The following is a 72,089-nucleotide window of genomic DNA, read 5'->3' as shown; positions in this document are numbered from 1 at the left end:
ACTGGCTGAGATGAACAGTGACACTTCCGATGCCATTTAAATCCAAATTCAGCTCAACAACTTGGAGGAAGGGGGAGATATACAAAGGAGTTGTGCACTTTAAAGTTTTTATTTCAGCTCAGCGAAGCGGGTGATCGACGGTACTGACCTGGGATGGTTATCATTTCACTTTGACAGTGCAACTTAAGGTTGGGGAGGGGAAGATATATAAAAATAAATATAAATGAAAGTGACTACATTTGTGTCTTAATAACTCTTGAATCACATGACGATCTCGATCAAATTTTTCAACATCGATGAGATTCAAATTGTTTTTTTTTTTTTTTTTCACTTTCACGGTACAACTTAAGGTAGAAGAAAATATTTAAAAAATGATTGAAATCGTAATAGGATCCATAGTTTTCGGGGTCGCTGAGATGAAGAGTGACACTTCCGATGCCGTTTAAATCCAAATTCAGCCTCGCAAGAGGGGATATATAAAATGATCTATATTGTATATTTATAAAATATAAATTATATATAATTAAGTATTCTGCCTGTTGGTAGGTCCTAGGGCTATTTTTTTTTTAACTTTAGGTTTCGATCTGGTAATGTTTCTTCCTCATTTTTCGATCTTCAGCTTCCTCTTTTAACTCCCAATGTTTTCTTCGTATCATCGATTAGTTCTTCTTCGTACGATGTGCTGAATTCAATTTGAATTCCTACAAAGGATGCTGACTAAAAGTTTAGTCTTGCCTTCTATCAGTTCTAAAACATCTTCGTTTGTTACTCTCTCTGTCCATTTTATCTTCTTCACCTTCCTCCAACACCATGTTTCGAATCTCTCTAAATATATCTTCTCTAATTTTTGTAATATTCAAGTCTTTGAACCATACAGTCCAATATTGCGTATGTAGTACTTGACCAACTTCTTCCTTAGTCCAATATTAAGCCTGCTACTTTAAGAGTAATCTTTTTTTGTTGAATGCTTCTTTGCTATGCCAATCCGTGTCCTAATCTCTTTGCTGCAATAAGCGTCACTCGTCAAAATACTTCCCAGATACTTGATTAATCGAATCCTTCAAATCCTCTTGGTTTTACTCTGACCCGTAAAGGAACCTTTCTACGGGATATCTTCATGATTTTCGATTTATCAACATTGATTTCCATTCCGCATAGTTTGCAGTGTCAACTATTTTCTCAATTATCTCGCAGTCCTTCTTCGGTTCGAGCTCTAATAACGGTATCATCTGCATACCTGATCTTGTTATGATCTGCCCTTCAATCTTGAAATCTGCTATTCCCATTAATGCTTCCTTCATTAAACTTTCACTGTAAATGTTGAATAATTGGTGTGACATATTTCACCCTAGTCTGATTCGTCTTCCGACCTCCACATTATAGACTTCTTGATACAAGCGCGACTTCACTCGTTGTCGGCCTTATGCAGAATCGTTTTGACGTCTGATTAGAGCGATACTACAGGGTTGACTAACGGATGGCTATCAAAATTGTATTGTCTCTGATCAGGACGTAGTATTTGACGAGGTTAATCACATGTGGCAGAGGATAATCTTTTACCCACGATTTAACGTGCGACACAACACTTCGTATTTCGTCTTTCATGTATTTTCATTTTTACAGACTACGCATGCGCTCATCTACTTTTCCGTAGTTGCCACATTTATTTTTCTCACCCGATGCATTGGGGTATATAAGTTAATCATACCCAAATCAACTTTCTAGTTGTACTCAAAGTTGACTCTGAAAACCAAAAAGTGTACCTTCCTTAGTTAAGAGCTAGTATGCCAGTAACTAGTCTGTAACTAACCCTCGATTAACGAATTCTCTCTGAATACCGACCGATATCTTTAAATATTTTTAGAAGTTTGGTCCAATTGATCCGGTCGAAAACTTTTGGACAGTCGATAAAGCACAAACATAGCTCTGCCCTTACGTTAAGAACTCGTTCTGATATAATTCTCATTAATCCAACAGCATTTCTGATGCTTTTTCTTTCCGAAATCCAAATTGATCTTCCTTCAACAATTCTATCTTACTTTCCTGCTGTCTGTTCAGTATGCGCTCAATAATCTTTCCAACGCAATCTTGTACTACTACACTTTCAAATATATGGTTCCATTTTCTTCATCATTCTTTGCTTTCTTTGTTTCGATCGCAATGTCTTTGGGGCGGTTCTTCTGATCGTGCAGTTCATTTATATATTTCTCCAAAATTCTAAGGATTCTTTGATGGTCAGTATGGCCTTGTTGATCTTTGATTCCAAATGTTCGTATACATCTGTTAGCTTTCCCTCCTAATTCTTGTGCTCTCTGATACATCTGTCGTGCCATTGAAGTTCCATTATTTCTTTATATATGTGTCCCATACACTTTTCTATGGCTTTATCCGTCTCTCTTCTCAATTCTATTCAGCCTTCTATATTCTTTGATGCTCGTAGTTTTTGTCCTGATGTATTCTCCATCTTCTAAGCATTGCTTCAATTATCCATGATTTTCTCGGTGCTCTTTCCATCTTGCCAATGTTATTGTGAAGTGTGTCAAGTAGAATCGGGCCGCCAAATTTTGTACAAGTTAAAAATATGAGGACTCTGTAACTTTTCCCCAACTATTTCTACATTGTCTACCATATCGCCAATCACACAGAATTTTTCTTCAATCTCTTCCTGCATATGATGAGATTAGTGACATATTGTATCAGGAGGGAAGAGGTAAGGTCAATGCCATAGTGATGGGAGACACACTTCAATCACTGTCCTTACTTCTAAGTCGCTCTAGATTCCATTTTCGATTTTTCCTCCCATTTTTCTTGATTGTCTTTAACCAGGTTTGCACTTCCGCAACAAGGAGGTTGTGATCCGAATCGATATCCGTTCCCGGTAGTGTCTTCACGTCATATACACTATTCCTGAAACGTTGCTAAACAAGAATGTAATCAGTTTGTTAGCGTTTCTTATCTCCTCGACCTTTCCACGTGTTGGTTTTTCGTTTCCTTTTCATAAACTACGTGTTCATTCCCACCTTATTATGTTGCCTACAGAAGTCTACAGACATTTGGCCTCGTGCGTTTCTTCTATCTAGTCTAAATCGTCCTACTATCTTATTCGCAGCTCCTCCAAACACGCTGTTAAAGTCTCCCATCACTATGGCGTTGACCTTACCTCTTATCTCCTGATGCAATATGTCACTAATCTCATGGGGTTAAAAGTGAGTGAGAACGCCGTTTCCCACTTCCAAAAATATCTATGGCGGCCCCAACTCCGTAAAAATTACAATGGGCAAAGATAAGCACGGTGGACGGCGTGAAGTCATGCGTTCCTCCTACTTTTTCAGATCCACTTTTACCCCTGGTTCTACTTCATTGTCATCATGATCGGTTTTTGGTGTTGGTGTAATCACAACGTCCATTGGTTTTTCATTTAGTTTTATAAACACCAATCGGTCACTGCTGCATTTCACTTTGGTTACACTTCTTGCTACTTCGTTCTAGTTTGTATAGGCTCCCTCTTAGGAGACTTGTCCAATGCCCTCGTCAGTATCCCAGCCCGGGTCTGGTCCAACTGGAGGAGGAATCTATCAAACCTACAACGAGTTTGCACACAGGTTTGGACTATCTGACGAAATCATTCGGTCACGTTTTCATAACCATGAAATGAACATGGAAGCTAAGCAAGTGGGCTTTTCATGTTCTGTCCAGAGGAAAGAAGCTCCAACGGTTGCTGTCGCGCCATAATAAAGTCTCGTTTCTGGACTAAATCTTGATATATGACGAAAAATGGATCATGTACGATAACTGGAAGAGGAAACATCATTGGCTGCTAAACCGAACATTCGTCAAAAGAAGGTAATGTTGTGTGTGTGGTGGACCAGCTGGCATAGTCCACTAGGAATATCTAGAAGGCGGAAAAACACAACAGCCAAGATTTACTAAATTGCGGAAGTCGTGATTTTTGGAAGGCGTCACAATTGCAAAGTTTCAGCTGCACTGCTCCAGAAGCAGCCAGCATTGGTCAACATACGAGGAGTTCTCCTTCTCGACGATCTTACCAAACTTCATACGGCAAAAGCGACCAAAGAGGGTTCAAAACACTGGGATGAGAAGTTGTTTCATCCATCCTATTCTCCGGACGTCACCACAATGGACTATTACCTATCTTTGGCCATGGATAACCAACCACCTGCGGGAACAACAGTTCCGAAAACGCGACGATGTCACAAAGGCTGTATCACAATTTTTGGAATCCAGAAAAAAAGGATTTTTTCAAAAAGGACATTTATAAGCTTGTCTCTTGTTGGAAATATATCATTGAAGCCAGTGGTGATTATTTCGAAGAATAAAATAGGTGTTTAAGATTTTTGTCGGCTGTGTTTAATGAGTGACGAAAGCCAAACTTTCTTGGTTACCTGATAATAAAAACAGATACTTTTTGAGACGAGATTTACTTTCAGCAGTCCTTTTGGAGCTTCAAATCTCGTCTCGTGGGCAATACTTATAATAATCGAAGAAACAGATTAACTGCATTCAGCTGATAGCATCCGTATTACTAGTTTTTCTCGACTCCCCAAACTGAACTCTTGCAACGCCACTGCAACATTAAGACTTAATATTTAATACTATAAACGAACAAAAGGTACTGTGATATTCAACCTGGAATACTCTAAAGGTGTAAATCCTTCCACCTCAATCGCATTTACCCACTTGGTTTTTAGGCTTTCTTCATCAGCAACACTATCAATCTTCGAACCGTTGTCATAGTTCCCTTTAGAAAAGGTACTACATATCAATGAGGCACATTCAGTTAAAATATTATTCCTCACACAAAGACACAAACACTAGACCTTTAAATCAACAACATATTACATTACTGCAATACATATCACACACAGTCAAAAGAAATCACCTGTCAAAGATCACGAACACAGACTGACTAACTAAACAGACCCTAGACAGAAAAGGAAGTTTCTTTGGAAAGAAGCGCAATAAACTCTCCCACAACAGAAGAGTGACAGCGAACTTTTAAGATGTTAGACCAGACCACTTGTGATGACATCACAGCCCTAGGACAGTCAATATCAAAGAGTGTGCTCAGATTTTTCTGAATCATTGCCATACTTATTAACACTATGACACCTACAAACATTTAAACATAACTGTTGGGTGTTCCTGTTTAATACGTGCAAAGATGTCTCCCTCCTTATAAATGCTTCGTGCAAAGTTTCGCTTAAACAGGATCGTTTCGGACATAAAGCTATGTTGTGTAAGTGGTGGAACTACGAGAGGCTAATTCACTTCGAGTTTGTTCCTAACGGTTGTATCATCAATGCTGATCTTTATTCCGTAGTTGGACAGGAAGCATGGCGCACTACGCTATATAAAAAAAGTCCTACATTGGTGAACCGAAAGCACGTCCTGTTCCTACAGGGTAATCCGAAACCACATTTGACTCGAAAACGAAATAATAATAATTCAGGAACTTGATATCAAATTGGCGCCACAACTGAAACATAGTCCTGACCTTAACCCTTCAAATTACTATCTGTTTCAATTCATGCTGCACTTCTTGAAATTACGATACTTTATCAACCAGGAGGTGAAAACAGTGACTGACTGACTTTGCCTCTAAAGGCAAAACGTGGTATGAAGGAAAGGAAGACGGATGCAGACAGTCGAACACGAGGGGTTGTATACTGAATGTTAATCTACTTTGTATTATATTGTAATATCCCTGTGCTATTGTATACAAACAATACTTTACGCTCTTGTTTGTAAACAGCATCACATGGGTTTACGTCAGAGTACTACGCACCATGTGGATTTACTGTAAAAAGCAGATGACGAACTTCCAATGCCTCCTACAAACTACATCATGACATCGGAGCAGCCGCGACAGCGCCGCCAGGACGACTACACAATGGGACGCAGCCAGCAGATCTTCACCGGTTTTCTGATCTCCTCTCTATAGACTTGTAGTAGAGTCTAAGGGAGACCCGCCGTACCACAAAGCCTTAGCTTACAGTACAGCAGCGGGAGAATTCTAACCACAACCCGGCCTGGACTTGCAGTAGAGCTTTTGACGATAACTTACCCCCTTTACTTGCAGTGGAGTAGTGTCGAAACATGTCCTACAACCCCTCACGTAGCTCGCTACTGAGGGTTCCTTCTCGAAGCCGTCATGTCGAGGGACACCTGTATCTACCCAGAACCTTGTATTAAAGAACTGTATATTAGTACTAATTGTGAATACTGTTTAAGGATTTGTAAATAAACCGGTAATGGGAGTCGATTCCGAACGCCCAATTATTCAACCTAGAAAGAAATGCAGAGATCTTATTAAACGCTTGCAGAGACATGGGTAAAAAATAAATGCAGAGAAAACTAAATACATGGAAGTGCGTCGGGACCGTAATACGGCAAATTGTGGAGGCGTTAAAATATTAAATAATACTTTTGATAAAGTGGATACTTTCAAATATTTAGGACCAATATTAACAGACGAAAATCATATTCACGAAGAAATTAAATGTTGACTAAAAGCAGGGAATTCGTGTTACTATTCGGTTCAAAATCTCTTGTTGTCGCGACTTCTGTCCAAGAATTTGAAGCTTAAAATATATAAAACGATAATCATGCCTGTTGTTCTGTATGGTTTCGAAACATGGTCGCTTACTCTGAGGGAAGAACATAGACAAAGTATTTGAGAACAGGATCCTGAGAAGAATATTCGGACCCAAGAGGAACGGGAATGGGGAATGGCGGAAACTTTATAACGAGGAACTTATAATTTATATGGTTTACCCAACATTATTAGGGTCGTCAGGTCTAGGAAGCTTAGGTGGACAGGTCATGTAGCTAGAATGGAAGAAAGTAGAAACGCTTTCAAAGTCTTGACTAGAAGACCCATCGGAAAACGACCATTAGGAAGACCTAGGCGCAGATGGGAGGACAATATTAAAATGGATCTCGCAGAGATAGGAATACAAAGTAGAAACTGGATGCAATTAGCTAAGGATAGAAGTCAGTGGAGAGCTTTTGTGAACGAGACATTGAACCTCCGGGTTCCATAGGCCATAGAGTGAGAGAGTTAGTTAGCTCTATCTATAAACTATAAGGAACAGAATTTTACAATATTGAATACAGATATGCTGTGTACCAAAATATTGCAAAGCTTATAACTCACCTTGTAAATACTTCTCCTGAATAGGTACATAATTGTCGCGACTTGCTTATCAAAATACGCCCGCAATGTTTGAGAAAACAACAACCAGTATCGTGTGTGGCTATGGGGGGCAAAAAGTTGAACTGTACTGCGAGTCAAATGGGTTATATAAAAACCATGTGGCAGAAATCGCACTGCACAAAGCTGGCAAATCACCATCGGACATTTTGAAAACTCTGAAAAAGCTAAGGATACTATGTTTGTGGATCGGACCATATAACAGTGAAACAGGGACAATTCAAGACCGGCCCAGGAAAGGCCATTCTCATTTCACGTAGTCAACATTCTTCTTTCTTTCGGTATACAGTTTCGGAAAGTTAATTTTAAAAGAAATCGTTTTTACAATTACTTAACAGCTTTTACCACATATTTACAGAGAAGTTACAATTGTAACTTGTTTCTTTCTTTTCAGTACTACCTCCAAATATATTTTAAGAAAAGAAACTTGACAAATTATATTATTTTATTATGAATACTGTAGTTACCAACACTGAATATATGTATATATATAAGTATATACAAAATTCTACGTAATAAAAAAATGGAATTCATATAACTCTTTACATTACGTCATTACTTCCAAAACAAGCTTATTTTTCTATGCACAGCACTCACTCATTCTCAACCACACAGCTTAATACATGTATATACTGACACACTAACATTAGAATTTATACACCACTAACTGGTTCCGAACATATGACTTGCAAATGACAATATAAATTTGTCGATCATTTTCATTTCATAAATATCTGAATATTCAATTTAATGTTTATTAAAACACATAAATGTTTATTTAAATACATACATAACTTTGTCCACAAGAAGTATATGAAAAAAAATCAAAATACACTCTACATGCTGCAATACATAAAAAAATATCCACCATTCGCACTGAAAAACAAAAACTCTCTTTATAGGATCATAGAATATTCAAGTATATTGGCACATACTTAAGTCATGTCTGATAATCGAAAGTATGTAACAATGTAAGCAATACCAACCCTTTAAGCGCCTCGAAATATCTTATAATGCCTCCTAAATATGATATGACTATATTTATTACTACATCTAATTTGTATACACTGTACATCGAATTTTCAACAAAAATGTTAGTCTCTTCAACTATAAAAAGACATAAAAATATTTCAAGTTTTATTTCCTCAAATTGTTTTTTCGGTGTTGACAGACAAAACATTTATGTAGCATTCAACTGCCAGTGTTTTTTGTTAGTTTTTAAAATAAAATAAAGAGTTTCCAAAATTGGTTAAATTAACCAACAATTTATCTTTTTACTACCATCAATACTTCATACCTTCTCCAAACCATGATTAATTAGAGAAAGAAGATTCACTTTTCAACACAAAACAAGGAGATAGAATATACATTTTATTTATGCAAAAAGATAAAAATAACAGTATTGCGTAAATGCACACACTGAATACATAAAATTCGTTGAAATGAGTTTACGAACAACCTTATATTGTGAAAAATTAATTGAGATACAACAGGATAGAAATGAAATAATTGTAGAACGAACTTACCTAAAACATCCTTTGAAAGAAATATAAGCAGAAAGCAGTTTTCCTCGGTGCTGATCGAATTAACCTTCAGTGCTACTGAAATATATTATGAAGTATCTTCTTCTGCCCCATGGTTGGAAACAAGTAAAGAATTTGGCCTTCGCCTCTTCATTTAATGCAAGGTTCCACTGATCTGGAGAAATCTATTTCCCTGACGTTCGGCAGGAAATTCCCTGACTTTCATGACAGGTATCAGATGACGATGACAAATAAATAAGGAATAAATAACGGTGACTATTTATATATAAGAACACTTATTCTATAGAGACAAATAATAATCAATTGCTCATACATACATTCCACTTACTACTCATAAAAATCTGAGCAACGTTCCATATTGTGATTATTAATGATTGGCAAAGCTTAAATTGGTATACAATTAATGTTTAAAAAAAATAATGTAAAATTTCCCTGATTTCCAGTTTTTTCCCTTTGCAACCAGATTGTTTCTACGAATGAGGAGATACTTCATGACGTAATTTAGTAGAAGCGTAGGTTAACTCAATACCGAAGAAAACCGAAGGAAGTCGCTGAACCTTTCAATCCAGAGATATTTACGTGAATTAGTCTACAGCTACTTATATTGTGAACTTTATAAAGATTTTTTCGAATTATAATGCTCTTTTTTTAAATAACGTTCTCAAATGAGTACCAGTTACAGAAAATGACAATAATATCAGAAACAAAAAAAAAAAAACATAAAAAGTGAAAAGAACACTTGATAAGACTTAATCTTTCCATCCAAACAAGCAAACGTGTTCAAAGCAATATGTGTTGTCAGGTATCCACAAACAATAAAACCTAAGTACGTTTCATTAGGTTGAAACTAATTGCGGAGTTTCTTCCATCTCCGATGTCTTCCTACATGTACTCCTGAAGCTTCATCATAATCCGAATACTTTCAGTGAACCCACATTTTTGAATACCTTGTATTCTTAATAATTATAGCAATTTCATTTACTTGCATAAACTACGAACGTTACAAAGTAACCCATTTTGTTTCCAAAAACTAATATAAGAACTAAAGTGTATGGTTCCAAAATTAATACAAGAACTAAAGTTTTTGCTCATCATTCTATTCTCCTTGGAAAAAAAAAGAGAAATGAGATCCGATGATTTTTAATTGTTTAAAGAGTACAAAAACATAAGAATTAGCTATTTTTTATTTTAAGTGTAATTAATTCTACACTTTCCTCCTGAATTATTTTATAACCAACGTTCAACGACGGAAACAGCTTTTCTGACAATTGAGCAGTGCAGAACCACAAGGCGAAACTACATTACAGAACTGACATTATTACCCTATCACTCGAAAGGAACTACGATTGTTCAAAATAACCCTTGCTATTACGAAATAAGACTCGCATTGCAATATACTACATAAATTAAAATTTTACATTTATTATAAGACAGACTTTTCCAACAGATGCCAGTTTTTTCTGCTGGGATATATTTATAAGTATGTAGTTTTTAAAAGTGGAATTTGCAATTTATACTAGATTTCTAGTTATTACACAAATAAGAAATACAATACGAATGACTATAGATGTATTACAAAAACTTAATGCTGGTTTGAACATTAAAATAAATGAAGCTACACTATTCATTTTCATTCATTCATTTTCAACACAGAACTAATATTGAGATTTTATAAATCTGCTTTTTAATGCAGCATTAATTCCTCGAAAGAACACTACGAACAATCTTACAAAGTAAATAAATAAATAAATAATTCATTAGATCCCGCTGAAATCTACCAAGCTACATGCTTTCGACAGTTGTTGCATTCCGATAACGTTGGTATGACTTAAATAAGTAAGTATATACGTCAGAATAAAGGAAATTACAGAAAATGTTAAGGAACACAGTGATTTTAACGAACACAATGATTTCTCTATTTGTAAAAAATAATAATAATAATAATAATAAAAATAAATGCATGAGGAAAGACTATACAAAGCACACGAATGAATGGCTTGTAGCGTTTTATTTTGAGTGCAAGAGTTTCCTAATGAATTAACATTTGTGTTTACATTTCATTAATTTTTGTTCCTTTTACCCTTAAGTATATCCATTTTGAACCCTTACATGATGGTGATTGTTAGAATAGTCTATAATCAATAATTATAAAATGAGTAATTCAAACTTGAGAGTAACAGTGAATACCCTATTAGAAAGGCAGTGGTCAATGTGTATGGTGGTAGTGACGGTTTCGGATGTTTTGAACGTTTAAGTGGTAGGAAGCAATACTGTATTATATTTGCACGCTTGTTTGAAATTTATAGAAAGTAAGAATAGTAGGGTGCATGTTATCACTGACTTGGATACTAAATATTACTCTAGGTGGAAAAATTACTTGTTTTAATCGAAGCAGTGATTTTTTTTTGTTTAATTAATGGTAGTGGCGACGAGGATAGGATCTTGAACAAGCATCAGCAAGTTATTCGAAACTTTCAATATAGGAGAGCACGGGACTAATGTTTATTTTGAACAATTACAAGAATCACTTAGGAGTTTGAAGAACGCTAGCGAAAGCAAAGGGAGTAGTTCGGTGTACAAGTTTGGAGAGTGGTATCAAGAAAATGAGTGGATCATGTGAAACGAGTAGTAACAAGCACAGAAATAACTCGAAGAATCAATATAAACGTTGAAAACAGAAGCTAAACCAATGGTAAGAGTATATGTACAACGTTTTTTTCAAATGCCAAGTTACATACCCTTGAGAAAGAATACCCAGTGTTGCCAATAAAAGACGCGCTACCATGATATATTGTATTATTATTACATTAATTGAAGGGCCCTCTCCAATATCAAGGTAAGTCGAGCTACCTTGATTCCTACGGCGTGTGGATTTACTTTCCTTTTCCGTCACCTCTAGTGCATATTCGAAGCGTCTGTTGTGAGAAAAACACTATTCATCTCCACCAAGTCGCCGTTTCCCGATGCGGATAATAGAGGGCGCCGCTGTGTGCGACTACTGAAGCAAGTACTGGTAGATGCGAGGAGGCGACGCGACGTGTTTGTAACTTTGTTTTCAAGGGTCGGTTCAAGTGAAAGCACTGGTACGAAGACATACTTGACCACTTTGTTTTGAAATGGACAAAATCGAAGCAGTTGAATCAGAATGACAGAAACGGAAGGGATGAAAGAGAAATATAAATCGTAAACTCTGGCAAAGAAACATAGCAAAATCAGGGCGAAATGGAGGCGGATATCCGAATTTTCTTTTTGACAGCACTTTGAATTTCCACACTAACATCGAAGAAAACAACATGAAAATTCAAAGTGCTGCAAAAAAAAAAAAAAAAAAAAAAAAAATCGATATTGAAATATTCGGGTTTTGAAAAATTCGAATTCCGGATATCAGACAAGAACAAAATACGAATTAAACGATGGTCATAGCACGATGAAATAGACAATAGGCTTTTAGCAGTTCTAGTGGAATAAATGAAAAGTGGAATTGATATTTGTGTTTCTAGCATGCACAGTAAATATTCTAAATTTTATTGGATTATTATTTTTGGCATGATGGATAATGCTGTCAATTCATTTGTAATAACGCTAGATGGAAAATCGGCGAGAAGGAAAAAGTAAAGTCCGTAATCCGACAAATGATGCGCTAAACATCCTATGCCACTGGCTACTGCTCGTGTCGCTTCTCATCTGAAAAAAGCTGAAGATCACTTTGACTGTATTGAGTCAAGTTCCTGTTGTTAATGGACAATTATTCAAAATGGCTTCAACCGTAGAAAGTAAATTCAAATACGGCCACCGACACTAAACAAAGCTAGATTACTTCTTCCAAATTTTTGGATATCCAAACACTTTGGTCTTCAATGAATTTACCATATATTCAAAAGGAAAGAAGCATCAACGCGGTGTAAACCCCACCATACAATCCGGAAAGCAATAGTATTGCGGAAAACGTTGTAGAGATAGTAAAGCAGTGTCTGAAAAAAAAAAAAATAAAAAAAGTCTTTGCAATAAAACTCCATGGAACTGCAAATAGGCACCCCATAAGCTGGACGAAATGTACAGCGGGGGACACTTCTAAATGGTACAGCCATATGGAGATTTACGGCTAAGGTGTACCATTTAGAGGTGTCCCCCGCTGTACATGCTAACATTCACATCAAGTAAGGCAACAGAGAAACCATCGTCGAAATCAATGTTAAATTTCCAACCACCCAGATAGTAATAAAGTACAGAAGGGAGCACTTAAATACGAAAAGAAAATTGAACAAAAGGAGAACAACGCGGTCTGGAACAACTTCCGACGAGATATTTTACCGAAGTTTTTTAAAGATAAATTACTCAGCAAGATGATCCCAATGGTGTTCTTATTAAGAATATGGGAAAATAAACGGCAGTGTCATCATCACCAATAACTAATGTCTTCAAGATCTGACTACTGAGTTTCAAAATATTTCCTATGCACATGATATACATACAAAACAATTTGGACGATATACATACTTTGCTTTTAAAAATTACGGCACAGATTAACGTTACCTCCTGCCTTTATCCCGAAGAAATTTCAAAAACGAATTTTGAAAGGAGTCCTCGACTGTTTTATTATTACACTAACTTAACCACTGGAGTAAGCAGGACCGTAGTCGAGGGAATACGGCGGTATACACCGTACACTACCTTCTGTTTCAAGGCGTATCGTACTTTCGTTTCGTTTATATTTGTTTATTTAATCGGATACCGACTCCAGTGATAAAGTGACTATATCATTTTCTTTTCTGACATACTCTTAGCTGCTATTCAAGTACCGATCATGCGACAAAATGTTTTTTCTGACTACTCTGTAATCATACACACAGACAGATAGACAAAGAAAGAGAGAGAGAGAACGAAATGCTTGAGTTTTACGTTCCACGGTTATGCCGAATAGGCTAAAGGAGACGGTGATGATGAGAAATAAATGAAATGGTAGAATGAAGAAAGTGGGAGGAAACGGGAGAACCCCGAAGAAACCCACACACACGATGTCTGTCCACACCAAGTTCACTTGGCGCGAGCTGGAATCGAACCAGGGACCCCATGCACCAGAGGCGAAGAGAGAGAGGAAGAAACATGGAAAAATTACGTTTGCTCTGTCTCTGCAAAAGTTCGTGCTTTTACGAATATCAGTATGAAAGCTGCGTTCACAAGTGGTATTTATATTTCCATTCTCCTCCATACCACAATTTTTTAAAATTCCTTTTGATATATTGGCCAGGATTTTCTGTTCCTTCTCAGTGAGTTCTGCGTACCTACACTCATTTATGTTATTAATGGAGTGATTTATCTAAGGATTATCAGCAACAAAACAGCAAAAAATGTTTTTAGACTATAAAACAGTATCGCAGCCTTTATATTTTAATGGAATTATTAATACATGAGCTTTACATAGTTAATTTTAAAAAGAAAGCCTTCTCCATTATATGTACTTTATGTCAATCATAGATGTTCACAAAACAGCATATACCTTCTGAAAATTTTGGGAGCACAATACTGAAAGTAAGCAATTTTATTTTGTAGTTCCTAAATATATAAGCACTACAGATCAGACCATAGTTTTATATGATCACCTGCAAGCTTTTACTTACAAAACTATAACGTAACAATTAATGAAGCTCAAACATCCACATAAAAATACCCCAATTTAATAACGTAGTGTAATTTACAATCACGCCGAGGATATTTATTGTCCTTAATATCTGCTGAGATATTGGTCTTTTATATATCTTATACGACCATATCTAGAATTTCCCACAAAAGGGTTTAAATAATACGAGGTTCACGAAAAATTATAGAAAATCGTCTGACTCTCGGATTGGGATTCTCTGCGCTAAGTAGGGGTTTTCTCCTGCCCTGTATTTTCCATGAACCTCCCACTTTTTAACCTTTTCTCTGAATGTTTTTTGCCTGCTAATTACATTGCATTAATAAAAATTTACCTTCTTTGAGGTTGTATTAAATGGCTATATACAGGTTTCGTTCTATTAACAGAAGCAAATATTATCAGTTAAAAGTTCATTTACAGCAATCAAGTAAATATACTTTTTTCGATTAAAATATGGCATATATTACATGCATATATACAGACATTCTGTTAAGATTATTATTATTATTATTATTATTATTATTATTTTAAACAAACGTTTACGACTTTCTACATTACCATTTAAATGGGTTATATATATAAAAAAAAAAAAAAAAAAAGTGAGAAATTTTGATATTTTGAAATCATATTCCTCTTGTGAGTACGATGTAAGTTTCCAACATACAAAATTGATTTAAATTCTATCCAATTTTTGATTACCGAAATGTAGCGTGCCCTGGGACAATTCTGGCAAGAGTCTATACTTACAAGTATTTCAGTTTTATAGCTTAATTCATTACAAAATATGTTATTTAGAATGACAAGGCAAGCATAATTGTTATTAAAAAAAAAAAAAAAATGGTTTTAGCACCTGGAATAAGCAATAAAAAAACTGCTTTCATCCGCGCAAGGGAATTTCGTAGCACTTAGCCTCAGGTTAATTTTTAAACTAGCATTTAAAAAAATAGTAATGTAGGTTGTTTAACCGTGTTCCAAAGTACTATATTTAAAAAATCGAATTTTTACTGCAATGAATTATATGATTTACAAAGGGTATTATAATTGCCTCATTTTGTAATGCTACGGAGCAATTACAGCAAAACAACTGGGGCAATTATGGCAGTTCTCTCTTTTAGCAAGCACATAAGACAGGGTGCAAAATTTCCGGTCGGCAGGTCGCCACTGGCGTCAGACGCGACCAGTGTTCAGTAGGAATGGTTCCTGCCTAAACTCACATGGCCGCGCACTTCGTTTCGCATGAAAATAATTGTCACTGAGTGAAAGAAAACACGGAATAGTCTTCACAACGGACATGGAATCCTTTTCTTTGTCAAACCAAAGGCCGTGGGAGGAGGGACCTCTCATAATTTGTACGTGAGAGATACTGGCGACTATCATTTTTGGATTGACGACTGCGTCTGACTTCGAAATTTTGCGCCCTGATATAAGATCTGAAGAATAAAATGTATCAAAACCATGTTTATTGGTACTCTATTTTAGGTCTGCTGAATTTGGATGTCTGTAAACCTCTCTACATTACAAATAAAGAATTTATTTTTCGATGTTATCTAGTGATGTGGATTTTCTTGCCGTCTTACCCTAAATGGACATAAAATAATTTATAGTAGAAGATAATGAAATGGTAAGGGAACTGTACATATGGGTTTCTAGGCATAAAGATGATTTTATTTCCAATAATCTGGACTCAGATGTTGACTAAGAAGTTGCTAGTTACGTTGTGCTTTTAGTACATCTCTTAATGTAGCTGGCAATATAGGCTATTTACATATTCCAAAATATACAGAGGTTGTTCAGCCTACGTTTGGCCGATTTCGTTCCTTCCCCCTCCCGCGCAGAATGGACTCACCCGACCTGGCTCTTGGCGTCCTGCAGTGTTGTGCAGTGGCTTTCTGGGAACGGAGTTGTCTTTCCGCGCGGACGACAATAACGCACAAAACAGGACCATTGTTGTGAGTGTTGTGTTAAATTTGTTTCCAAGTGTGTGGGTTTCCGCTCTGTGACCAAAATGCCGCCCAAACTAAGCCGATTTTGGGAAGGCTATGTTGCAGCTCTTTATGACGCCCACTTTAGTGTTTCTGTCATTAGAAAACAGTGCAACAAGAATGGTTGCAACATCAGTTTAAGTGAAATAAAAATGTTATTAAAAAGTACAAGCGCAACGAAGGTCCAGCATTTGGATCACCAACGAAGTTGCCTAGGAAGCGGGAATGCACCAAGGCCATCTCCACCATTCAGAGGAAACTTCGCAAAATAGCAATGCAAGAAAATCTGCCAATACAAAGGTGTATGGCTAATCGTCTTAAAGTGTCGTTGGGGACTGTGAGCCGGACCTTACACCATCAACTCAAGCTGGAAAAAATCACGAAAGCTCGCGACCATCTTCTCACGGATGCCCACCAAAAGGAACGAAAGTGTAACGCCCGGAAGCTGTACGAACGGCATCTGGCAAAACAAAGGTGGATATACGTCATAACGCTCGATGAAGCATGGATTTACTTTTCCGACTGCGGCAAACCGAGAGCCATCATGTACCGAGAGAAAGGCGCCAAGAACTTCAGGAGGTGGGTCCGTGTCCGTAAAGAATCCTTCCCAAAAGGGTTCATGGTCGTTACTGGCTACTGCTACCGAGATAAACTGAAGATTCGTAGGGTGGCGAAGAACTGCAAAATAAATTCGCAGTATTTTCAGGAGCAGATCATGCGGCCGATCTACGAGCATGAGATTCCTACAATGTACGGAAATGACGCCAATCTGGTGCGCATTCAAATGGACAAGGCCTCATCACATACCTCACGATCGTCCCTCGCATTCTACATGGAGATGGAGGAGGCAAGTGGTATACAGATGATACCTTTCAATGAGGTACCTGTTAATTCTCCAGATGCAAGTCCTATGGACTATTGTGGATTTGGATTGCTGAAGCGGGCTTTGGGAAAACGGTGTGTGACAACTGTGGAAGTACTTTGGAAAGTTGTGCAAAGGGAATGGGACAAGATTCCCCTCCCAGTTCTTCAGAGAAGCCTATTACAGTGGAAATTACACTGTCGGGCTATTGTTAGGAACCAAGGGAAACATCGAGCACTTACAGACCTGGCGCCATGGATTCTTCTAAATTTTTAAGTAAGTCGAAATTGGCTAAATGTAGACCGAACAACCTCTGTACAGCGACTGTAAATGTTTTAAGTAAGTTAAAGCCTATTTCTGAATTTCCATAATTAAATTATTCGCATTTGTTTCTGTAGAACGAATATATATACATATAATATACTGTCTTGGATTTTTCGTAACTTTCTTACAAATAAGATAGAAAACATTTAGAAACACCATTTTAAAGGGCTAAATGAGGCCTATGACATAACTGCAAAAAAGTCAGTCTATTGTAAATACAATAGAACCTAAGAGACTTTGCTATAATTCCTACATGGTTGGGGAAATTCTAGTAGTTGGGACTGCAAAAAACAAATCTCAAAATTCACTTACATGGGTTTGTATTTTTTTTTCTTAGTTTATGCAAATATGGAAGTAACATAGAATTATTATGATATTTGTCAAAATTAAAACAAAAGATATTTTTTTGGGATATAAGCAGATAAATGAAAGTTTACGTTTGCCTGTCATAATTGCCCCAGTCATCCTAATAACAGGTACAAAATATAGTATCGAAGTACTGTAATAGAGGGTGGTGCTGATAAATATTTGACAACTTCAATTTTGACAATATTTTTTACTAAAGATTGTACACTTTAGATTTAAAAGCGTCTAGGAAATCAGATAAAGCAACAAGTGCACAAACTATGATAGTAACTTATTCAACAATTCTCAAGTATTCAGCTACAAGGCTCTGAAATATTCTATCATCATTTACGGAGTCTGCCTAAGTGCCATCCTGAAATACTGAAAAAAAAACTCTTAAATATTGTAACACCTACAATACTAGTTTACTCACACTTTATGAAGCTGCCAACTATATTGAATCTTAGAAAATACATAAAAAGCAACGATTCAACTGATCACACTGACTGGATAAGTGATTTGCAGCACAACCAAAAGATTCTCCTTAGATATGATCACAAATAAAGTCCTAGCTTGTTCAATTTGTAAAAAAAAATAATTAGTTACTCTGTCTAAACTGTACTTCTAGTGTTCAGGAAACACTATTGCCTACAATTGAAGCTCAGATTAACTCACATTTAACTCTTAATTTCTTTTCAGTTTGTCAAAACTGAACAATGGGGAGGTTAAACTCTTGCTAATATACATGCTTTTGCACTCGAACAATTATTCTTTAAGTCCTATATTCCTCCCTCCTTCCCCTCTATAACGATAATACGTATATGTTACTATGGACTAAGGTCTGTAACATATGATACTTTCTTTTATGGCCAGATCTGCCTATTCATGTTGTTAGTTGGGGCCAGATGTCAATATCTATGCTTTTTACAGTTAATTTAAAACATAAAAGGTACGCCATTGTGAATTAGTGTATTTTCGTTCATAAAGAAGATATTTTGTAAATATCACGAAGGTAAATGTTAAAGTATTTTCGAAAAATACATAAATTCGCATATATCGTATTCTGTGTTATGTCATTTTGAACAGTTAATTAATAAATTACGTTTACTAATTCTTTATCACATCAAAACGAACTTAGAGCAAATATATATCGAAGTATGAACTGAAATAGACATTATAACCTCGTACTGCAAAAACTCTCCACAAGCCTTTTTGTAACGAAAAATGTGATGTAATTAGTTTTGTAAAATTATGAAAAGTACTTACAAGATTGCTGTTATAATCATTATACTTACATACTTATACATACTCTTTAGATATTACTTAAATGTTACATACTTTTTAACTTATTATTTAATTACCTGAAACTTTTGTAAAGTAACTGCAATACACTATTACAAATTTTTGAATTTTATAAAGCTATTCACAAGTCACCACAAGTTAATAATAATAATTAAAAAAAAAAGTTCTACATTACAAGCAAACATTTCTAGTGTATTCCAATTGCTAGAAGTTCATGATTGAAACAGCAATCTTATAAGTACTTTCTTATGTTGAGAAGAAGAGCTAAAAATTAAATGATTTTTTAATACACTTAAGGAGGCGGAAGAATGACTAATGATAGTGAAATTTAATTTTTGTGTTCTCTTACCAGGAACTGAACCTGGAACCACGTTCACCCTGAAAGGACACAAGCTAGCCATTAGACCAGCGAGTAGGGATGAAAAGAAAAGTTATTCGAGTACACAAGTAAGTTTTAATCTAATTGCTGTTCAGTCGAGCACATAAAATAAGTGCACGATGACAATCTGCAAGATGATAAAGTTACCCTGAGCTTCCGATAAAGGAGACAATGTTTGGTGAAACAGTAAGTAATATAATTACAGTACAATTTAGGAACAGTAAAATAATTACTTTTTTTTTTTTCAAATTATAGAAATATGCGTCAAATTATATCTTTAAATACATATCTTGGAAAAATCAGCACCACTTCGTACACAAGTGTTGATTATCCACGTCAAAAGACCATTAACGTAATTAAGAATGAAAACCTACACAAAAGGGGAAAAAAAAACACATAACGAACGTTCTACATCACTCTCAATTAACTTAAGACTTAACATGACTAATAAATATATAAATAAATAAATAAAATAACATGCAATGTTATTAGTCACAAACGGAGTATACAAAAATTCACAAAACTACTTCATGCTGTAGCGTCGTTAGATTTTGGAAAAGCCAAACTATAAAGGAATATACAGGGATAGTCAAAATTATGTTAACATTTAAATGGACTGAACTTTCTTGTTTGTTTCTTTCAGATGAATGTGATGGGTGATAGGTTAATCCCAGATGAAGAGTGGTGGCAAGCTTGATGAATGTTTCATTCTCCAACCGCTAAAAATTTAGATAACTATTTCAATGAAATCAACCAAGCCTTTTAACAATTTATCGTATATACAATTACTACAATTTATCGTAGTGGGAAGAATGGCTCGGTTGCGGACATCTACAAAGATAATGCTGGACGTTTTATAACAGATAACTGCTGTTCGACAGATACGAATATTTCTGTTCAACAATTCATTCAAAATGATCAACAGAAATCAAGCACACGACGCAGTTTGGAAACGAAAGATTCTACAGAAAATTGTTTGGATCATTTCAACGCAGGAACTCGGATCGTAACCATACCATGTCAAAGTGTTCAAAATTCTGACAAGATTAAAACCGTGTTCGCGTGGAACGCTGTCAGATTTTAGCGGAAATAGCGAATATTCAACATGACATGATTGTAATTTATTGGATTCAACAAGGAATCAACTCTCCTCCCAAGTCAGTCAGGTGAATCGACACAATATAAGCTTTTGGGGTACCGAAAATCCACGAATGATTCCTAACTACGAACGTGCCTCTGCAAAGGGAAATATCAACTGCATCGTTATCTCTTCTGATGTAACTGGACCTTACATATTTGAACTTCAACAGAGAACTCCGAAAAGTAGTTATGTATGCTACAATCACACTGCATAGGTGAACTTTCACTAACGACATGTAAAGCTTGATATTTTTAACAGGATATTGCACATGCATATTTTGCTCGTAATGTTCTTCATTTCCCCCACCACTCGTATCAAAGTAGATAGATAGGGAGATGAAGACCTTTCCATTTCCCCGATCCGTTGCCTTGCTATTTCTGATTATAAGGTATGCTGAAAGGGTCTGTACAGCACGAGAGTTCGGAGCATCAACGAACTTAAGGAAAGGAACGTGAATAACATCTATTTCTAGAAAATCGTGTGTCAAAGTTTTAAATATGCTACATTTCATCATTTCCATTAGTGTGTTGACAACAATTAACAGGTTGAGACCTTAAAATAAATAGTATAGTTATGCTAAATGTTTTTTGAGTTGCGTGTTTTCATTTAAGAGTTAACATAGTTTCGATTAACCATATCATATACACTTTCCTATATATAAAAAATATGCAGTTATTTACAACTTGACAACAATGCAGTTATCTACAAATTATGACCAATTATTTCATTTTTATGTTCACAGACTGAATGTATTAGTTGCATTACATATCAAATACACTAGAATTACATTCGACTTTACTTCCCTGCGTACAGTTGGCAACATATAAAGAATGTTTGTTGATTCCGAAATATTTCGTTAATCAAACACAAGCATAAACGAACACGAACAAGCTACACTATTTATGTTTAAGAATACTACTTGGTAAATATTAATATTTCCAATACATTCTTCATTGTTTAAAACGAGCTATTTAAGTGAATTATAACGAAAATCTCACCAAATTGATTGGAATTACTAATTGAGTGCATAAAACATTTTGTAATAATTAACTGGAAGGAACATTAATCAGATGACTAATCAATTAATTGTAACTGATTGGAGTTTACATTCCCTTTTTTTGACTCGGGTTACAAGATAAGAACCCTACAGTTTAATATGAAATCGAGACCAACATCCACTCGCACCGGAAACTGAATTCGTATTTCCTGCATCACAGCGATAATATTTACTATTTAACTTTAAGATAGGTCACGGAACCTCTCGAAAAGAATGTTTTAACAAATGAGTCTTCAAAGTCTGCAATAATAATGAAGAGCTGACATATATTTGAAAAAAAGGAACAACGATTATGAATTAGGGAGAGAGAATCATCGTACATCCTTAATAGACTAGTTATTTAGTTTCTACCTGTTACCTTTAACATGATCTATAAATATGTCAAGTCAAATAAATATTTTTATACTTCTAGGGTTATGCAACGTTTCTTAAGAGTTAATCCGAGACATAAAGTTTCTCACTGCACATGATAAAAATTAAGCTTGGACAATACGAAATTTTAACAAATGCTCTAATGTAACAGCACTACTTCACTTCAGTATATACACACACAAGTTTACGATCATTTTGCTTCGCGCAGTTCATTTTAACACAGTTGTGTCACATAAATTGCATTTTAAACTCAGATTATGCAAATAACTCACATACTGTAACACACTAATGGAATTTAGCTTTCTTTAATATATATACTGTATATACATACGTAAGATCATTATAAAAAGTATGACTAGTACGTATCTTAACAGATTTCTATTTTTTAACATTTCAACATCCACGTTTTCATCACATAGTTGCGTTCAATCATTAAGAGGCAAAACAGTTTAAAATATGCAAACTAGAAAAAAAGAGGTATATGACAATGTTACTCCTTCCACCAAACGATCTCATGTAATGACTATATGACACTGGTATGTGACGGTTGGTGAAAGCATTATTACTGATCCAGGTTGTCACATACAGGGTGTTCGAAAATAACGCCAAAAACTTTGATTAATGAATCCTCACACAAAATCATGAAAGAAGTTATGAACGAACTTGGGTCTACAAATGCGTCATTCCAGAGTTCTATCCCGTCCAAAATTGGTAAGAACAATATTCAAAGGATTAAAACTCGAGAATATCGACTAAAGGGCAAGAAAAAGAACAGTAGTTATTATGTACCTAGATTCCATCAACGTGCCAGTGGATATGGAATTTATGCCAGTTTTCAGCTCCTGATCTAACCCTTTTTCGTTTCAAGAAGGCTTCAGGATTCTCCTCCTAAACTTCGAAGATAACCTTGTTCCTCATCTACTAGTACATTGATGGAATCTAAGTTAGAAATAAAAACATTATATTCTTCTACCCGACCTTGATTTCATTCTCGAATTATGACTCTTCGTTTTCTCGTTCCGACGAAATTTCAGCGACGTTTAATTTGGAAATGATACATTTGTATACTTATATTGATTTATAATCTTTTTCATGTTTTCGTGTAAACATTCATTTCCCAAAGTTTCTTGGTATTGTTTCCGAATACCATATATCATTTTGAATAAATACTGCCATCCTCATGTACTTCTTTCTTTCTCCTGGTTTGTATTTTTTAATAATTTTCAATCTGATGATGAAGCGCAAACTTTTTTATAAAATTAGGATGTTTAAAAGTAAAATGGAAAGCTATTGAGATAGGTGCTGGTTGATTTCTACAACGATATTTCTTAATCCTAATTTAATAATATCAGATCATAAGTAATTCAGAAGTCTGTCACTAGTAATATCAAGTAAATAATTACACATCAATTTTCTGATGACCAATGTAAGCAAGATATAAACGAGATCACTATAATAATTTATGTTGAAATATAATTTTTTGTAACTAGTATTCTTCAAGTCGTGTTTCATACTTGTGCGTACGTATGATTAACCTTACTTCACAATAAACAGAGCAAAACTATACCACAAGAATTATACATAGAGTCACGCAACAGATCCATAAGTGTGTGGAATATATATTTTCTTCATTAGGAAGTGGCAGTATTTTGAAAAGACTACAAAAGGCATGGAACTTAAATGCTAGTAATAAGCCTCAAATATCAAACAATTTCCTCAATGAAACTTAAAAAAAAGGGGGGGTCGAAAAACTGCATTATCTCTACTATACAGTACTGTCTACAAACTATTTTGGTCACAGATGTATGACTAACAAAAAATATTGTAACCGAAGATTCTACATTAAAACTCAGATAGAGAAGCTTAACTACGGCTTCAAATTTGAGAATTTACTTTATGTACAAATGTTACAAAAAAAAAGTTCCTTCTGGTAAAATCCCTTCGTCAGTTCGGGATGAATGAACAATTGTCATATAATGTCTTACAACTGAAAAAAGATACTTCATTCCAGGGAACTCACTCTTAAATATGACTGTACATTGTTTTCGTATATCAAGTAATAAATATATTAGACTGAGATTCGGGTACTTTTAATTGCGACCTCCACACTAAATTGCAAGTAAATCTTATGACTGCAATTGGAACCGTTAAAATTCATTAGTAACTGGTGCAAAATTCCCAGCACAGACTCGATTACTACAGTTATCACTGAAATTTAATTTTCTCTTGGATTTAATGCCTCCGGCAGATTTTATGTCGTGAAAACGAATATTAACGATAGCATCACTACTCGGTGTAATAATTTCGTTGTTATAACTTTCAATCAGTCTGTAACTTACCGACGAAACAATAAGAATTTAAAATTAAATTAGGAATCAATCAGTAAATTTTCGATACCAAGAATTAAAATATAGATAAAAATATATGTTATACATCTTTCAATGTGTTAAGATATATATCTATATGAAACATAAATTAATGTAAGGCTAAGGTTTCATTTTTTGTATAATACATTCTTATGTACAATAAGAACAACATACAGCAGCATACTTAGCGTATTTGGATTTTATCAAAACAACTATAATTTCGATTACCTGAAAATCACTAACATCTTTGTCGGATCAACAGTACGTTTGAAGTTGTAAACTGAGTTACCAAATTTTACATATTCCCACTGTGGATTTTTCATGAAATAATAATCTTTTCAAAACTACAGAAACTCAATTGCGACTTTCAAGTAGAGAGAAATTCGTTATTTTTAATGACGAAATTCCCAGATCGAATATGTAAAATTTAATAACTCAGTTTATAACTTCAAAGGTACTGTTGGCCTTGACAAAAAAATTTCTGTGATTTTTAAGTATTCGAATTATAGGTCTTTTAGTAAAATCTTCTACAGAATCTATTTACATTCTTTGACTGTACAGAATTTTGTGTTTGTATGCATTTATCGTATTTACGTGAATCTAAGGCGCCCTCAAATGTACGATGCACTCCCAATTTTTGAAGGAAAAATTAAATGAAAACGGAAAAAAAAAAACTGAATTGATTTTAAAGAATAAAAAATAATAATAATAAACATGGGAAAATAAAGGAACATTGAAGGAACAATCTCCGCTGTCGTAAATCCACAAGAATGATTACTCTCTTTCATTTGCCACTGTCTTGCGGGCTAATTTTAAAGGGTTTTTATTTCGCGTAAAGTGCACGATTTTAGTTTTGCATTCTGTTCGTACACACAAAATAACACATTATTTACAGAATCGTGATTAACGGGATTAGCAATTATTGGCAAAACCCCATCTAATCTGGCCTAAATTTGCATTACTCTAATCTACGACGCATCTTTATTTTGGAGGGAAAAAAATCGACAAAAAAAAGTGCGTCTTAAAATCGCGTAAATACGGTATGTACCTAAGTTTTCTTTTAAATAAACCTTTGTCCTTAAATAATGACCATGCCTTTTGCATTTGTTTTATATTTCTTGTAAATATGGAACAGTAATGTATGCTGCCACTCTGTTATAATTAGTTCCAATCATACTCGGAACCAGGAAATTTATGTAAGTTCCAAAACTCTTTCCTCAAAACCTTTTAGTAAGGTAAACAGAGGCATTTTAAATTATAAGGAACGCTTTAACAAAAATAAAATCAACCTCTAAAACGCACAGTTGCCTTCCGAAGAAAACATATACACTAATGCGCATGTTATATCTTACTCTGTACGAATAACGTATAAAATTCTGCTTTGTCTTGTATACTACACACACATATATATATATATTATATATACGAACTGAGTTTTTAACTATAAACACGCCTTGAAATATCTATGACGTCGGAGTAAATCTTTCTAAATGTGTAGCAAGATGGTATTTTAACTGATCACCTCTGTAGAAGGCTTTAGGACAAAACTGACACACGTGTTTCTTTATTCCTGTATGGATCACTCTGTGTCTATACAGAACACTTTTATTAGCGTACACTTTTCCACAGTCTTTACACACATGACGCTTATCGGGCGATTCATGCATTCGCTCATGTTGCCTTAATTTCGAAATCTTTATGAATTTTTCTCCACAAGTTTTGCAGGAAAATATCATCAGTTTTTTAGTAGTCGATTTCGACTTCATTTTTTGAACATGTGGCTGCTCTTTAATTATGACGTAATCTCCATCTGATTTTACTTTTTGCGTCGAACCCTCCACTTTCTCTGTCAAACTGTTTTCTTCATCACCGTAAGTTAAAACGTTTTCATCAATTGCCAACGGATCACTTACTGTCGTTAACATTGTCTCATCCTCGGCTTCTTCGTTGATGTTTGAAGCGTTTTTGTTCTCGGCTTCGAACGACACAGTGCCATCATCATCATCATCAATGATGACATCGTCTTCTTCATTTGCATCCAATGCATCCCCAATCTCTTCCACTTCATTTGCTTCGACGAATAAAGAGGGCAACACAACGCTGCTTTCTTCGCTAGGATTATCTTCAGTCTTAGCCGTATCCGTGGTAGCACTTCCTCCATCGCTGTCATGCTGCAGCAAGTGCTGTCGGAATTCGGCAGCGTCCGAGTAGATTTCGTCGCATTTTGTACATTTAAACTTATTATGACCAATTGCATATCGTACATGCGTATAATAGCTACCGTGTATTCGTAAATGACCTGTCAACTGCCTTACTTTGTAGAATATCTTCCCACATATTTCACATGGGTAACAATTGTCCGCTTCTTTCGCTACTTTGTACTGATATTTCGCTCTCCGCTTTCCGATATCCCCTTTCTTTCGAGATTTAGTACGTTTTTTATAGTCTTCATCTAAACTATCTAAAAAGTCTATCCCGTCCTCTAAATACTTACTAATGCCACCCTGAAGACTACATTTCCGTCTCACTCTTCCAGTCTCTTTCGAATCATTGTCAGCCTGACTAGAAGAATCCTCATTTTGTTTAGTTTCCTGGGAGGTTTCTAATACTTTTTCACTGTCCAATGATTCCGTTACATCAGAACACTCATGTGCGTCCCCAGTATAAGATTTCCCACACTTATTACACACGGCACTAACACCACTTACACCATCCGATTCTAAAACGTCTGGAACGGATTTTGAACCCTCTTCAACATTCGCAACGCGTTTTTGATAATAAGGGCTGTGAATTCGTAAGTGTCCACGTAACTTCAAATTAGTGGCGAACTGTTTCCCACAGAAGTTACAGGTAGTTGGTTTGGGCACATTACGTTTCGCATGAAGGGCGGTCATATGAGCACGCAACTTAATACGATTTGGGAAGTCCAATTTGCATAAAATACACCTAGGGATCTTCTTATAGTTAGGACTATGAATTCTGGAATGTCCTCGTAATTGTAAAAAGTTTCTAAAATTTTTACCACAAATATTACAGCCATAGGTATTGCTGACAGGATCATAAACTTGGCATTTACCGAGCGTATCACCTTTACGTACTTTACTACACAATTCTTCCTTTTGAGAAGACGTAACACTTACACTGTCGTCCGAAATAACTTCACTTTGCACAGAATTCTCAAATCGAGTAGAATCAGTTTCAGAAATGGCATCGGCACTTTGGTTGTCCGCATTATCTTTATTCTCAGAGGCCACAATAGTTGAAGGAAGGCCAACTAGATGTTCACCGCAGGGCGTTTGCTTATGAATCAACCACTGAATAGTACTTCTGAATTTCTGTCCACATTTACTACAATGATACCTCTTCTGCAAGGTAAGACCTCTTTTCTTTTTAGCACCTGCGGAATGAATATGCTTATGACCGTTTAACTTGAAAACATGGCTGAATGATTTACCGCATTTATCACACGAGAACGGTTTATCGTTGATTACTTCTGAAACATTAATTGGTGCCTCTGTTTGGCTTTGCGGCCCTGTTTCCACCATCAATTGAGCACAAGCAGACTTCCCAGTTTCAGAATTCATATGCGACTTCAGCTGTTCCTCAGATTCGAAAACAGTGTCACATATTTTGCATTTGTGTGTTTTGGCGGCATCTTCGTCTACTACTTGTATGGGATCGGTTCCAGAATTACCAACATGCACAAAGAGATGCTGAACCAAACGTGTACGATGATAAAATGCCTTCTGACATGTTTTGCATTTGAATTTTTTCTTGCAAATCGGTTTTGGAATTCCATCATCAGGAGTGATAGAAGAATCTGATTTCTTTTCAGACACTGATGATGATGTGTCATTCATTTGGGTTAGTGCTCTCTTCGTACCTCGTTCACTTATTCCGGTATGGTAAAACACGTGGCGTTTTAAATTGATAGGATCATCGAATTTCTTACCGCATAATTCACAAGTATATATAGAGGGCGTAGTAGCCACTTCTTCTTTCACTTCCTCTTTTTCTATTTTAGGCTTCTCTTCAGTATGTGACCGCATGTGTTTGATGAGATCGCTTCTAGCAGCGAATACTTCCTTACACACCCTACAAGTAAAGCTTTCCTCTACGTTATGATGAAATTTCAAATGTTCTTTAAGCCGCTCTTTAGCCATTGTTAATCCACATTTTGGACATTTTTTCTTGCCCTCAGCCACAAGTTTATTTGCCACAAAAGTAGGCCGTTTACGACGATTAGACTTAAATGTTCCATCATGCTTTCTCATGTGATGCGCTAGCTCATCGACCTTAGCAAACAATCGATTGCAAGTTCGGCACAAGAAATTCTTTCCCAGAGCATGATTTTTCATGTGTCTATCTAAGTAATCCTTTCGTTCAAATATTACATTTTCACAATGAGTACACGGGTATTCTCTCTTTTCAGCATGTTTTGCCTTGTGTTCAATCAGTAGCTGTTCAGTGCTAAAACATCTGTTGCATTTATCACATAAAAAGGGTTTCAACTTCAAATGGACTTTCAAATGGCTTCGGAGATGGTCGTTACGTCGGAACCTCTTCCCACAATTACGACACAAGAAAGGTTTAATGCCCAGATGGATTTTCATGTGTTCATTCAAAATGATTTTTGACGACAGAATCTTACTGCAAATTCTACACATGTGTTCCCTATTTTCATGCGATCGTTGGTGCAATTTTAGTTCATCTTCCTCTTCAAATTTATCTCCGCAAAAAGTACAACGAAATTCTTTCTTTTCAACTATTTCGTGTACTATGGCATGAGAAAACAAATCGGATTCTTTCGAGAATTTTTTACCACATGTGTCGCACGAAAACGGTTTTGGTTCAGCAGTTTTTCCTAATACATGTACCTTGACGTGCGCATAATACTCTTTCTTCTGTTGGAAGTTCTCTCCACATACGTTACAAGTGAAATTTCTTTTCGAGTGAATCACCATATGGCGCTTTAAATTGGCTTTCGTTGTATATGCCTTCCTGCAAATTGGGCACACGTCCCCTCTATTCTTAATGTGACCTTTCACATGAATAATAATACTGTAGTATTTTGTATACACTTGCCCACACAACCTACATATAAAATCCTTGTCCTTTGTTTTAACATAGCGATGTATTGAACCTGGAGCACAGATATTTTGTCCATCTTCCGTCTGTAGTGAAATGGAGGAACCGGTTTTCTCGGGAGTTTCTTCACTAGAACAGAGATGAAAATAAATGAATATAATTACTTCAGAATTTCACATATATTATATCTAAAGCAAAATTAAATAGTTAAAAGAAACTGCCTATAAACATAACATCGTAGACAGTGACAAACTGTTTCAGCTGTTATAGGCGAGTATTGTTTTTTTTTTTTTTGTTTTTTTTTTTTTTTTTTTTTCCTGTTCAAATACACGTCCATTATCACATTTAAGCTATTTTCCTAATTAAGTACTTCATTGAAAGTCACAACCCTATCGACCAACAAACATGAGTCTTTATTAGAACAAATCCTCGATAGAAGTAAAAAGTTTTAAATACAATATCTGATAATACTTTGCATATCCAATTGTTTCCGCAAGCAGAGATAACATAATCATTTCTTTTATCGTTTACAAGACTGTAGTGGCGGCTCCAGAGTTCTACAGGAGAGGAACTATACCGGCACTGGCGGTGAAACCACCTTTACCCTCCCCCCCTCTCCCCGGCTTTGGACTCTCTTAATGACTTTTCACTTTGAAGGCATTCTTTTCAATTCTGATGTGAGGCACAAATACTACAGGAAAAATATCAATGAATTATCCCTTCCATAATCATATATCCACTGTACGTCTTTACATACAAAATTACTGAACTTCATTTTAAATATTTACTAATAGACGCTACAAGATACATATCTCGTAAATTACTACACTTATCTTGTTCCAGACAATACTCGTAATTTTATTTAATATCGTTTCTGTTCACGCTGGTATCTTCCTTAACGTGTTGTCCTTACTTCCTAACATAACCGTCTTCAAAGAGGATCTTTCTAGATTTGAAAAGCACATGATCATTAGAAAACACAAAACACTATTAAAGTTATAGTATCACTTGCTACTCCCCACCGTTATTCACGTATAGAGTTCTGTTCACAAATATTGAAATTCCAAATTATGAATGTCACTGATTGGGTTTACAAAACTTTTTCACATCTATCCTAACATGTAATGAATAAGTTCGTTTACGTGTTTAGGTCAATAAGTCACGTGAAGAAAAATATTTTAGTATTCCTCTTTCGATAAAATAATTTGCCACAACGGAGTTCACTATCTCTTACTTGAAGTAGCTTTGCGGCTGAGACACTTCTTTGCTGTGACCACAAATAGCTCGAAGTTCCAAGATATAACTGAAATTCAATAAACTACTGCCTCTTTTGCAAGTTTGCTATAAAGTTTTAATGACTAATGAAACTTTTTTTTTTTTTAATCATATTTACCTTTGTGTGAATTCTCATTTACATAAATAAAACTCGGAACAAGCTATATTTTGTTTCGACATTATAACAACGCGTTCATTAAACACGTTTTGATTTACACCTCCTTTTTCTATTATTTGGTTATTTATTGAAGTATACCGTCCTTTTACAGCAGCGACGCTATATGAGACATTTGCCTACAGTTTGAGGTGGAATTCGAACCACTGTAATGCGCTCACTGCTCTCTTGCTGGAAATCGAACCCGAGACTTACTCATCAAAAGCACGTCCGATAGCTACCAAACCAACGGGTTGTTCTGACAATAAATATAATGCTGAAAGAATCAATGTCCTCCAGCCAATCACAAGCTGCAATCTATTCTTTCTTTCTAATAGATTATATTTTTAGGTATTTATTTATTTTTGTGTTATCTCATTAAATATTCGTAGAAACTACACGAACATGACAATCTCAACAAAAGGTACTGTTGAGAATTTATGTTGTGAACCTGGTCAGCAGACCCTTTCCATCCTTCTCGACTGCAAATAGTGTTCCCAGCTCATATGCTAAAAATACAACTGTAGTTGCGTAATAGGCCTACTTTAATATCTACATTTATTGCCACGATTACAGCAACAATTATCATTCCCATTAATTATTATACATCGAAACCAAATTTCTTCTACAATGTGAAATCATTGGTATGAAGCTTTAGAATTTCACAAACTAGTAAACTTTGGGGACAGATACGAATAAAAGTTAACTGAACAGGATGCAAAGATCACTGACGCATGTGGAATTGCTTTCTGGTTCTCCGATGCCTCCCCCTTAGGTGGAAAAATGCTCAATAACACCATCCTCAGCGGTGAGGGAGGGAGTCCTACTTTCCTCGGTGCATATCTCTGACCATGCTCAACATGTATTACCAGTATTTTCCCAGTGCTATTTTCACATCCCTCTCCATATAAGATGGTAGTGTAATCTATAAGTTTATCTGACAAGTGTGTGTCTGTGCAGTCGCGCAAACGTAAAGCGCCCGTCACGTGTTTGGTGAGCTGCGTAGCAGTTTCTCAAGAAAACTTTCCACCAATAGCTTGTGAATACCCAAGAGCGGTGTCTTCCTTCAGCACTATTTTATTTTCAGAACAAGGCAAATTTAAGTAAGTCATAATCAAATTTGATGAAGGCGCTATCGTAAAAGACGAAACCGGAACACAGTTTATAATATATTTATTTAACTATACTGCTTTGTTTGGAATTTTATTTATCTGGTAAAATTCCCTCCATGACTCACATCTTGAAGTTAATAATAGTATTTTTATCAACTAAAATGCATATTTATCAAAGCAGCATCGATTGGTGCAAGTTACCTTCTTTTCTGTATTATTTAGCAATCGAGATGCAACGGAACCTGGAATTTTTGGGATGAAGGTCATTCTCCATAAACCGTCGGCTTTTTTCGTCTTTAAAATGGAAGTATTGTTTTATATATATATAAATGATTTATTTACGTAACTGCCAACATGTTTCTACAATTAATAAAGATTACGGAATACTTCTTCACGTATAAGCAAAATTTCGAATAGGGGCACTCAAATATTCAATTTAAAGAACCCCCTCCGATAAAAAGCTGTCTAAGTAGTAGTTAGGATTCTTTCAAGAGTAGATGCATCTCATAAAGACTTTCTGCTTTAAAAAATAAACTACAAATAATCAATCAATTGAAATCGGATCTCTAGTAATTGTGTAAAAGTACTTTATTTTCCTAAAATTTGTTCTTTTATTTTTTGAAGTTTAGTGTACGTTTTCAACACCAAGGCTAAACGAGACGTGGACCTACAGTTTAACGCATTGTAATGCGTTCAAATTTTAATACTTTTCCATTCGGAACCGAACCCGGGACAACCTGTATTAAGGCGCACGCACTAGCTACGAGACTAGAGGGAAGGATTTTGCTTTTAAAAAAATTAATGGTCTCTAAAAACGGTACAAATACACGGGTCAAAACAATTAAAGGAGTAAGCCAGAAAGTGTAAAAACGACCAAGGGAAATCGAAATCGCCAGTGTACTTGATTGTGAGGGTTATTGCCGAGCTGACTGCAATGCACCTTTGCTGAATGGTCAACACGAATGAACTCTTTGAGTGAATTATGCACTTGAATGAAAATGCATCATAGAAACACCATAGAAATGGACATTCGGACAATAAAATATTTCACTCATAAGGTGTGTGGTCAACCTGGACGCCTACAACTGGTGCATCTGTTTAGCATGGATTGGATCAGGTTATCGATGCTATCCTGTGTAGGACAACCCACAGCCTCTTCAGTACCGTCATTTTCAACTGTTGCAGAGTTGCAGCTGGTGCTGGTCTAACAGTAATACGTCTGTCATACCATTCATTCGATACCGTCTGTGTGGTACATGCATCATATCTACTACAAGTGCTCTGGCATTATTGCCTCAAAAATGAAAGCATGGTCAACTGCTGCAGTCACAGAATAACGTGACGGCTAAGAATCTCCTCTCTGTACCGATAAGCTGTCCGAATATCGTTTGGGATGATTCGCAGGGCTATACATCGTCCAGCACTGATTCCTGCTTACATCATTATTCAACCTCCTCCATATTGCAACTGCACATGAGACATAGTTTTGAGATCCACGTTCGCTCCATATAAGAATGCGTCGATTGACTGATTGTAAGCTAAAGCATGACTCGTCTGAGAACAGAACAGTGCTCTAATTAATATTCCCCCACTCACGATATCCAACAGCCTAGTTTCTGCGGCCCCTACGATGTTGGGCGATCAAAGGGAGACATATCAACGGCCTTCTTGCATAAAGGCCTCTTTCCCGCAGCGGACTATTGGGTAAGGTTTGAGTTGACATCCCGTGTCCTGTTGCCAGTACAAGCCCAGATTGCAAGTCAATTGCACTATGCTACCTGCTTCTCCGAACCGATAAAACCAAGTAACAGTCTTCCCTTGCTGGCGTTGTCCTTGGGTTACCTTGTTCTGGCCTCCGACGCATTGTTACCGTCTGTTGCAAGCGTGTCCAGTCTGGAAATGAAACTGCGCGATACGCCAATAGCCTCAGCTACCATAGGTTGTGTTTTCCCGACTTCCGTTTTACCTATGACTCTCCACGCCACAGATTTCGCTAAAATGTGTTGTGCAGTCACTGCACTTATTCAACACTACATCACAGTACCCCATTCATTCAATGTTCAAAATGTGGAACAAGTAGCATTTCCAAGTATCCTGATGATTTCACAGTCCTACAACCAAATACACCGAAAATGCCGATGTCCCACGGTTTTGCGTTTTCTGGAGTGCTTCCCTAATTGTTTTGACTAATGAATTCTGGAACCTACTGATCTTGAAACACGGGACAAACTAATGTTTTAATTTATACTTTAATATAAATTATAATTCCGAAAAACAAAACGTAACTTTTACAGTTTCGTTACAAATTACATTAACACTCGACTGAAAGATCTTTGTCGTTGAACATAATTCGAGCAGTTTTACGCCACGAAACTACCAGTAATTCGTTGGTAGTGCTAAACCTACATAGCTCACGATTTGTCCTTATTTATTTTATTCTTTGTCTATTCTTTTATTTCTGAAAATCTTTGATTTTTTTATCTGTCGAAATACGATAATTAAATGTTTTTTGGCAAATTAATGTCTGATCATTTTAAACTGAAATTTCGGAAAAAGTTGAAAATTTCCCAGGTATAAGAAAAAAAACGTCATAGAAAAATCTTTTCAAAAGTAGATTGCACGCAACTCTATTCTTCAGTTAATTCAAACATAAAGAGACAAGCACAAAAAAGAAAAGAAAAGTACATTTAATAATATACCAACCTGTTCTCTTTGTTAATCCCTTCCGTTAATCCGTCAGTAACTTCGGAAACATTTTGACTTACACTAGTGCTCTTCTTAGACGAAGCCAATGGATTTTTGACAGTTGCTGATAATTTCTTTCTTGGGTTGCTTCCCAAACTTCGTTTTACGTTCTCGATCTGTTGCTTGGCCGAAGCCAATTCAGGTCGCTGAATTTTATGCGACAATGCATGTCTGTACGCAGGATTTCTCGTAAGATTTGGGGTCTGATTGAATTTCTTTTGTTTATTCACTACCCAGTATTGAGTACTGGCAGTGGGGCGTTTAAGTCTATTGCTATTATTTCGAAGTTCATTTATACTATTTCTACCTTGCGCGGCTGGATCTGGATCATAAATACTGGTAATGTTACTATCTGGATATTCACAACTGGTAGGCGTACTATTGTCCCTCCCACACACCACAACACAACTTCCATCGTCCTCATAGTTCCACTCGGAAAGCACATTCGGACCATTTAAGTCAATTTCTGGTGCCGAAATCCCTTCACGAGATACATCCGATTCATCGCCACCTATCTGCACACCTTCCTGTTCTGAGACAAACACAACTTCCTGATCTAAATTCACATCATTACTGTTACCGGAAACTGGAGGTCTATACTTCGATTCAATTTCCGAAACAATGTCCTCACTCTCTTCACCATTTTGTTGATAATCAAACACATATGATTGATCGCCATCATCTATAACACTGTCCTCTATGTATTCGTCTTCAGCTTTTATATGGATCTCTGTATTTGTTGCTTCAATTATTGGATCAGTTACTGGAACAGATGGAGCTACTCTCGGTGCTAAATACAAAGGATCTCGACTCTGAAAATAGAGAAATATAATTCTTAAACACTCTTACTGGTCTATTTATTTATTTACTTGAAAGTACACACATAAACCCACATAATTTGATTAAAATTCGAGAAAAGTTCATATGTTTGTGGTCAATCCTTTCGACAGTGAGTTCACGGGAACCATAGGCTCTAGAAAGATGCCGTTTTCATTTGTCGATTGCAAATTTTGTGTAGATTTTTCAGTTCTAATTGAATATCCTTCAAGTTATACATTCCAACACGACATGTTTGTATACAGGGATTGTATCTCTCTTAGACGTTTGTTTTATGTCCAAATGATAATGAAAAACGAAGGATAACCATTTCTCCAGTCTAAGATGAATCTTTATTGTTTGTAGTGTTTTGCCCAATGAACACTATATATCACTGACATTATAATTAACTGAATGTGTAATGTATTTGGTTATTACATACTGCATGCAAGAAGAAATAAAACACTGATCGTACATGCATTAGAAACTCCAACCGGAAGTAGGCTAAAGCTTGCAAATGGTGCGAGATATTTAAAAAATAATTGAAAAATCTCCACTTTATGATATCCCTTGCCGATTTTTATCAAGACATCCTTCACCTGTGTCTGTAAATGGACATGTTCAGATGTTGTGAGGAATGACAAGGAGACTCATGCTCATATGTAAATAATGCGCTGTGAAGAGAGCGCAGGTTCAGCTAGTACTTTCTTAATTTACATAAATAATAATAATATAAACATTACAAGATAGTGAAAAGTGAAAGAAAAAACAAAAATTCAATAAATATAGAGTAAAAGAAAAATAAATACGAAATAAAAAGAATGTACAATTCAGTCACGAGGAAAGGTATGTGCCACTGAGTTATCAAACAATATTATCACGTATAATCTGTATGAATTATTTCGTACAGAAGTTTAATAAATTTAACTCTTATATTTAAAAAAAAACAGTCCTGTCGTTCAATTTATTGTAAAGTCTAAGCATTTTTATGATGGGTAAATATGCATGAGTTATGCTTCTCAACATCAATTTTGGAACGTTACCTTGTAACATAAAAAGGAATGTATTGCAACAATTTTGAACTAATAATTTTATTTCAAACATAAAGAAGAGAAGTCACTGGCCTTGATTTATAAAATGTTTTATAACACATGTATCTGAAAAATGTGTTCTGAATCATATAAATCAGCGTTTCCCAACCGGTGTGCCGCGGCACACTGGTGTGCCGTGAATGGGCTGCTGGTGTGCCGCGAGGACTCGAAACAAAATTATTAATTTTATAGCAATCAAATTGCAAAACGTACGGAAAAATGTATATTTATATTTTACATTACTATGAACCTCTACTACGAATCTACAATTTTAAGTTTCATACCGGGTTACTGTTCTGTACATTTCTAATATTGAAAAAAAGTATTTGTTATCATTGTTATGACCATTAGTGCTTATTTATTGTTGCACACTATTTCGTAACTTGAAAATTTAAAATATCATTCAATCCTTTCGACAAATTACCTACATTTGTGTTTTAAAAGTAAGAGATTTGTTTGTTCATTCGTTATTTAGTGATCTCAGGTTGGATACAGTTTTTAAAAAGAAAGCGTATTTTTAAAAACCTGAGTTCAATATTTATTGCAATTGTTTTCTATTTTTAAATTAAAATGTAAAATAAGCATAATGATTTATCACGCGGAAAACCCAGTGATGGAGTTTCTTCTCTGTGACAAGGAGATCAATAATCAAAGAAAAAATATGACTGTATTTTATATATACAAATAATAATATCTATAAGTGTGCCGCGAGAATCCAAGTAACACCCGTAGTGTGCCGCAAGTTGAAAAAGGTTGGGAAACGCTGATATAAATAATTATATTTTTCTTAAATACTGTATATATTGAGGTGAAAGATTTACTTAGAAAACGTATGGAAAGGTATGCAGTTATTTTTAAGCTAAGGGGTCGTCCACATATTACTAACGCGACAAGGGGAGGGGAGAGGTTCCGCCTTGATTTATGAAGTGTAACAAGGGGCAAGAGGAGGTTTACGTCTTCGTTACGTTACACGTGTTTTTCTGCTGTTAATTTTTATTTTTATTCTCAAGTTTATGTGCAATCTTTTAAACAAATAATTTCATTCAGTTGTTTTCCTTTTTATAAATAAATAAATAAATAAATATTTCTATTGTTTTGGGAAATTGCGAACAAACAGCCTATATAAAATGAATAATGCAGAAGGAATTCGCAGATGCTACTAGACACCAGCATGACTGATGGCAAACCCTACATGTATTACAATACAATAAAACTCCGTTTTGTGGCTATCGCCGCATTGCATTTACAGCACACGAAGCTTTTCTGGAGTTAGTTGTTACCGATCGTAACCCCTACTTAAAAATCCTCTCGCTTTCCCACTCGTATCGCTATTTCTGAGAATATGATTAAAAACTTTTGATTTGAATCACAGGGCTCATAGTGGTCTGGTCTCTTGTAAATAGTTTGAAAGTGACCAAAAGCACACGAAAGTGACCAAAATCTCATCATGCCCCCTTTTTTTTCTTTGTCAATTTCTCCATCACCTCTCTCTCTGTTGTTTTGTTTCATCTTTTCTTCTTTACTTCTTCTTTTTTTGCTTCCTCCTTTCTTAGTTTTTCTAAGTATGCTTTGTAGTTACGGTAAGCAGACTTAGCAGATGTAAGAATCTTCTGAGTAATTGAAACCAGTTCTGGCCTATTTCCGAATTTCTTCATCCCAGACATTATATTTAACTTAGCACTGAGTTCTCAAAGCCATGAAATATTCAAATTCATCACCTACTCTTAAGAAGAACATACAAGAAGCACAACACAAGACGAACATGATGAACCACACAAACACACACACACAACGTTGAGCGGATCGTTAACTATTACGAGAGAAAACTAAAAGACTATTATGATAGAAGAAAGAATAGACACAGAAGGGTTCTCAACCCCACCTTGAGAGCTTAAGCATCCACCAACCATTCACTGTGCTTAAGAAAGAATAAAAGCTGTAGTGAGAATAAAGCTGACTGTTTTACATGTGGCAGCAAGTACTGAAGCTTTCAGAAGAGTAATGAGTAACAATTTTCTGCCCTTTTTTCATTTATTTTTATATTTTTCTTAGAAAACTGCCAATGCAAAACAAATCACACGAAAAAGTCACTTTACCTTCCAAAAAAGTAACTTTTAGTTAAAAAAAAAGTGACTCGCTATGAGCCCTGGAATCATTACTCACTTTATCCTTCCAAGGAGTTTCGCATGTGAAACACAACGTGAAATATTTTCCGTGACGGAACAATCCACGAACTGCAGAGCGAACTAAAGTATTAAAAACCAAATTCGTCGAACAAAATTAATCTCCTATTGATTTTTTTGCTCTTTGAATTTGAATTTTCCTCGAGAAATCGAGTTTATTCGCATTCCTGACAGTGATTTAGGACAAGAATTTGAAAAAATGGTCAACTGAAGTTCAACAAAGATGCTTGAAAGCTTGTTCACAAATGAGATATCCCTTCCCCTCCACGAGTGCAATCACATCGAATCTGTGGTCGACCAGGAAGAGAATTTCTCTGCATCTTCGACACTGGCGAACTTCAAATAGAGGAAGCATCCTGGATCCTGCAAGAATAAGTCGATGTTGATTCTTTAGATTCTGTTTCACCTACATCTTTCGACAGTACTTCAACTCTGCCAATCATCGGTGTCCTAAAAAAAGGATGCGATCTCCTTGGGAAAATGATAGTACACAATTTCGAAGAATTAAGACTGGTTAATTAAACAACCTTACGGGGTTAAAATATTATTAAAGTACTATCATTTTAAACAAAATACAATTTCTGCCATTAAAATTAGTTTTTTGTTGCAATAACCCCAAAAATAAGTAAAATTGGTTTTTAAAAAATCCAAAAGCGCTACGTGACAAAAGGGGGAGGGGTTCGGTTTTCCGTGACGAAGTGTGACAAGCGGGAGGTAAAAATTGGTCAAAAAATAGCATTACGTAATATGTGAACGGCCCCTAAGTGCACAAATAAATTTTAATGAGAGTGATAAAGAACCAGATACAAATCAAAATTTCTGCATTAATAAGTAAGACTTCGTAGAAGAAAAAATACCGAGGAAAGTGAATTGGAAGGTGAGCTCGATAGAATTACTTCTTCTTACCAATTATCTTTTAACATTTGTTTAGATGTATTAAAGAATTTCCAACGGGTAGACGGTGTTTCAATACGAGGTTGAAAGGGGAAGTGTTCGCTTTGTAGATAGCATTGCTCTTGTTGCAGAATCTGAATTGAAAATTAACATGACCTTAGAAAGCGTGAGAAAAAGGTGTGCAGAATATATGATTAAAAAGCCATTCCATCAAAAATCATAAATGGATTGCAATATTGATGTTTGGCATATGTAGACGTATGTGTTCTTGGTAGACAATTGTAAGATATTACTATGGAACCCTTTCCGTACGCATTTTCAATATCACATGTACTAAACTGTGCAAAAATCTGTATTAACGCGAAATGCAATACCTCACAAATGGGAACTGGTACAGATACGAAACAAACACTTTTGTACAGATATTAAATACATTTAGTTCAATATTATCAACGTTTGCCTACCTCAATTTTAAGTTCTTCAAATAATGCCTTAAAATTATATTTTAACCAAAGAACGAGGAGTTCCAGTCCAGAACTTCATATATTGTGTACTGTATAAGAAATTTTAATTACGGATAATACTTACGTAAATACATCATTCCGAGGCTCTTTGCGTAAGTCGATATTTTACCATAACTTAAGATCTGTTGTAAACACATAAGAAAAAATACGAAACATACTGTTTAATAATTTTGTAGTACAAAAACTCAATTACATAACATGCTTTATAAATATGGTACAAAACTCAGTGTGTTTCACACAATTTATGACAAGTGTATCGTTATCAAATTAGCACTTGTCCGCGCTCTACGATCCACGATTTACTTCCTAGGTGACTCTCAAAGTAGAATTTAGAATTTTAATACTAACCCTTACTTCAGGTGTGAGTACAGTTCGTCAGTTTTACTGATATCGGAAACTTCTACATAAGTATGAATTTACGTAACTTAGGAACTGCCTGTATTGTGATTTTCTGAGTTGTCAAATTTGGCCTTGTGTGGAATTTTGTCAATGTTTGCACCTGATTGCATTCTGATGGGGAAGTTCGAATAATTGGAAACTTACATGAAATTATTAAGTATAATTAATAATCACTCTTCGGAGATATACGAGCTCTATAAAGAAAAGTTGCTCTCGAACTGCAGTATAGTGGAGTGTTTCTTGAGAAGCATGTAATATGTAATATATATATTAATCCTATAACGACGGATTTTTTTAATTTTATATATATATATATATATATTTTAACACCACAAGCTAGCGACCTCAGCTCTCGCGACTTTTCATCATTTTTAAAGACAACCAAGATCTTGTTTTCAATTTTCGTCACAATTATGGATGACTCCCTTTACGGACGGCCGGGCCATATTGAGGACATGCATATCTCCAATAATAATTGCAAGAACAGATGTTACATTTGTCCATCGAAACTCGATAGGAAAAGCAAAACAGTGTGCTTCAAACGTAAGAAAAATGTGTGTAACGAACATTCAAAGGTTGTGTGTAACAAATGTTAGTGGATGCTTAGTAGTAACCAAGGCTAAGAAGCATATTGAATGTTTGTAAATACTAAGTATAGAAAAGAAAATGTAGAATTCATCAATAAACACATTAAAATTATTAAATACAATGACTTTAGAAAAAACGCTCCAAGCCAAAAAGGATCTAATGGACCTGATCCGTCAGTAACGGGCAGTGAATACAACAGTCGTTAGTGTTAAAATGGTATTAAACATGACAAGAAAGCAAAATACACACAGTAGGAAACAAAAATATGTGAAAAATAAACGAGAGAAAGTTTAATAATGAGAGTACCCTAATAATGATACAACATTGCAAGATTTATGCTAGAACGAAGCTATCTTGAATGCTGACTACGAGTTGTTACAATCGAATGATGACATATGTCAACACGTATGAAGTGTATGATGGATGTGTTCAAGTTTCCTGATGTAGAGACGATTACTGATTAATTATGCTTTAAGTGACGAAATGGAAGAATAGTGTGAAAACGTTTGTTTAAATACCAACACGAACAATCAATGTGAAAAGTTTCATTGAGCTCTTCAAACACTATCATTACATCTCGAAAGCTCAATCTGAACACTTCACACAAACTATACTACTAGTTGCTTTGTGGGAGACTACATTTGTATTCTATAATGATGGTTGGTTAATTTGTAGTTTAGCGTTTCGTTCAGCACCGAGGCTATATGAGGCGTGGAGCTACAGCTTAACGTGGAGTCTAAATCACATGGGATTCATTTAAACATATCGTAGTTAATCTAACTAGCTTTTTCGGTACTCCAGATTCTGTAAGAGTACAATGTTTCCCTCTTAACCGAGTCGTAAGCCTTTCTAAAATTAACCTGGTATAACCTTGCGTTACCATACGGTCACATTTCGCGCGATGACCTTCAAATTGTTTTCCTCTCGTTAGTTTCACAAAGACTCACATGTAGCGCTGTCAACTCTCAGCTAATGATGTGTTTAACAAGATTTCAGTATCAATCTTGAGATTTCTTTGTTTAGTGTGGAGTTACGTGCATCTGAAAATCTTACTGCTTCTAGAGTTGCAACAGTGGCACATAGTAAAAGGTGAGAATTCATTTGATCTTTACATTGTTGTTAAAATATTTCCAATTATTGTGCGTTTTGATTCAGAAAGAAGTCAGGCATTGAGGGAAATAATGTACTGTGTTAAGAAACATACATGAACGTTGTGCAGAGCCATGTACCATTCATGTTACCACATGGTCACGCTAGGCTTTCGTAGTAGCAATAAGGCTTGGCAAATCATAATTATTCCGTCCTAAGAAAAACTGTTCCTTCGCATTTCCAGGTACTTAACAATGCATGAAGTATTGGAATTACTTCAGGAACCGGAAGAAATAGGCCATGGAGAAATAGAGTGTATATTTATTGAGCCTCCACAATCAAATATTTTATCTGACGAGGATTCGGCAGATGAAGATGTTGGCGGTTTGATAGACAACCTAAGTGGGAGACAACTCAATGCTTTGGTAGAACGACATGTGTTTATGAGGGACTGAGGGGGAGAAGGAAGGAGAGAATCTGGAACAAGGGAGTGAAAACATAGAGAAGGAGGAAAGTAATATTTCAAAGAAACGGAAGCGGAATCAGTGTGAAAACAGGGAAAAGTGAACACAAAACGATATCAATTCGCTGCCTGTATTTCCTGTGGGAGATTATTTAAACTATAGGAACTTCAAACTTATTGAGCTTTTTGAACTTTTCTTTGATGAAGATATAGTCGATTTAGCTATATGTGAAATCCAGAAATATGCTTTTTAAAAACATGCCAGATCCGAATGTCTCTAAAGAAGATTTGAAATTACTTTTGGGTGTTTTGTTTGTGTCAGGGTATAATACATTTCCGTCAAGAGACACTATTGGGATTCTGGGACTGATATGAGAAATTTAATGGTACACAATGCAATTAGAAGAGAGAGGTTTATCAGATAATGAGATTTTTGCATTTTGCGGGCAACAACAAGATGAGTGAATCAGATAAACTTTGGAAACTACGCTCACTAATGAATAAATTGAAAAGTAATTGCATCAAACATTTTGTTCCGGCGCAGGCAATAAATTTTGACGAAGCAATGATAGCATACTATTACAGACATGGTTATAAATAGTTTATAAAAGGAAAATCTGTGCGTTTCGGGTACAAGGTTTGGTGCCTGAATAGACCAAATGGATACCTAATCAACTTTGATGCGTACCAAGGCAAAACTCTGCAATGCATAGCAGAATATGAACAAAAATTTGGAAAAGCAGCCGATCGTCTGTTATATATGATAGATTAATTCCCAAGTGACGTTAAAAATTATTTTCAGATTCTATTTCTACAATCTTTTCACAAGCATACCACTTCGCTTACACCTAAAGTCTAATGGATATGCTGTAACTGGTACTATGCGTGAAAACACAGTTCCCAAAGAATGTAATTTCTCAGTGTCATCTGAATTCAAGAAGCAGAAAAGAGGTTACCACGAACATAGAGGCAGTGAACATGGTGTAGTCATTTCAAGATGGCATGACAATTCAGTAGTCACAGTCGCATCCACTGTTCATGGTGCTTTCCTACTAGGAAATGTAAAAAGATATTCCAGGTCAGCCAAGAAAGAGATCACTCGTCCACGTTTGATCGGAGAATACAATACGTTTATGGGGGGCACAGATCGAATGGATAGGAACATAAAGGACTACAGAATTGGTATCAGGGGAAAGAAATGTTGGTGGTCAATCTTCACTTGGCTGTTGGGTGTATCATTTTACAATGCATGGCAGACATCACTGAATGCTGGTTCAATTTTCAGTCAACTAGAATTTAGAAGAGAAATTGCTCAATACTATATACTTGCATTTGGTTCGTCTCCAAGAGGTGCTGGACGTCTAGTTGTATCCAGACTGAGTTTCTTTGGAAATAGAATATTTGAATCAGTAAGATTTGATCGTATTGGCCATTTAGTTATTCCTGATCCTGGCAACAAAAAAGAATATGTGCTGGAGAAAATTGTTCATCAGTGGGGCGTACAGCATGTGTAAAATGGCCTTTGTGTTCCTTGTTTTCTCAATTTCCATACTAAGAAGTATTAAACACACTATTGTTGTCATTTTCCCAAGACAATGGGAATAAGTTTGTATGAAAGAGAGATAAGGAAAATATAGTTTTTGAACCCTACTCTAGTGCTATTTATTGCATTTATATATCACGAGAGCCTAGCGTGACCATATGGACACACCATACATAGGGACACCAAAAAATATTTTCTTAGATGCAATGGTATTTTTGTGATCTATGAAGCCCAATTAACATATTGAAGTATAAATTAACAAAAAACTGCACCCAAAAAAATTCAGGCTCTGTCAGGTTAATAAATAATTGAGTACCGAGGTATTGTATTCCCATTTCTTTTCGAGTATTTGTCGAATGGTAAATATCTGGTAGATAGATGACCGATTTCGCCTAAATCCACATTGATAATCTCCAATAATTAATCTGTGTATGGGGTCAATCTTGTTAATAGAATGTTTGAGAGAATTTTATAGTATGTTGACAGAAAAGGAATGCCTCTATAATTATTACAATTAGTTTTGTCGACTTCCTTGTGAATTGGAACAATGATTGATTCTTTCCACTCTTGAGACAATCCTCCTTGTTCCAGATAAGGAGAATGAGTTGGTGTATCTTGTTCCACAATATTTCCCCTCCAGCTAAAATTAACTCAACTGGGATTTCCTCTACACCCAGAGATTTGTGTTTTTTTCATTTATTTATAGTGATTTCTATTTCTGTTCGGTTAGGTTGTGGAATATACGGTTTTGCTGTGCGCATTTCCTTCTTCCACGAACGTTAGTTTTTGGCTGCGTGTTAAGCAAATATCAAAGAAGTCTTTCCACCTATTTAATCTATCCATCTGTATCAGTCAGAATTGTTCCGTCAGCTTTTTCTAATCATTAATTATAATTTTCAAAAACTTGCGTATCTTTGTTCTGAAAGTTTCGGAAGTTTCCCGCCTGATGTCAGCAAAATTTTGTATAGTTATTTTGTTCGAATTTTGTAGCCAATATAATTTTGCCTGTATTTTCTTATCTCATGGTTTAGTGCATTCCTGGTAGAACCATGGTTTGTTCCTACGTATTTCCGCGTGTCCCAATTTTTCTTTTGCTGAAATTTTAATTCTATCTCTAATTTCAACCCTAGTATCAACACTAGTGCATTCCGAGCCTTCTAAAACCGAGAATCTATTCAAGACTTCAATCTGGTATTCCTCTTTCATCTGGCTCTCCTCTAATGTCTTTAGATTAAATCTCACATTCAACAGAAAATATATATGTACTTTTTTATTTTATAGAGTTCAGTAAACTGTATAGCAGGCAGTCTTAAACTTATAAAACCAACTAAGTTCTATTAAAAAAGTAGAAGCAACAATCTGGAAGTTTTAGTTGAAATATGAAAGGAGAGTGAAGTCTTATTGCATAGTTGAGTTAATTTTGCAAGTGGGCAAACGAAACGAGGGTACTGTAGCCTGCAACCTGCAGGGGTTGGTTGTTGCGTCTGGACCTGCAAGAGGGCGGCAAGTTTGGTTGTGCACATGAGCAGCAGTTACCCTATATTTGGCCCTGTTTGTGTAACAGTATTAATAGTTGCGAAGTAGGTAGCAGCTATACAGTGGACCCAAAGGTTATGAACTTAATCCGTTTTGTACCGCTGATCATGAACGGTACACAAAATGTTTGTAAACCGAAATTACAAATAGTATTTTCGTAACTGTTAGGAGTATTGTGTCATTTTTAGCAAAATGTGTGTAACCGTTAGGGAAACTCAAAACAACAATAGATACTTAACAGTGTATTTTTATTTTTACACATACAATGCATTAAACAATAAACAATATTTTCTAGCAGAATAAAAATTGTGAATTACGTATTATTGGCAACAAACGACGTACTTTTCAACGCCATAAAAATGATTTTTATATATATATATATATATATATTTGAAAACTGCGCATGAGAATTTACTCTTAAGTATGGCATTTTGTTCAACTTAATGTCATCCATCGACTGATATACACAGTATGTCGGAAAAGTAACGGAACTTTTTTCTTTACAGATAACCACTAGCTCCATCTATTGTCGCAACATATCATCGGAAAAGGTTGGATATCTGCTCAACGAAACAAGACCTCAATCATGAGAACCGATTAACGGAGTGTCGGTTATAGCAAGAAAAGTGAGTGTATCTGGTGTCACCTCGTCACAAAAACACGATGGAGCAAAGAGCCAATATTGAATTTTGTTTCAAGCTAGGTTAAACATTTACACAGACATTGGAAATGATGAAACAAGTGTATGATAATGGATGCTTATCTCATACATGTATGTTCGAGGGGTATACGCGATTCCGGGACGGTCGTGACTCCTTGGAAGACGACCCAAAGCCAGGCAGCCCGAAAAACAAAAATCGCGATAAGTTGGTGGAACAAGTGCGTGAAATGATCGCCCACGATGCGAATTCGACTGTGAGATGGATGGCGGAGGAATTATCGGTAAATACGACGAAAGACATGATTTACGAAATTTTGACAAAAGGATTTAAAGAAACGGAAAGTTTGTGCTCGATTTGTTGCGCACGCCTTAACTGACGACCAAAGCCTTGCTCTCGTTGAACATTGCGAGGACTTGATTAAAACAGCCAAATGGAACATAACACTTCTGGAATCGACTGTAACTGGTGATGAGACTTGGTGATTCAAGTACAACACGCAAATAAAACGCCAAAGTGCTACGTGGAAGTCCGCAGGTTCTCCGAAAGCGAAAAAACCGCGTTTTCGAAAGTCACGTGAGAAGACAATGTTGATTTGTTTTTACGATTCCAAACGTATTATATGTCGGAAATTCGTTCCACACGGTTAATGGTGAATGGTGAATATTATTATCTGGATGTTATTGAGCCCTTGTGGAAGCGAATCGTTCGCGTAAGAACCGAGTATCGAGCACCAGGCAGTTGGTCTTTATTGCATAACAATGCACCACATCACAGAACCGTCGCAGTTCGTGACTTTTTGGCTAAAAACAAATCTGTGTGCTTCCACATCCTCTGTATTCGCCTGATTTATCACCGTGTGACTATCTCCTATTCCCAAAATCAACATTGGCCATGAAAGGAACATTTTATAACTGTTTATAACGTCCAGTCTGCCATGACGAGGGTCATTGAAGAGATTCATAAGTGGCGTGGTTTTCGTACAGCATCAATTTTTAGCTTAAAAACAAATTAAGGAGCAAGAGTTTTTCGAACTAAGAATTTGAAAATTTCGCGTTTTGTCGCATTATCCAAATAAAGTTTCGCATTTTGTAGCTCTTGTGGAAAAGATATTGCCTGACATTTTTAATAGGGTTCCTTTTGTTCTATGTTACATGTTTCCACGTTTTCCTCCTCCATTGTTGTATGTTTGTCAGTTATTACCAGTCCATGCCATTGGCTAGCTAATTAAAACTGCTCCTCCTCATCCAGCTGCGATGGTGATAGTTAACGCGCAACATGTTCTCTATAGCCGTGTCCGAATCACCCAAAATGCACCGTTCATGCCACGTTCTACCGTTTCCTCAGCGGAAAACTGACGTTTTTTAAATTAATGAAAGCGTATTTTTAAAATTTCGCGTATTGTTAGAAATTTCGCACAAAACTGTCAATTTCGTGTTTTATCGCACAACGGAAACCAATAAAAATACATACAGAATATTATAAAACGTCAAGAAACTGAAAATTACTTGTTTCTTGAATACTTGGGGCGTCCCAAGAATAAGTTTCGCCTTGAACTGTATTCCTTTATTCACAACCTAAATGGTGGAAATTTGCGACCGGTTTCGACACTAATTGCCCACGGGTGAAAAAACTTGTTAATAAATAAGAGTTTTCTTTTCTTTCTTTTTATTTTAAATATGGATTCAGTACCGCAAGAATTAAGCATTCTCTCTCTGACTTCATCCCTTTATTCCAGCCGGAACTACATATCTACTATTTCCGGTTTCAGTACTGAATTCGTATCGTTTGGATTCTACCAGTTTTACAATGCGAAACGAAGCTAACTTGTTTTAATACCCAAAATTCCTCACAAATCCTTTCTAATTCCTTTATTGAAAGTGACACGCCATTGAAGTAACTGAAATATAAGCAACGAAACATTAACATAGAACACTACTTAAATGAGCTTAATTGTAATCAAATAGGTTTTCTTTGTGTTATAACTTACTTTTCAGATTTATGTTGATTCGTTATGATGTTTTTTTAAAAAAAAAATGGTTCGAAGAGATTTTCATTTTTGATAATGGCTTGTCAATCAAAGCTTTGTTTGGTAAACGTTGACTTATACTTACATTCTACCTAATCTTAACATAAATATTGTCAAAACTTTTGAGGATGACTGTACTTCCGCCCGTAAGCGTAAATGTGTCAGTTGTAAGTGTTCAAGACGGAATGGGGCGAGTATGAAAATCGTGCGACCGTAATAGCGTTGCACATGGTAACCAAATCACCAGGGGAAATTTTCAAAACTCTCTAGAACCAGTACTTAGTAAAAAAAAAATAAATAAATAAATAAATAAATAAATAAAAATAAATAAAATACAATAAAATAAAATAAATCCGTTTAACACACTACCCAGCGCTTTGTTGAGGCTAAAACTATGAAAGATTGCAAGGAAGACCACACACAGCACGAACATCGGAACTTGTAAAAGCAGTGGCGGCCCATGTACCACGAAATCTAGTATCGAGAAAGTCAGTTACGGCTCGTGAGCTAAAAATATCGAAAATATCTACGTCTCACACGTTAACCAGTGACCTGGGACTCCATGCTTACAAACAACGCAAAGAACATCTCCTGACAAGTGAACTGAAGCGCCAGAGGCTCTAAAAAGCAAAGCGCCTACTTAAAGAGTTACGCAGCAAATGGGCACGGTCGAATCCTTTTTACTGGTAAAAATATTTTCAGTGTTAGACTTTCAATTCCAAAATGACAGGATATATGCCACATCCTCAAGAGAAGCTTGTGAAAAGTCTTCAAAGATCCAGAGGGGTCAGCATCCTGCCCAGGCATGGTGTGAGGTATGAGGGAGCAGAGATCCATTTCTGTGAAATGGGAGCCAAAACGTCAGCCAAGTGTACCAGGGGACAGTGCTTGAGAGATAGTCAAGAATCTCACTAAAACCCTCTTCCATGGACAGAACTGGAGCTTCCAGCAGGACTCAGCCCCAGCACACAAGGCAAGTACAACCCAACAATGGCTGGAAGCAACTGTTTCGGACTTCCTTTCCACTTCAGATTGGCCTTTTGCAAGTCCGAACCTAAACCCTCTGGACTACAAATTGTGGTGCAAGCTTCAAGAGATGGCTTGCAAGAAGAGACATCCCAATATTGAAAGTTTAAAGCGGTCTCTTCGGAAGACAGGTGCAGATTTTCCAGTTATGTTGCGCAGTGCAACTAATGAGTGGCCACAAAAACTTAAGAACTGTATGCATGCTAATGGTGGCCATTTTGAAGAATTATTTGAGATTTTGCTTCATAATGCATCCATGTAACTCATGTTCTTAGGATATTAAAATATCTCTAACCATTTTGTGTCAATGCAGTTAAAACTTTGGGACAGAATTTATGGTAAGAGTAGGTAATCAAAATATGTTCTCTTCATTGTTGAATAATAATTCACTTTCGAAATCTATCAAATTATTAAATCTTATAGTGTATCACAAATTTATAACAATTCATTCCTGGGGCATTCGGCGGGTCAAAGGAAACATGCTTTCGTTATCTATTACAGAACTTTTTACAGGCACTTTCCTTAAATTGCGTGACATATTTCCTTTGCTTTCTCGTTTTCCTTTTCTTTCTTCTTCATTAATATCTAAATAATGCATTTTAATGTAATTAATCGTGTATCTAACTAATTAAGACTGTTCAGCAGTTAAAAGTAGTGAAACAATACGGACCGTAGTGAATTGTCTGCTGATTTTCTTTAAAATTCATGCAGCTGAATTTACTGTGAGTCGGTTCATATGTGACCAATCTTGACCCTAGAAACTTTCCGAACAATTTGTTTCTTTAATTTCATGTCTTTCGGAAAAAAAAAAAAAAAAAGCGTGATTATATCCTTTGGCTGTGATCACCAATGTTAGCTAAAACTGTACTTACTTCGTTCCTCTGCGCCTCATTTAGCACTGGATGACATTCGATACAATGGATAGAAGTAATTTTGGCCTGTGACAGCTATTGCGTACCTTATCTCTAAAGTATGCTTTATACAAATCTGTGAACGTATACTACCAATTTTATGTTAAATATAAAAATTAATGTACATTTATAATTAATTACTCACGTCTACGAACGATGATGTTTCTGGAACACAAAAGTCATGCCGTGAAAGATATGTGATTAATATTTTCGCTGACTTGTGACAAGTCTCTCGGAACTCCTGAAAGTTCTCCAACTGTGCAACACACAGATGACACACAAACTTTGGAAGACTATCTCGTTCCGATACCTGAAATATACAAATTGTATAGTATTAATTACTTGTATTTTCTTCCTTTAAGATATTAATGGTGCATAATGAATAAACCAACTTTATTTGAAGTCAGTTGAAAGACATATTCAAATAACTTCAATAGCAAACTAAGACACTTATTGGTTTATCACACTAACCCGAAAACGAATCAGGAGAATATCATAATTATAGCCAAAAGTTAAAATGGATCCTTCAGTTTAATGTTTTGTGAAAGCTAAGAGAGATGAGTGAACGCAACTGAACGGCGAAGGAATGAAAAACTTTGAGAATCCAGAGAAAATGTGGCCCGGATCAAACTTGAGATCCTTTGCAGATGTGAGTGTTCTGCAACTGAGCCCCCTGATAGTCTCATTTCTCATTTTTATTAGGAGTAAGACAAAATATGAGAAAATATTTCTCTATTGCTACATCGACAATGTAGAATTCGAGCGGCCAGTATAAACAGTTCCTTCTTAACTGGTTCCTAAAGAACACACTTATTGAAACTGGAGCTTAATGTTCCTATGTACCAAAACCATGGATAGTACATACCTAAGCAGCAGCACCCTAACTGTATCGTCACATAGCATACATAATAAGTACTTCCGTTTTTCACGTAGGAGTAATGATTTGTATGCATACGTGGTATAAGAATATCCGATACGCAATCAAGCCAGATCACTCCATCTCGAGACTAGATACGTAACGACGTATGCCAATTACCCAAAACAGGTTTTTATATACTTGGGCTTATTTTAGTTGGCATGGTTCCAATCCACTTATTAGTGAGAGCGTATTCATTGCATGAAGAGTTACGGAGATCGAGGCACGTGAAGGTCCTACAGTGTAACATCTACCAATGCGGTGTTTTTGGCTGTATCGACACGTTCATTTCCCCGAATGCTAACATGCCCCGCCTCCAGGCAACGATGACGCAAGCCCTGGTTGCTGTACCTGATGGCATTTCAAGAATGTGTTGTTCGTGTTTACTAAAGACAGTCTGCAGGTTTATAACTAATAATGCCTTGTGAGCAAGTGCGGATAAGCACACGACTAAGAGAAAGCTGAAGCGCATGGTCAAGAACAAGCTTAATTGCAATTAGTTCTGAACACAACTGATGCAGATAAAATTCTGAGACGAAAACGATAGGCTAATGATGGTTCTTTTGCTTCAACATGAAGACTAGTGACAGGACTAATATGAAAACAACCAGAAAGGAGCCACCTGAATCATCAAGTGATGAGCAATATAGAGATGTTTGGGGAAAGACGAACGACCAGATAAACAAGCAGTACAACCGTGGTCTAACTTGGACTGAATCAGACTACAGTACAGACGCAACGCACTATATGAACAGCACTTCAGGTGCAGTACGAAAGTGCATAAGTAAACTCAGAGCTCGGAGACAATGGTACTTACGATTACAAATGTGTGGTGTCCATGTTAAAAGATAAACAGAAGTCAAGCCAAGAAATCGGACCGTATCAACTCGGCAAATTCATTGGCGGCAGACGTGTTTTTTATTTATTTATTTATAAAATAGAAAACCAGCTACCCGACCAGCGAAGATGATTTAATGTAAATATCGATGATGCTGTGACGGTACCATAGCGGCAATAAACAGCTAGATCATCAGCATACAGCAGACCACGAACAGGAGCTTGGATCTACGACAAAACACTGCTGACTGCAACAACATTCTGACACTGAGCAACACTGGCTTGTAGACACCGTAATCCTGCAAAATTCGTTCTGAAAGGCTAGAAGCCACAGGCACTTTAAAATAACATTCATTAAGAAAGTTCTTTGACCAACAAGACCTCAGTCATACAGATGTTTTAATATACAATAACGCCAAGTTGTCATAAGCCTTCTCTAAATCAAACAATATAGCTACAAAATGATCACGATCAAGAGAGGCTTCTTGAATCCAAATCTCACGATAAGAAAGATTATACTAGATATAAAAGAGCGAAATCCAAACTGTAATTTACTCAAAAGACAATCGGATTCCTAATACTACACTAAGCGGAAGTTTAACATGCGCTCAAAGAGCCCACAGATGCAAGCTGTGAGATCAATGGATCTGTAGCTCGCAGTAGTCATTGCGGTTTGTCTGGTTTTACTTATTGGAAGGGTTAGAACTTCACACCACCGTGAGGGAAAGTCTCTTCTGACCAGGTACGATTCAACATCTGCAACAATGCTGAGACATGATACATTGAGTAACATGTGCGATATATGGGACAGTATTGGAGAACTTATGTAACGCAAAGTCGAACTTGGGAGTCGAGAAGATAGCGTTATAATCCTCATTATTACCGTCACGAAAATTAAACTGGTTCTACTCAATATGAGTACAAAAAGAATTAAACTGACAGAATAGTGTGCAGAATCAGAGACAAAACAAAAATGTTGGTTATCTCTTATCAGATTAGTCTCCACTAGAGATGCAAAAAAGCCGGCTTTTTTGAATCGATGGTTTTTTTCCCATAAAAAGCCGGCTTTTTTTTGGGGAAACAACAAGAATTTTGGAAATTTTGGCTTTTTTCATTTTCATGATTTTTCTATCTAAATAGCTTTTTTATAGTATATTCTATAGTTAGATAAGAATTCCATGACCTAAATGCGATATTTCGCTTTGAAATTCACCATCAAGATGGATGGAGCATATGTTTTACAATTTAAACCTAACATGAAGAATGTAGTATTTGAGGGCAATTTTAGAGCCTATTTAACTTTATTTTAACTTTTGAGTTATCGACATCTTTTTTTCTTCTCTAGATCACTTTAGTTTGCCATCCGTAAACATTTCTAAGAGCTTAGTACTCTAGCTTCTAGCGCAAAAGTTAAACTTGCCCGTTTTTCTATTTATCCGTTAAAGCGTACGGTTTTCAATATATACGTCAAACCGTATTTCCACATTTCTGTTATACTGTAGCTGTGAAGTGATTTAGCAATAATTTTCCGAACACAATCTTGAATACCAATTTATACAAATAATCAGTAGCGGATTTAGAAAAGTACTTTAGGAAGGGTTTTACTGATTGGTTCGTTTTCTAAAAAGTCCTAATTTTATTTGGGAGATGTTTGAAGTTTATGAGTACAGGCATCGTTTGTTGCAGACATTCCGTAACTTTGGGAAACGGGCTTCAGTCCGAAAGACCAACCCCCTAACCTTCGCAAACCGTCACTGCTGGTAATTAGTAATAATAACGATTTAAAAACAATGGAGGAAGAAAGGAAGAAAGGAAGTCGGCCAACTCTCAGTTCACGCACTATTTCTACATTCACAGATGGAATGAAAAAAAAGCTTTGTCAGAATGGTCGAATGGTGGTTGAATCCCGGACTTCCCGATAGAAGCGCAAAAGCTAATCACTCAGTCATGTTTGTTGTGCAGTTGTATTTAGCTTAACTTAAATATATTCAGTAGTCCTTTGGGGGGGGGGGGAGGGTCCGTAATGATATGTTGAATCCCTCTTGTTAAAAATTCAGTAAACTTGAGGATTGGGTAAACCGTGATGGTGGTTATATAAAACGTAACTATAGAATTTCAAGAATATACAGAACCAAAAGCTCTAGATGTGCAGCCTTTAAGTGTATCATATAAATCTAAGTATTTCTGTTATGTTTTATTTTAATTTTATTTTGTTTCAAAAGGAGGGAATGGAATATTTTGAAGTAAAAATACTACATACTATTTTGCTAGTTATTTGTGTATTTTTTTAAAGAAGTGTTTACTTTTAGGGTTAGCTGGTTTACACCAACTTTTTTTAAATAACTGGTTTAAACCAAAAAAATAAAAAGAATGAAAATTGCGAATCGTGTGAATTTCATAGTGACGTTTCCAGATATCAAACCACCTGCAGTAGTTTTATTTCCCTTTCACCTTTTAATCAAGGTGTCCCATGTTCAATTCTCGGTCGAACCACAACCCTTCTTTCATGCGTAAACCAAGTAGCGGTTCGGATATCAGTTTAAGCGAAAGTCTTCTCCTTGATAACCTCGGTATTTCGTAAGGATGGTTAGCCTAAACATACGAAACGAAACCAAATTGTATGTTTCTGCATGCCTAATTGCCTGTTGTTTTATAAAGAAGCCAAGATTGCTTAAATATATTGATAGAAATTGGCAAAATTTATCGATTGCCTACGTAGCTTCCAACATTAGCTTGGATTGGACTTTCAATGATATCTACATACTAAATTTGTAATTTAATACCTCAGTTTTAGCGTACTGATTATGATACGTTGACCTTTAAATTTAACATGGAAAGCAATAACAGGATTTTCCCGTTATTGTGTTACATTTCAAGTAATGACGGGGATTTTCCCGATGGCTAGGGCGGGAGATTCTCAATTAAGAAATTTACTGACCGGACTTCTTTAAGCTTATGGGAGTTCTTCCGGCATAACCTCGCTGTTGTATAATAACACCAAGGCGAAACAAACATTTCTGTGGATATGTAATATAAATACATAAAGCAAAAAATCTAAATAAAAAAACCTGGTTTAAACCAAAAAAAGCCTGGTTTAAACATCCCCCCAAAAACGGGTTTTTGGCATTTTCAAAAACAACCATGGTTCTTGCCAACTCTGCTTAGTTTTGTATATAGGTGGTTAAAACATTTTTATTACATACATTGGTTAATCCTGTGGAATTCATAATGTAAATATGTTGAAGAAAAATTGATTGAAATCTCTTTTCAAAATTCATAGTTTATTTTCGAGGTTTTATATTATTATCAGATCAACCACTAATTAAATGACTTTTTGTGTTATAGAGAAGCGAAACAAAGTCTGCTTTATCAATTTAAAGCAGAATTTTGAAAAAAGCCCAAAATTTCCCAAGCAAAAAAGCGAAGCAGAAAAAACCGAGTTTTTTTCCAAAAAAGCCGGGTTTTTTTCCGACCCCTTGCATCTCTAGTCTCCACGATCTCGTTTGCTGATACAGCAAACACACCAGTACTCAGAACAGTGGCCATTTGGTTAGCAAATCCAACGTCACACAGTAATCATGCATGTTCGGTTAATGATGGAAAGAAAAGTTTTTTTCCAGTTTGGTACTTTGAAGATTTTATTGGATACTGGGTACGAGCACGCAGATGCAAAACTGTTCAAGATACTTGGCAGGGGGATGGCGATTGAAAGTTTCGAAAACACGACGACGAGTCAAGATTGCCTCACGTACTTCCGTAGACTATGAAACTTGTCGTCGAGGACCACTGCCCCACATTCTGGAATGGAATCACGAGCAGCGTCCATAAAGGTCTATTCGAACAGTTCTAGCCTCACAAACAGGAAAAGCATCAAGTGGAAATTAACCGAACTGAGCTTTCAATATTTTAACCACTCAGCACGCATTAAGTTGAAGTGGCGAAAATGAGAATGGAATGATAACAGGCGGACTAGTTATTACAGAAAAATGATTACTGCTCAAAACTAGGTCAATTCAAATAGAAACTGTGTGCAGCAGAAAAGTGAATGCGACAACTGTCACTCCAAACCAGCATCTCGCTTTTCTCAAAGAACTCTGTTATCTGACAACTACGATCATCAGTTCGAAGGGATCCCCACAAGCAATGATATGCATTCATATCTCCGACAATCCACAAAAAGTGTGTCAAGTTTATAGAAGAACCGAAGAATTCTGCTGCCGAACAGGACTAATAACGAGGAATATTTAACAAACAGTGATCGGGCGAGGGAGAAAATTTCTCCGCAACTCTTGGAACCTGAAAACTAAGAAAAATAAGTTAAAATGCCGGAAATGAAAGTTATCGAATACAGCAATGGATACGCCGCCAGCAGCGCGACCAAGAATGTGTTTAGCACACCCAGTGATTCCCAATCTGTGTGTTGCGCCACACTGGTACGTCACGCAGTCCCATAAGGTGTGTTGCGAAATTTTAAAATTTAAAAATCATGAAACATTTAATAATTAGTTAAAATCAATTTTAACATAGACTGTATCAGTCAACCCGTCCAGCGACAGCAATAATTCTCAGTAATAAATACAGCCAGCACGTCATAGAAACTTATAGTCCTATACTATTATAATTTATATTATTATTAATTAAAAATCAAGTGTGTGTGTCGTGAGCGTTCAGTTCACTAAAAAAGGTAGGAAACATTGATCACACCTATAAATCGTAATGAGATAAAATAGAAGACTGTGTTAGCTGAAAATAAGACATATAACTGTCGATGAGTATGCAGAGACCAGCTATTTCAATTCCTCAAAGTCATTCTTGAAGCTATTAAAGACTATTGAAAAAGTGGAACACTGCGAAGATCAACGTTTGAGTTCCCGTGAATCAATTACTGTGCACTCACTATTCATCAATTCGTCTTTCGCTAAATCAAATTTCAGTGACATCTAAGGTGAATTGCGAACTGATTGAAATTTCGATGTCCTCTGTGAAAGGATAGGGTCGTTAATACGACATATACGATGGCATAATTTGGTGTCAATAATGTACGGCTAGTGACGATGAGGTGCAGTTAGCTTTAGATCACTGCTACGAAAAAACACGAGGAGCTTTAAGAGCCCGATGGCAGAATTTCCTTTGTCTTTCTGCGATGAGCTATTGTAGGTCAAAAATTTTCTGCAGGAATTCCGAAATAAAAAATCAAGATGATACTATCATGTTTTTATTACAGCGTTACATGAAGCATGGTAAACAATTTTCAGTGGTATCGGTAGTTCGAGTTACAACCTGTTAAATCACATTTTATGAAAGAGTTTTGCTAAAAGAAGCAGATTTAAAATAGTTATAATACGATACACCGTATTTTGTAATGAGAACACTTTACGGAATTTTCTTGGTTTATATATATATATTTAGAATAATGAATGTAAGTTGGTCTGTTGTTCCAATATCATCACTAAGTCCATCCTTTCCTGCTGGCCTTTTCTTCATCATATTAGTAACCACTGAACCCCAGCTTTCACATATGACCTCAGACAGTGGTATACTCAAACAAAACATCATTAGCTTTACTGCAACAGTATTTGTCTCGGAAATATGTTACTTGAACTTTAAAGAGAGTCTTCAATTCAAAAAACTTTCCTTGATTTCTTGAGTTGGTCACCAAGTCCTGCATAGATTTAATGACAAGCTCGTATTCAAAAAATAATCTATCGCGGTCTGAAATGGGAATATACTCACAAACCCAAAGAAGATTCAAGAAGACAGAAAGCCTTCTCTGTTTGCTCAACAAAAACATTACTTGTTGGAAAAGTTAAAATATCCAAATTAAATAAGAATTCTGACCTAGATCTATCTGTTTCAAGAAGCTTGCATTAGTATTAGACTCATGTGTATAAACTTCAAATTGTTCCAGAAAAGAATTTTAAAACTTTGGGTATTCTTCGAAACCGTGAGTTATTAAAGCAATAGCAGCCTCTTCTTTCTCTGGTTTACCATTTTTTTTTTTTAAACCAAACCTCAGAATTTTTGAACTGATGAGTTGGTTCATTAGTAAACTTTTCTGTTGGCTTTTTTTTTTTTTTTTCTGGCAATTTTTCTGCATAGGCGCGGCAAATTTTCTGCGATCACATCACAGATCGCGGCATGTTCTGCTATGGGGTTCAAGAGGTTTGCTAGATCAAGCAACAACTGGCGTTTTCAGTTCAGCATTCTTAGGAGCAGCGCGTTCAGTTTTGGTGGAACGCCGAATATAGTTCGCCACAAATTTCCGAGAAGTAACGATACCATGGGCTACTGAGACAGGAAGCGAGATTGGAATGCTCTCTTTGAGCGATGCTCAGAATCGGTAGCGGAAATCTCTTCGGAGTTCTCGGATGCGTTTCGCTAGTTGAAAGGTCGACAGTGCTTAGACCTAGCAGAACTACCATCCTTACAGTTAACACGTAACAGTTGGTCGCTTTATAGGGTTCCGCACCATGACTTCCCTGTTCATAATTCGCACAAATAGCAGCTGTAGCACTGAACAACTTTCAGTCGATAAACTGAGTTTTCACGAATTCTGGGAGTGTTGATAGAAATCAGTGACTGTATTGGAATTTGTTCACCTAACTTCTTACTTTTGATTCAGTCTACTTTAACAAGATGTTGGTTAGCTAGCTCGTCAGCTGCGTTCAGGAGATCCCATAGGAAATTACACTCCTCCTAATACTCAGTAGATGGTGGAATTCTACTGTGACGCAAAGAGTTCCAATATATTACACTGTCCAGCAGTGTGATTATTCACTTTATTAATAATGAAACAGACAAAACCTTGATCAAATTCCGATGTATAGAGATGCTGCTATTATTTTCTACTCTATTTTCTTAGTTACAAGATAGCGAACTATTGGAGAAGCAACACTTGTCTTTTTCACAGTATTTTGAAAGATACATTAATCCTATTCACGCTCTTGACAGTCTTGAATTTTAGACTTCTTTCGGAGGTAAATTCGGATCCGTAAAATTTAAAAATGATTTACATATAAATTAAGTTTTTTTTAAAAATATATACAGGGCTCATAGTGGTCTGGTCTCTTGTAAATAGTTGAAAAGTGACCAAAAAGTAACCAAAATTTCATCATGTCCCTTTTTTTTCTTTGCCAATTTCTCCATCACCTCTCTCTTTTGTTTCATCTTTTCTTCTTTACTTCTTTTTGAGCTTCTTCCTTTCTTATTCTAAGTATGCTTAGCGCTCTTCTCTAGCAATTCTGTTGGCAAGCCTTCATTGTAGGATCAGCGTGGAGAAAATGAGATGCATCAAACTATCACTTCCATCGACAAAACGTATAGCCTCGGGCGGGACAGGACTTTTGGGCGCCACCATTTGGGCGCGGACGTTTCGGCGCTGCCGTTTGGGCGCAAAGCCGTTTAGGCGCCAGACGATTGGGCGCGAGGTACATAGTAAAAATCCCAATTTACGATATATAAAGTAAGCTAGGCACTGAAAATTAAGCGCGAATCAAGATATATACAATTCCTACACTTCTATCTTTATCTCACCTCATTTATCTGTATATTTTCTATCTCTATCTTATTGATTCATCTAAATTAAATAGTTCAATGCGTTTCTGGCATTTGTTGCCTAACCTCGTCAAATGGATTGATTTTTCACTTGTTTACGATTCTTGTACTTCTGATCTAATGATCTCATTTTTGTATTATATAAGAAAGCTAGGAAATGAAGAAATCAGACGAACTGTTAATAATTTTCTTAATGTTAATTAAAACATATTGATTTATTTTTCGTAATTTTTAAAGTTGATAATTACATACTTATGAATATTAAAATTTGTTTTCTTTCGTATTACGTTTGCCAAACTCTTCTCATCCTTAAGTCCAATAAAGAACTACCAATAAAGGATTTCCGCATACTCGAGTTGAGAGAAGTGGCCCCGCGTAGCGTAGTCGTTAACGCTCTCGCCTTCGGTGCGAGCGGTCCTGGCATTCTGTCGAAAAATTATAATATGCTCTTTCAGGCCAGCCACCCTGAATGAAGTTTTCCTCATTCACACCAGGTGGTACCTAATTTATAGGTCCAGGCCGCTTCCTTCCTTCCCTTTCCCCGGATAGTGTACTCCCTCAAACGTGACGGGCTAAATGGCCTTAGATGCCGAGAGTCCAGAAATATAAAAATTCTAAATCCTAATCGAGTTGAGGGAAAGATGTTAATACAGGGTGTCTAAGATATTGAGTTTAGGAACTGGAGTATGCCGTATTTCGGGTATCGCTTTTTTTTAACATTCCAATATAAAAATCACCCTTTTTTTCGTCCCATTGTAAGCTTTTAATCTGCATTGAAGAAAGTAGAGAAAGGAAAAAAAGAACGATTTCAAAGTGAAAAATAATAGTTAAGTGTACATATATTGGTCATTTAGCCACTAGAAATGTGTTTGACATTTACACTTATTGCATAACTACAGTAAAAGGCCTGCTTTAAGTTTTTTAATGGAATAGGCTCACTATGTACGTAATGCAGGCAATCATATCTAGTCTGGTCTACTTACCTTAGCTTGAAAAGTTATCAAATAAAAAGCACACTTTGGCTGAAACTTAAATTTACAAAATTTAATTGTTAATTCAGTTTTTAGAATTTTGAAATTCCAGTATTTCTAGTATTAAAACAAAATCCAGTATAATTCAAGGACTTCCACTACAGTAGACAACTTGTGATATCTTGATTCGAACTTAGTACGCAGCGCCTAACTTAGACTTTTTAATTTAACTCGCGCCCAAACCTCTGGCACCCAAATGACTTCGCGCCCAAACGTCCAGTGCCCAAACATCCGCGCCCAAACGTCACGTACCGAGCCCCGGGAGATGAAAACGAAAAATAAAACCACAAATAAAAAAAAAGGAAACCCTCATGAACAAAACATATAAATGACGTTTTTCTTCCGTCTTTTTGTACACAACACAACAAAGAAAAGAAAAAAAGAACAGGAGTAATATATAAGCAAGTCGGGATGGGGGAGCTCCAGCTCAACAGTACAAACCATCAACAACCCGTAAGTCTGGCAGCGGTATTCGCAACTGAGAGGCCAGGTGAAGAAAATGCAAATGAACGGGTGATTAATGAAGCTGACCTCTCAGCCCCACCCCCTTCCCCACGTTGAGGGTCCGCTGCATGAAGGGGGGAAATTATATCCAAGTTTAATCTTTAGCAATCACTTAGCATTAAATACGTCTCCGTTTAAAAATGCAAAATGTTTTAGACAAGGGCTCTTTGCCTCTCTCAGAGGCTTGAAAATTTCTAGTGTAAATTTCCTTCATATTTCCTGACGCCGTAACACCATTTTGGACAAATGTGAAATTATTATTTGGAATAATGAGTTCTATTGCATGAGGCTATGAAATTATCAGCTGTATTGCACAGATCAAAATATAATTTCACTCCTAGAACTGCATATTGGAAAACTATACTTTCTAGTTCCTTGAAATTACATCTATCTTCATGTAATTAATTAAAGAACGAAACAACCCAGACCGCTCGTCAAGTGCTAACGGGTTACGTTGTCTGGATTGCTCCAGTTCGACCCTAAGTTACCCTTTAGCTCTGGTATATACTGACAACATAGCAGTTGTATATTGCATGAATTGTAAAATTTGTAGAGTACCATTCTTGTATCCTATCGCCCATTTATTGTATAATAGTTGCAAATATCAAGTTTGTTATGTACCTTCTTTGGACAATAAAGTAGATGGGCTCTCGCGAGTCTAGGCTCGATTCTCCTGCAGCCCTCAATCAAACACACGGCTTCACCAACTGTCACTAGCTTTAAAGTTCGATGAGGAAGAATGAACGCCTTAGTTTAACATTGGCTTGAGGAGGGCTCAAGGAGAGTCGGTATCTCTGCACGCGAAGCTCACTCAATATTTCAAAATACGTGGTCAAAAACTATTTTTGATTATCATCGGTGCTGCACAGATGAAGAAAGTAGTTTCATTGCAAATTATCCTTCCTAAATTCCTTAAAATTAACTTAGATTCTTGTGTATATGAAAAAATAAATTTCAAGCTGTTACGATTCCATTTATTGGCACTATAACCACCTTGTCATTCGGTAAGAACATTCAGGATAAAGACGACAAACAACTGTAGTAGCTTAAACATGAGTAGTACTGCTCCTGTATCATGAATAGATTCAACTGTTTACAAATATTCATAAAAGGCGACTTAACTATAAAGATCAGTGTATCAGCATTCTATAGCTTTGAGTCCGCGGTGTATCAGAAACTCAAAGAAGCGAAAAATTTTTTAAAAAAATAAATAAAAATAAAAAAAGGTCTTGGGATCAAGGGGATACAACTTTTAAAGAATAGTTTTCCCAACCCCCCTAAATATATTCTGCAGAAAAGTACCCAATAAAAAGGGGTAGTTTTGGGGAATCCAGAACCTTCAATGTCTTAGCTATAGAAAATATTAGCTTCTTATCGACTATGCGAATAGATTACCCCTCACACTCCCGAGACTGGCAATCACAAGTTACCTACCACCCATTTCGCAGCTGGGAATTAAGTCCCAATGCGAGCTCGTGCTTATATCTTACCTGCTACAGAAAACCCCCGTTCCTTGTCTTACGTAGCTATTGTGAAATGATATACAAAGATAAACAAAAAAAATCGACGACTGGACCAGGATTCGAACACGAGTCTCCGGCGTACCGTGCCGATGCATTAACTACAATGCTACTTAGTCCGCTCTCTGAACAGTCATATATTCTATCATTCTTGAAATTGCTGCTATGCTTCTCAGACCACATGGACTATACTACAACTCGTGTAGAGCTTGGACAACCTCGGTGTTTACATTACAAAACAAATTTGACATATCATGACATACTTCCATCATGTTTCCAGTAAATTCCAAAGAAATGTGTTAGTCATGATACATTACAATGGTTATATATTGCTTGCCTGGGTTTATGTCACACACACCACTGGTCAATACAGTCACATATTTATAAAAGAAACTAGCAGCGTTCACCCCGCTTCGCTGCGGTCACCCCGGAACGCAATAAACTTTGTTACTTAGATAATTTTTACTTTTTCGCTTTCAAGTGATATGATAAAAACCATAGAAGATTGCAGTAAATCTTAACATTATATCGCCTGTCATTTATGTTAACCCGCCCCGCTTCGCTGCGGTCATCCCGGTGCTGGCATATTGTAAAAGTGTCTGTAAAAATAAGCAAATCAATTAAAAAATTTTAAACAGAAGATTCAAGCTATTTTCCGCTGTATATCGCCTGTCATTTATGTTAACCCGCCGAGTGACACGGTCATGCGGGTTGCATATAAATACGTTTATTTTTACCTATGATGAACTAATAACAAAGGATTTGTACGTTATGGACACTTGAATGGTCAATTATCTCAAGACACTGGTAATTAAAAATTAAAGTGATATGATAAAAACCATCTAGGGTCCAAATCCTAATAACCCCCCAAAAATGAAAGAAATTGGTTCAGCCGTATTAGCGTGATGAGCGGACAAAGGATTTTGTACGTTCTCTTTTATATATATAGATTAGACATACAAGCCACATATGCATTCGATGATAGCCGCCACACCACGCAAACACGCCACCTCATTAGAAACTTGAACGTTAGTCAGAACAGCCACTGATTACAGACGCCACTCAGACAAGCAAAATTTGCGCAGAAGTACAAAGGCTGTTTTCATAACACATACTTACTGGGAGATATTCTGTGATAGTTATAGTCTTGTTATTACTTTTGGATTTGCAAATTTTTATGTGGATAAGTTATATCGATTGCAGCAATCAGAGAGAGATCATTTCTTTTCCTTTGAAGTGAGTTACAATGATTTGGTTCACTTTCAAAAACAGAAAATAAAAACCAGAATTTAGAAATTTTACATCTCACATTAAATACTTGATTATCAAGAGACACGTTTATAAGGAACAAAGTTCTGTAAGCAACAGAAATAAATATTAAAAATTAAAAAGGAGAAAATAATAACTGTTTATATGATAGCTCCCAGTATCTATTAAAGTTAATGGAAGTTCAGAACATAAAATTTTCTCACTACTTAGCTTTGTTTATTTTTGGAAAATTAAAAATGAAATAAAAAACTGAAATACAGGATATTTTGCCTATTTAGCACAAAGAAGTTCTAACTAATTGTTGGATAGTGGGTTATATACGTTGGCTAAGATTGTTTAGATAATTATCCACATGCTTTGTCCACAGAAACAGGCAGCGGATATTCTTTGCAAAACAAAGAGTTGTAAGTAGATTTGTGAATCAAGAATTTGAATACAATGGGTTTCTTTTAGAGTGGATGGGTGGATGCATCTTGTGAATGTACGTAGGATTGTGAGTATTAAAAAAAAAAAAAATCCAGAAGATTGTTCGCTGTATATCCGACCATTTTCGATTTGGTGCTGCCACCTGGCATATTATGCTGGAACTATGGGTTTGCTTGCAAGAGCAGTGTTGTGTCTGACCTTGCAGTTTCGTGAGTGTTACTAAATGGCACCGAAAATCAACCGGTATTGGTCGGGTTACGATGGCCCTTTTCCATGTTGTTTTCGTACGTATGCATTGTGAAATGGTGTCGGGAGAATATGTTAACACTCGGGGTGACTACTGCGAAAGCTATTATGGCCCGTTACATACAGAAGTCTCCTCTTGCCACCAGGAGAAGGATTACAAGCAAAATGACACCCGTAGTGCTAAGGGGGACCTGTCGATTAGCATGCCAAGAAAATTCCCCGACGCAACGTGATATGGGCCACAGATTCTACCTCGCACCGTCAACTGAGAGCAAAACAATTTGCAAGCGCCTCGGGTTGAAGTGTGTGCGAAAGGCCCGTGTACACCACCTGCTACCGCGTCACATTGTCGAAGGTAACACGAACTGTAGGAAACTGTATGATAAGTATTTGGCAGGCTCCAAATGGAAGAAAGTATCTCACTGCTGCTGGTCACATTCGGGCGATCACATATCTGGCGCAGCAACTTTGTTTGTCAGTGAAGGGAAAGTTTCCCTCGTGGCTGTATGGTTGTCACGGGATTAGGGTATGAGTGTAAGCTGATGATACGCAAGGTGGACAAAAACGTGACGGTGATTGCAAGATACTTCCAAGAGTCCATTCTAACACCTATCTAGCAGAAAGACATCTCACAATTGTATGGAACTGACGCGAACTAGGTGATGAGCCAAATGGACAAGCCTTTAAGTCATACCGCCAGAACATCAGTACGTCTTTATCACGAAATGGCAAGGGAATTAGGAATTCGTGTCATTCCGTTTGAAGATATTCTTGTGGAAAGCCTAAATGCCAGTCCAATGGATTTTTGCGCATTTGGACTGTTGAAGTGCGTCTTGAGCATCGCTGCCAGTGCACGCTGGATGGTCTCTGGAAAGCCTGCTGGGAAGAGTGTTCTATTGTTCTATACCGAAACGGCAATGCCATATGATGCTGGGAATCCAGCAGAACTTGATCACTGGAGGCGGTGCGCTATCTTTTAAGATAAGTAACCATCACATATGTTCGGATATAAAGCGAACAACCTTCTGCATATTGATCTTTAGTGGAACAAAGAGATAAGATTACAGAACCGTTATAGTGGTTGCTATACTTACAGCAAACTTTCATGTTATTTTTATTAAGCCTATTTCGGTCACGATTGCCATTCTAGGCAAATCCTCATTTATTAGAAAACAACATTGGCGTAGTAGATTTAGGATCTTCGTTTTACGATGTAAAAATTGAAGAAGTTAAATTTGAAGAACTAGATTGTATTAACTAAACACGATGTATTTAACAACTGTTATTAAGATAGCAACACAATTGATCCTTCTCTTGAAAGTCGTTGTATAACTGCAGGAAACTGTATGAGAAATACCTGGCGGGAATCTAATTCCCATGCAAATGAACAAGTGATGATAATAAAACTACGATCACAGAATATTTCCCAATGATTGGGGAAGACTGACAAACTGCTAACAATCGTATACATGAAAAACAGCCTGGTACTACTGCGCAAATGTAGCTTCTCCGATCAAAATTGAACTTTCTGCATAATGTGGTGGGTGTTTAGTGACGTCTCTGACCGTTTTTGAGGTGTAGTGTGTTTGCCATGTGGCGTCTGTAACCTGCTCCCGTATGTCTTTGGTGCACAAGGTCCTGCATACGATAAATGACATCTTGAAATTTGAACGCATTACGGTGGTTCGGATTCCACCTTAAATTGTTGGTCCACGTCTCATACACAGCCTTGCTGCTGAAAAGGGATGCTACACTCCAACCAACCAATCAATCATATATTGCGTTGATTTATAAACGCTGTAATTTTGAAACACAATCTTGATTTTGCCTAATTTCCGAAACAAGCATTAAATATATATATATCTCTCGTACGATTTCGTATGATTTCGTCTTCGATTTTATTGTCTTCGATCTATATATATATATATATATATAGATCGAAGACAATAAAAGTACGAAAGTGTATTGCACGAAATCATACGAGAAGTATTCAGAGAGTAAGGTTACAAAGCCGGCAGTGAATATCATTTCATACAGCCAACAACAGGTAGTACATACTGTACATTATATTATTTTTTGACATGGCCTCCGTATCGGTTGAGGCTCTTATCGCATCGTGGGATCCTGTCCTTGCGTGTTCAGCCGTTGTCATGAAGTGTTTCACTTCCTTATCCGAAGCGAAGCGACAGCCTCCAAGATGCTCCTTCAAGTGCAGGAACAAGAGAAAGTAGCTTGGATTGTAGTCCGGGCTGTAGGGAAATTGGTCGATGATGTCCAAGAGAAACTGCTTCAATTGCTGGATCAGCCACTACGCTCCTCGTCGGTGACGTTTTCTCTACCAGCGGCAAACTTTCGACACCATTCTGCGACACGCTGAAGAGACATTACAATCTCTCCGTAAACCTCTACCAGCTGCCAGTGAATTTCAACCGCGATTACACGTTTTGCCCACAGAAATCGAATAACTAAGCGGACTTCTTCGCGAAATCAGTTTTCGAAACGAAAATGAAATTAAATCTATAAGTTTTACGTCCCACGATTATGTCGGCTACGCTAAAGGAGACGGTGATGATGAGAAATGAATGAAATAGTGGAATGAAGAAAGTGGGAGAACACCGTAAAAAAAAACCGCGCACACGATGTTTGCACACAGTTTTCGAAATGAGTCTCCCAATTGTATTTACTTACAACTAGTGCCGTACATGGCAGGTGACAAACTCTGCACAGTTGCCAACTTCGTGTATTAAAATTACAGCACTCTCCTCATTCCTCTATAACAGACGAAACTCCACAAATATCGACCCTGTAACCTGTTTCTAATCCTCCCTAGTATGTGAACTAGCTATATACTTCGTTTATTTTTTTTTTTTTTTATCGCCTTAACTTAGATGCCTCTCCAGTTTCAACCTACAAAAAAGCATTTAAAATATTAAGAACTGTTAGGTTATGGTAGGTTTGGTGACCTTTTAAAACACGACTCTTGCAGCATCGAAATCTTCCGCGTCTTGCAATTAGTACTGACTTCTACCTATAATTTATCGTATTAAATGTAACCATTCCTATGCTTAATCGCCTAAAATCATGTAAGAACTCCAAATCACCATTTGTTACCTCCTTTCTGCTGTAAATTTTCCAAATTTGTAATAAAGATGGAGAGGCACCACTAAAGTTAACCACCACCCTCTTTACCTAGCAACCAAACTGTTTGAAATAAAAAATGCGAATTTAGATGGAAAAGTTCAGCTACATTTGGTCAAAATTAGTACATTAAAAAAAAAAAAGTATACTGCGACTACTATTTACTGAGAAAAAATAATAATTTCAACAACATATCTACCAGTACAAGTACAACTGTTTACTAGCACTCTATGATATAATAATGCTGAGTTAATTTATACGGTATGCCATGCAATGCGTCATTCAGGTGTATTTTTGAATTGCAATTCATGAGAATCAGTTTCGTGGCATTGGAATAACAAAGTGAGAGAGGGTAGCATGACCTTAAAAGGATATTGCTCTACAAGCCGATTCTGATATACCAGGTTCCAAAATATCCGAGTGACTTGACTGATACCTTATTTGGGATTTAAAGTGTCCCACTAATTTCAAGATGTCGTCAGTTAAATATAGGGAACACTACGCGAAATGTTCTATTTGACCTACTTAAATATCATTAAACAAACTTCGCTTTCGAAAACTGAAAAATCAATAAAACGTTAGCTTTCATTTTATACGTAATCAGGGCCGTGCCGTGGGGGGGGGGGCAAGCGGAGCGACGGCCCCGGGCGACGAAGTAAGAGGGGCGAAAAATTTGGGAGAAAAAAGGAAAAAGATATGAAAAATTGTTTGGAATATATGTATGGGGGCGCCGTCGTATACTTTCGCCCCGGGCGCTGATTTTCCACGGCACAGCCCTGTACGTAATTATGTATAATAAAGTAAATAAATAATTTCCACATACATGTGCTTCTTTTAGAATCCTATTCTGTGGATTCTAATAAAACACACATAATCATACGCAGATACAGTGGAAATTATTGAAAAATCACGCTTGACCTATTATTTTCATCGAGTATTAGAGTTTAGTTACTTTTTTGTGTGTCTTCTCGTAAAATAATAAAATTAACTAGTTGAACACTCAAGACAATTACTTCTGCATCTGATTACATAGTAACTAGCAATAAATTAATTAAACTAATTCAATCAATAAACGTTAAACCTGCACACTTCGTCCAAAATAAGAATTCGGAGTCATTTTTATTTAGAGAATGTAGGATTTAGATATCTGGGCTTTCAGCATCTATGTCCATTTAGCCTGTCACGTATGAGGGATGGTGCCCCTCGGCGAGCCTATCCGGGAAAGGGAAGGAAGCGGCCTGGATCTATAAGTTAGGCACCACCCCGGTATTTGCCTGCTGTGAATGAGGAAAACCTCATTCAGGATGGCTGGCCTGAAAAAGCATTGTACTCTTTTTCGACCGTGCCTCCATCGCGAATCGAACCCGGGACCGCTCGCACCGAAGGCAAGAGCGTTAGCGACTACGCTAGGCGGGACCACTAATTTTTATTTAAAATTGACACGTTAGATCTGTTGATTCGAAAAGAAAGTAGTACTTAGGGAACATATTTACGTAGGCGAAAAATAAGGCACCTGTGGTCAAAGAAACAGCGTTAATAAGAATGGTTCATTACTGATCAGCTGTAATGCATAACGAGCTTGCACGGGTCGATAATTTCTAGCACGTCTTCACTTACGCGTAAACCCACAATCGCCTACTTGCCTCATTCTATGGACATATTACCGCGTTGACCCTTCTGTTTCACCCTGCCTTGAACTGGAACAGATACAATGCTAGCTTGTAGTGACCACCTATTATTGGTTGGTGCGTAGTTTTATCACGAGTAATTGTTTTAATGGCATACACATTTATAGACATACTTTAAATTTGTACGCAGCTGATAGGCAGGTACCAATAAAATACGTATCTAGTGGGCATTAACAGACTTAGTGGAAGAATCATAATTTCTGAACATCATTTCTCCTAGCGCTCTTTAACGTGACGTATCAAGTGGGTTATCGAAATGACTTAACAGAAAAAAGAACACTAAACTAAAGATTTGCCGTGAAATGATACTATGATGATATTTCCACGAAGAAATAAGTTTCATAATTATATAAACTAATCCCTATATTTTTAATCTGCACCGAAATCTAACACATCACATTTGTACCAGTGCATTGTTTACGCTTATACGTGTACTTCGAAGAACACGCATAACAAGCCCACTTTCACAGAACATATACTCTCGAGCTATATTTTTACTCAGTAAATTGTATATTTTAAAGAAAAATAATTAGTATCTAAAAGTGTTTATATCTTACCTGCATTACAAGAGAAATGTGACAATATACGCTATTACTTTTAATCATAAATGTGCTATTTTAAAACTATTTATCACAAACTATTCGGGGAAAAAATAGGCACAAGAAATATGAGGTATACAATCTCAATTAATGAGGTTTATACTTCATGCTTAGCGGCCTGCCTAAACTCACATTACACCACATGTAAAAGTACAAAACAAAATTTGACACTTGACTCATGAATGTTCAATATCAACAAATAAAAGCAGCCCACTTACTGCTAATGAAAGACAATTCAATATCTTCTGATTCAAATTCCGCCGGAATCCTTCAATTTCAAACATATGTATCTTTATACTTGTATTTGACAGACATAATCGGCACAGTTGATGAAAATCATTTAATACAGGTTCATTCTCCATAGTGGTGGCTTGAAGCGACATAGTTCCTTCAAGCTACACTTTCCGCCATTCCACTCACAGCGCCATCTTGATTCCGCTGTCTGCTGATGAAAGCGAAGAGGGCTGTCTGTGCTTCCAGACAAGATAGATGAGACGACTCCTCTAGCTACAACTGAAGCCAAGATGACAGCAGTGAATGTGGCATTAACCAATCCCTATGTTACAAATGCTGTACGTTCTCTATCTTTAATATTTTTCAAGTCTTGTTTTCAAAATCGTACGATCTATATGTCTTAAAAGTAGATATGAACTGGTATGATCATCAGACAGACGCCAACCATAAGCACATTTTTCAGATAGTCGTTACGCGACGGAAACCATTAAAGTGAATCGAGCAAGATCTTGTTCCACAACTTCCTCGCTCGAGGGTTGGTTGATGGTGTTCCTGGCTCTTGAAGCTATTGAACGAAAGCTTCAAGATCTGATGCAGATAGTCGATCCCTGAACTGCACTGTTCGAAAGGAGAGTCCAGGAATACCTTATTCTGTTGCGTAGAAGAAATCTTGTGACATCTGAGAAAAGATCAGTTGAACAGGTCTTGCTTTCTAATCCCAAGCTTCTTGTTTAGGTATCCAAAGTAAGAAATAGTGTTTTAAAAAAATCAGTTTAGTCGATATTAGACGCTGCCCACTAATTAACAATGTTTTAATTTTATCTATATAATACTTCATTCAAGCCATAACCCCTGATTCCGTTTAGGATTTAGGATTTTAGATTTTTGGGTTTTCGGCATCTATGACCATGTTAACCGTCACGTTTTGAGGGATGACGTCCCTCGGCGAGTACACTATCTGGGGAAAGGAGAGGAAGAATGGTTTGGGGAAGGAAGGAAGCGGTTTGGGACCTATATGTTAGGTACCACTCCGGCATTTGCCTGGTGTGAATGAAGAAAACCCAGGAAAGCCTTATTCAGGATGGCTGGCCTTAAAAAGCTGTTTTCACTTTTTCGACCGAGTGTCTTATTCCTTTTATGTTCTTCATCGAAGAAAAGAAGAAAAAACGTTTAGTGTCTGAACCAAAGGCATAACATACAGCAGAAATATTTTCAGTGTTTAGGTGTTCATCTGCATGAAAATTTTACAGTTGTAGCATCCTTCCTCAACCCGCTCCACAAAAAAAAAAAAAAAAAAAAAAAAAAAGTACACCTTTATCAAAGGAAATTTGCAGGGGCGGACCAAGGGCCGGGCAAGTGCCCGGGGCGTCACGGTCAAGGGGGCGTCGAAACGAGCATCAAAACAAATTTTATAACGTATTTTCTACTGACTTTCTGAGTTTATATCCTTGTAAAGTAG

General features: G+C 36.4%; 1 protein-coding gene across 2 annotated transcripts; it reads right to left on the bottom strand.

Moving 5' to 3' along the window:
• Positions 1–15,243: 15,243 nt before the first annotated feature.
• On the bottom strand, positions 15,244–71,239 carry LOC145680372 (uncharacterized). Of its 2 annotated transcripts, none has more exons than XM_081750799.1 (4): positions 70,615–71,239; positions 50,814–50,978; positions 34,876–35,729; positions 15,244–29,760 (listed from the first exon to the last, which is right to left on the bottom strand). In XM_081750799.1, exons 1-4 carry the CDS (start codon positions 70,777–70,779, stop codon positions 26,007–26,009), a joined length of 4,938 nt encoding a protein of 1,645 aa, XP_081606925.1. In that variant the 5' UTR covers positions 70,780–71,239; the 3' UTR covers positions 15,244–26,006. The 2 variants fall into 2 exon arrangements, with proteins under 2 accessions (XP_081606925.1, XP_081606926.1); XM_081750800.1 differs by lacking the exon at positions 70,615–71,239 and adding an exon at positions 70,355–70,519.
• Positions 71,240–72,089: the final 850 nt, after the last annotated feature.

The sequence above is a fragment of the Thermobia domestica genome, chromosome 3, assembly GCF_964235325.1.
Source record: "Thermobia domestica chromosome 3, izTheDome1.hap1.1, whole genome shotgun sequence".
NCBI lineage: Eukaryota > Metazoa > Arthropoda > Insecta > Zygentoma > Lepismatidae > Thermobia > Thermobia domestica.
This window is presented reverse-complemented; position numbering and strand designations above follow the sequence as displayed.

Coding starts and splice junctions, on each gene's coding strand:
- LOC145680372 (XM_081750799.1), bottom strand. CDS start 70,779: ATGTCGCTTCAAGCCACCACTATGGAGAATGAACCTGTATTAAATGAT. Junction 35,730..50,813: donor AAACATCATCGTTCGTAGAC/GTGAGTAATTAA, acceptor CTCTATTTTCAG/AGTCGAGATCCTTTGTATTT. Junction 29,761..34,875: donor GGGATTAACAAAGAGAACAG/GTTGGTATATTA, acceptor TCTCTGTTCTAG/TGAAGAAACTCCCGAGAAAA.